Source organism: Grampus griseus (assembly GCF_964374135.1).
Source record: "Grampus griseus genome assembly, chromosome: 9".
In the NCBI taxonomy this organism is placed as follows: domain Eukaryota; kingdom Metazoa; phylum Chordata; class Mammalia; order Artiodactyla; family Delphinidae; genus Grampus; species Grampus griseus.
Window position 1 is genome coordinate 11,822,684 of NC_139003.1, and position 61,377 is coordinate 11,884,060.

At 49.8% G+C, this 61,377-nt stretch overlaps 3 protein-coding genes across 3 annotated transcripts; 2 read left to right on the forward strand and 1 right to left on the reverse strand.

Moving 5' to 3' along the window:
- Positions 1-3,395: 3,395 nt before the first annotated feature.
- Positions 3,396-23,444, forward strand: KEL (Kell metallo-endopeptidase (Kell blood group); the record flags this gene model as incomplete). The annotated part of the gene is made up of 18 exons (XM_082662309.1): positions 3,396-3,443; positions 3,663-3,807; positions 4,101-4,277; positions 6,101-6,225; positions 6,526-6,672; positions 9,548-9,607; positions 9,701-9,889; positions 10,122-10,270; positions 11,876-12,005; positions 19,078-19,188; positions 20,302-20,400; positions 20,644-20,721; positions 21,162-21,262; positions 21,424-21,534; positions 21,668-21,735; positions 21,956-22,125; positions 22,479-22,574; positions 23,283-23,444. The coding sequence occupies 18 exons, from the start codon at positions 3,396-3,398 to the stop codon at positions 23,442-23,444; spliced, it is 2,166 nt and encodes a 721-aa protein (XP_082518435.1).
- Positions 23,445-24,118: 674 nt separating this feature from the next.
- LLCFC1 (LLLL and CFNLAS motif containing 1) lies at positions 24,119-24,979 on the reverse strand (the record flags this gene model as incomplete). The annotated part of the gene is made up of 2 exons (XM_082661398.1): positions 24,119-24,297; positions 24,838-24,979. 2 exons carry the CDS (start codon positions 24,977-24,979, stop codon positions 24,119-24,121), a joined length of 321 nt encoding a protein of 106 aa, XP_082517524.1.
- Positions 24,980-29,136: 4,157 nt separating this feature from the next.
- Positions 29,137-58,611, forward strand: TRPV5 (transient receptor potential cation channel subfamily V member 5; the record flags this gene model as incomplete). The annotated part of the gene is made up of 17 exons (XM_082662403.1): positions 29,137-29,264; positions 31,250-31,347; positions 31,488-31,610; positions 32,081-32,218; positions 32,507-32,605; positions 32,756-32,931; positions 33,316-33,462; positions 35,353-35,565; positions 47,041-47,127; positions 47,234-47,310; positions 47,559-47,724; positions 47,928-47,994; positions 49,723-49,991; positions 54,437-54,543; positions 55,317-55,650; positions 57,431-57,555; positions 58,403-58,611. 15 exons carry the CDS (start codon positions 29,137-29,139, stop codon positions 55,615-55,617), a joined length of 2,196 nt encoding a protein of 731 aa, XP_082518529.1. The 3' UTR covers positions 55,618-55,650; positions 57,431-57,555; positions 58,403-58,611.
- Positions 58,612-61,377: the final 2,766 nt, after the last annotated feature.

A 61,377-nucleotide genomic window follows, 5' to 3' on the forward strand; every position in this document is an offset into this window, starting at 1 on the left:
AAGGGGAAATTAGATGTTTGAGTGTTTGGAGAATAACAGCCCCCAAGGCAGTCACAGAACAAGGTCAAGCCATGAAAGATAGTTTAAAGAGTTTAGACAAAGGAAGACTAACTAGGAGGAGACTTCCAGAAACTGAATCTTAATGACCAAGAGGTCCAATCGGTAAGGCTGCGGTTCCATTCCAGCTCTGATCGATACTGACTTTATAACTTTGGGTAGGTTTACTGCACTTCCATGTAGCTCAGTTTTCTCCTCTGTAAACTGGGGGAAATAGATCTTATCTCCTTCATAGAATTACCGTGAAGACTGAACGGAAAAATATAGGTAAACGAAGCGTTTATTGTAGTCCCTGCACCACAGGAAGTAGTCAGTAAACATGTTGTTGTAAATATTGCTCTTATTATTTGGACATCATTATGGTATCAGACAGAAGGTCCTGGGATTAGAATGGACTGGACAGAACAGTGAGAGCAACCAGGAGGCAGTGTCTGCGAAGATAAGTGTGTGTCTGCTCCCTGAGCCTGGGGTTGATTGTGAGCTGAGGCTGCCTCGGGGCTGCGTGGAGGTGCTTGGTGGGGCTGGGAATGGCTGCGGTGGTGGAGATGACGCTGCAGACCAGGACGGGGGAGATAAGGGGCCTCCTACTCCAGAGGCAGCAGCCGGAACAGAGGTTACTCTGCCTTTAGGTGGCAGCAGGGTAGGGAGGCGTGGCCTGGCGGCTGTACCTCCACGGTTGGCTCAGAGCCTAAGCCCAGGCCGGGGGGCTGTTTACAGCTAATGTCCCACAGTGCACTTGTGCCTCAACCTGCCCGTATCCAATCTGAATTGGCCCTGTTATCATTTTCCTAGAGAAACTTCAGCCCAGAGGACTTAGTTGGTGGAAAAGGAGTGGGGAAGGGGAGTGGGTGTGAAGGAAGCTAGAAGTCCATGGGGAGAGGGCTGGACTTTTGGAGAAGGGAATAGAGAAGGTACGATGGATTTGTATCCAAACAGACCGGAAACCTCTAAAATCCTGAATCATCATTTTGCTCTCAGCCCTTAACCAACTGGCATCACTCTTCTCCTGGACATCCAGAAATAAACTCGGAATCTCATTTGTGGCGGATATACACTGTTATACACCACCCCCCTTCAATCGGTTTCCATGATTTTATTTTCCTCTGTAAGTGTTTTCTCTCCATATATTCCCCTCCCTCCGCCCTCACCCTGGGCCAGGCAGCACTTCACCACTCCTGTACCACCGAACCAGCACCGTTTCTCTTGTCTTTTATCTAATCAATCCAGAACCCCAGGACCACACCAGCCTTTTGCAGATATTATTTTCATTATGTCACACTCTTCCTCACATCCTTCAGTCCCTTTTTATTCTAACGTGTGAAGTTGCGCCGTTTCTTCACCGACTGTCATGATGCTTTACTATATGCCGCCCGTCAGCATAGGAACTTTATTCCTCTTCTCCAGCCGCAGAGCCGTCCTTACCCCATCCTGGCAAGTGCACCATAGCACAGTGCTGATGGGGAAATACTGTCAAGGTATCATTAGTGTGACTATCCTAGTAAGCTCCATTTTGCCTGAGATGGGGAAACAAGGGACAGAGGTGAAATACTTTCTTTCAGAAATGTGCTAAGACCCCAGGTGAGGACTCAGTATGATGTGGGAAAGAGAATTTCTGGCTTAGAATGCAATTCATTCCTACAAGTGTTTATGAAACATCTTAGGTAGGTGTGAAGGAAAAAGGGACATTGTCCCTGCTACCAGAGAGTTTGCAGTCAACAGGGAGATGAAGATACAAGCCATCTGAGTAATAGAACTAGAGGATCAGTCATGCCTCTGTCGACTGAAAAAAAATGCATAACCTACAAGTTGAGAATTATGTTTTATTTAATGGACTTAGTGAGGACTTAAGCCTGGGTTACAGCCTCTCAGCTCTCAGGGACTGTTCCAAAGAGGTAAGGGAGGAGCCAGGATATATAGGAGTTTTACTGCTAATTAAAGAAAACCCAGACATCTCAAGTTAATGAGTTTAGTGCCTTTCTATGTACAGAAGATGCAAGAGTCTGGACTTATAGAAATTATTCCTTTCATATGCACTTTACTATCTAGGGCCAGGATCCTGGTTTTCCCCATCCTGAGTCCTCTCAGCGTGCACCATTGGGGCGGCTACAGTAGCTAATGGCTTTATGGCTGTAACATCCTTTGTTTACTAAGATGACAGGCAACATTCTTTGTCCACACTTTATTCTTTGTAGAAGGTATGAGACCGTGTGAGATATTCAAAGGCAAATTCCATCCTCATTTTCCAAACGACAAAACTTACCTGCCTGAGAGTTTAAGTGGCTTGTTCATTGTCACAGGGCTAGTCATTAGCAGATCTCCTGGTTTGTTGGGCTTTTTCATGGACTGCTCTGCCTGCAACCAGCAGGGCTCTGACACACCAGGGAAGACATCAGGCATGCCTGGGAGCAGGGGGAATGGGCGTGGAGCAGGGAGACCTCCCAGGGAAGGTGGCATTTGACCTGAGAATTGAAGGACTCAAGAGGGTTCAATCATAGAAGAAAGGAGAGAAGAAAGAATATTTCAGAAATAAAGCAGCTCTGTGAGCAGAGGCACAGAGCAGGGCCAGAAGACTGCCTGGGGAGTGAAGTCTCCCTCCCTCCGTCTCCTCTGAGAGGCTGAGATAAAGGAGGAGGAGAGGCTGAGGTGTCTCCTGACTGATAAACAGGCTCCACCCAGAGGCCAATAGCTTGTGAGTGGGCACAGGGGCGCCAGGTGGCAGAAGCGCCCTTTCTCCAGGAAAAAGGAACTGGGGTGGGGTAGGAGGGAGGCCGTTTCCTGAATCCCCGTCCTCAGACTCAGCACCTAGAGCAGGACCAGGAAGGATTCTGGGAGCCAGAGAAAAGGCCAGACAGACGGCAAGTCCCCTGGAGAAAGCCATTCCCTTTTGCAGTCAGATGCCTCGGGTGGGAGGTGCGGCTGGATGGTGTGTGAGTGCCCGGCCTGCCCCTGGAGAGGAGGGATGTGAGGCTTGGAGGACAGGACCGGTGAAGGAGAGGGAGGTGACGGGCAAGGGAGGGAGGGAGGTTAGGGATACCTTTAGGGGAGAGGTTCCTTCTGAAGCACTTCTGGGAGCACTGCCCTGGCATGCAGATACACAAGTGTGTGTGTGTGTGTGTGTGTGTGTGTGTGTGTGTGTGTGTGTGTGTGTGTGTGTGTGTGTGTGTGTGTGTGCGCGCGCGCGTGCGTGCGCGTGCGTGTATGGGGGAGTAGGTGGGCAGGGGGAGGTGTCAAAATGGCCTGATATAACTCTCTTTAATGTCCCCCCTTCCTGAACCAGCTTCTCTGTCCTCCCTCCTCCTCATTCAGTTCAGGAGGGTGGAGACGAGTGGGGGAGAGCCATGGGGTCTGAGCCAGCGAGCGGAGCGGGGACCCGCAGGAGACGGGAGGTAAGTGACCTCTGTGACCTGTGCGGGGCAGATTTATGACAACCTGCCGGCTCCCAGGGGTCCAAAGAGGGCTGGGTTTGGGATAATGAGGGGTGTTATCTCCATACAAAGGGGCCCTAGCACTAACTGTCCCTTCTTTCTCCTCTCCCCTCCCTTTCCCCACCCCTCCCAATATCCTCTCTCCATCTTGTGGTTTTCACCTCCTGGCTTTCTGCGCAGAGATCTCCAGAAGAGGGGCTGCCCGCTGTACACGGCAGACAGTGGGCGATGGCCAGGCGAGCGCTAATGACAGTCCTCCTTTTCAGTCTAATCCTCGCTGGTTCTCTGCTGCTTTGGGGCTACATTTTCCAGGGCTGCGGTCCTGGTAAGCGAGATCCTAGGTCTCCCACGACCCACTCAGCCCTCCCTCATTCTTGGACCCCATCCATCCATCCATCATCCTGAGGCTCTGTGTCCATTAACTGACACTCATCCCGACCCTCTGGGGCCCCGGGTTCCTGACCTCTTCCCCCTTGAATCACGCTCCTGGCCGCCAGTCAGACCATTTCCTCCTCACCAGGGCCTCTGTCCCTTTCCCTCACCAGACATTCCTTTGCTTAGCCCCTTGGGGGAGCCCTCATCGCTTTCTCTTTCCCAGCTCTGAGCTTTTCCCCACAGCCCACTGTGAGACGCCTGTGTGTCGGGACCTGCTGAGTCTTTACCTGGCCTCTGGAAACACCAGTGTGGCCCCCTGCACCGATTTCTTTAGCTTTGCCTGTGGAAACACCAACAGGACCACTAGTTCTTTTCAGGCTCTTGCAAAGGAGAACAAGCGCCGACTTCAGAGAATACTGGGTAAGGAAATCAGGGTGGAAGATTCTCTTGCCATGGGTGCCACTGAGCCTAGAATGATCACAACTGTTCCAAGCCTGTGTGCCTGTGGAACACCTGGCTTGCACCATCCTCCATTGGCTCTCAGGGAACTGCTAGGTTTGCTTCTCCATCACCGTACATTTCACCGCAGGTACCACCTCTCTTCCATCTCTTCTTGTCCCTCCTTTCATCTTTTCTTTACCTAATCCCTATCCTCTCTCCTTTCCCATTTATCCACGATTGCTCCATTCTCTCCAAGTTCTCCCTTTCACCAAGTTCCATCTTCTGTGTTACCTCCCTTAAATTTTCAATTTCTACCCGATGCTAGGTGTCTTCCCGCACTGGCATCTCCTCAACGCCTGTTGCACTTTAATCTTTCTCTCCATCACTCTCATTGTCCAGCCCTCAGACCCTTCTTGTCTCCTAACGCGCCCTTGTCAGTGTTATCCTCTCCCTCCCATCGCTTCCCAGACCCCCCTCTTTTCACCATTATCTCCTGTTCTCCCTGAAACCTTGGACCATGGTGTGCAAGTTGAACTGGAAGAAGCTGAACTGGGATGATGGAGATGACTGATTGGAGATGATGGTGGGAGGAAAGAAGTGGCGTAGTGAGTGAGAAGTGAGGGAGGGGTCCTTATTGGGTTGTGTGTAAGGGAATGAATACAGATGGGCACAAAAGAGATGCTGGAGGGAGAGGAGGACCAAGTTAAAAAGGCTGGAGGTAAGAAGATTCCTGTAGATGGTGGCTGTGTTGAAAAGAACTGAGAGGAAAACTGTGAGGGAGGAACCAAGGCCACATAGGAAGTAGGAAGTTGGTCCCAGGAAGTTGGTGGATGGTGGCGAGGATTTGGGAGTAAGCATGTAACAAAAGGAATGCATTTCCTGCATATGGGAACCCAGAGAACCTGTTGACGGTATCAATTGGAATCTGGAAGAAATAAATGTATCCCTTTGCCCTCCTTCTTTTGATGGGAAAAAAAGTGGAGGTGGGTATTCCCTGCATGGTAGAGGGGCACGCTTTCACTTACGGTATGGAGATGAAAAGAAAAAATACACTTCGGACAAATTCTGCTGCCCATAATAGAATGAAAGGATGCCAGGGGGACTGAGGGAGAGGTGTTAGATGTTAGAAGGTGGAGGATTCAAATGGGTTTGCGTTTGGGTTATTGTCCTGTGTGTGTTTGTTTGTTTCCTGGGATCAAAGAGAGGGGAGAGTCCAGACTAGGGGAGCCTGCCCCTATTTTTTCTCTTTGCTAAACATTTCCTCATGCACTTTCCTCTCTCCGATCCCTTAGAAGTCCTCTGATTTCCCCAATATTTCTAATTCGTTCATTCATCTCCCTCCTGCCTCTCATTTCTACTTTCTCCTTTTTCCATACTCTACTTATTCCATTTCTTTTTTTCCTCCCGTCTTTTCGTCTTTATTTCCTTTCTCACCTTTCTTCCTTTTTTTTTTTTTTTTTGGCCGCGCTGCTCAGCTTGTGGGAGGTGGGATCTTAGTTCCCCAACCAGGGATGGAACCCGGGCCCTCGGCAGTGAGAGTGTGGAATCCTAACCACTGGCCCGCCAGGGAATTCCCTCACCTCTCCTTTATCCTCCTCGTTGTCTTGTCCGTGCTCCCGTTCCCAGCTCTTTTTCTTCCATCAAGTTGATCCAGCTCATCCCATCTTCCCAGTTTTCCTCATCCCTCTCTTTCTCCCCTTCCCTCCTTATCCCTGGAAGTCTTCCCTTTCCTATAACCTTTCTGTCTCCCACCTTCCTGGCTGGTGCCCCACTCCTTTAATTCTCCCACACTTCCTTTCTAGAAGCCCCAGGTTCCTGGCGCCTGGACTCTGGGGAGGAGAAAGCCTTCCAGTTCTACAGCTCCTGCATGGACACAGGTGCCATTGAGGGTGCAGGGGCTGGTCCCCTCAGACAAGTTATTGAGGAGGTGAGACCCGGGGCATCAACGTTTCTGGATGCATAACACGCAAGACCAACATATGCTCAAGGCTGCCGTTTTTTCCCCCCTAGAGGATGGGTCTCTTTCCTAGGGATTTGGGAGGGAGATGGAAATGGCAATGGCCTGTGGATGTATTAGGACCTTGGGTGAGGGTAGGGAAAGAGGGATAGAGGTGGAGCCCTAAAGGGGTTAAGGGACTCAGAGTAGAGGTCAGGAAGTAGCAATGGTGGTGGTGGGGTTGGTCTCGGAGACTGTCCCTGTGCTGAGCCCTCTCTCTCTCCTTCCCAGCTTGGAGGCTGGCCAATCTCCGGTGATTGGACTCCCTTAGACTTTAACCGAACTCTGAGCCTTCTGATGAGTCAGTATGGTCACTTCCCATTCTTCAGAGCCTATTTGCGACCTCTTCCCACCCCTCCGTACACGCCGGTCATCCAGGTGAGGGAGGCACTGGCAAAAAATGTAGTAAAACCTGGGCCTGACTCACGTTTCCTCGGAGAGGAAAGATGTGCGATCCAGGGAAGAGACTTATCTTTAGGGAAATTATTGATGTGAGAACCAGGGACTTCAGGTGAGATTAGGGAAAGGAGCAGCAGGGCAGTTCTGGGAAGACAGTAGTCTTGGTCTTCCTTGTAGCGTCTCGGAATCACCCCCAGGGTCTCTCAACTAGTTCCCCTGTCTCTCGTATTGCCCTCCTACGATTTAGCTTTCATTATCCCCGGAGGGACCTTTCTAAACCAAGAGCTAATTATGCTGTTGTCTCTGTTTAAATGCCTTAAATGGCTCACTAGGTCAGCAGGATCTGGTTCTTAATCCTTAGCCAAGCCTTGCAAGTATGACCCTTACAAACTCCTGCAGCCTTATCTCCTCCTTATACCCCAAGCCATGCTCCCTCGCTTACAGCTCCAAGGACATTCTTTGGTTCCTTGCATACGTGGCTTCCTTTGCCTGCAACGCTACGCCTCAGTTCGCACACTCAGCCTGGAAAACTCATACATATCTTTCAACTTTTGGTCTTGATTACTATCCCTTCCGGGAAGTCTTCACTGAAACCCTGGCTGAGATGTAGGTGAACCCCTCTGTTCTCCCATTTCCTGTCATCTCAGCATTTAGCGCTGTGTTGAAGACTGAGCCTCTCGAGAACAGGCCCACGGTTTATTCAGCTCAGGTCTTTGGGACCTAGCACAGGGCCAGGCATCTAGAGGCCCACACCAGGTGTTTGCTGAGCGGGTAAAAAAAATTAAAGCCTTGAACGCATCGGTATTGTGGTAGGCCACGTGACCCTATATATTGGCCCCTACTCTGAAAAATGCCACGAAATTATATGAGGATGAATATACAAGAACTGACAGTGCACATGAGGCATTCTCAAGTTCAGTTCTAAAGGGTGTGCTGAGGAGTTTAACTGGTGTGGCCTTTGGAAATTGGTTAAGACCTGAAATGGTTAAGGAGAAGCTCAAAGGAGGGAGAGTGTGGGCTGAGTCCTGAAGCCTGGTTGATTCGTACAGCTGACGGTGAAGCTAAAGGGCCTTATAAGGGCTGCGGGGAAGTCCTGAGCTAAGGGAGGAGCCTGGAATGGTGTGACACCTCTGTGGGGTCAGCAAGGAGGCTGGTCTGTTGAACAGAGGATTTGCGGGTAGGGGTGGGGTGCAGTGGAAGGTAAAAGTAACGCTGAAGACATGAAGTTGAGACTGATTATTCCTGGCCTACGACACTGGACTGAGGTGATAACTTTTGACATAATAGAAAAAAATGAGTTACAGAGGCCTTTCAAATATGATGGTTGTACATAGAACCCAAGTACAGTCAGCGGTTTTCAAGGTCAACCTAGAGGTGCTAGGCAGCTAGATGAGCCACGTTGATTCTGAACTAAGATGATTGTGGCAGAAATGGAAAGTGAGGCCAGGCATGAGGATGTAGGCAGCTACCTACATCCTCATCCTAGTGGTGATGGATGGTCCATGGTGATTCGACTGGTGACTGACTGAATATCAATAAGAGAAATGGAGAAACTAGACAATGACCCCACAGTGTTGGTTTGGTGTGGATGGGAGGAGGATGGTTCCCATCACCTTGAGACTGAATGGTCTCTGAGGGGAAGTACAGGTAGAGAGAGTGAACTACAGAGGGAGCGCCCCGATGAGGTGGTGCTGGAGAAGAGTAAGAACGGTCAGGAGGTGGGGGTCACACCAGCTCAGCTGAGCCGCAAAGGACAGGGGAGAGACCAGTTCAGGAGGGAGGGGTTATCTTTGATTCCAGAGACTTCTGAGCTTAGAAAATAAGGAATGAAAAGACACCATTGGAACCTTCTAGACATAGCATCAAAATGGTCATGGAGATGGACTCCGATTTTAAGGAGTTAGGAGGAAGGTAAGGAGGTTGAAGCAAAGGCATAGATGACTTTTAGTTCTTTAAAGTTTGGACAGAAAAATGTGACAAAGGAGTCAAGTGAAAGCTTTATTCAAGAGAGCAGAAAAGTATATAGCTCCAGGTGGGAGTAGGATATTGAAGTCGGAGAAGTAAAACAAAAAACGTGGGAGCAAAGATCTTCGGGATAGAAACAAGGACACACCGATGTCAGAAGTAGGGTGAAGTACGTGAGGGTAGTGGGCTACTTGCCTGGGGTGCAGAATTTAAGAGGGTACCCAAACTCACTAATCAAGATAAATAGTATTTCAATAAATATTTTTTAAAATGTCAAAATCAATGCAAAAATCCATGATGAACAAAATATCAAATCTTTGTTCATCGTGGATTTTCTTTTTTGAAAAAACAGTGGATCAAAACTATTGCGGACTTTTGGGGAAACATCTACAATTCAAAAAAAATGATCAAAAATACATTGTGGATTTTTGGGAAAAATACATGATGAGCAAAGTTTTGCTATTTTATTCTGTGGGAATTTTTAGCATTAATTTAGATTTTTAAAATTTCAATTAAGATATTATCGATCTTGATTACTGAGTTTTCAGTACCTCCCAAATTTTGCACTTGAGACGGGTATCTCACTCCCTTTACCCTAGACCTGGCCCTGGCACAGACAGTGATTCCCTACAGGACATGGGTTATTATGCTTCTCTCTTGCTGAGCACCCCCAAACTGGTTGAAGTACCTTCTTTGCACATTTGCACATCCGTACTCTTCCCCCATGTCCCTCGCCCCCAGTCCCTGGCTTTCTTTGCTCTCTCGCTCCTCCTCTGTGCCCCCTTTAGTCCATCTCCTGGGGCCATCTTCCTGGTAAATGCCCATCTCCCCACACCTGTCCTCTCCTTCCTCCACATTCCCCACTTCTCTCAGTCTCTCTTGTGTCCAGATAGACCAGCCAGAGTTTGATGTTCCCCTCAAGCAAAAGCAGGAGATGAACTATGCCCAGGTAAGATGGCACTGGGGACCAAGGTCCTGACCTCTTGTGCTAGAGAAAGGCAGGGGCCGACGGTGGCTGTGACTGAGGTTGCCTCTCCCCCAGATCCTGCGGGAATACCTGACTTACCTGAATCGCCTGGGAACCTTGCTGGGAGGAGACCCAAACAAGGTGGGAGAACACGCCTCCTTTTCCATCTCCATTAACTCACAGCTGTACCAGTTTCTGAGGCCCCCGGAGCAGCAGCAGGCACAGGGAAAGCTCTTCCAGATGGTCACGATTGACCAACTGCAGGTACCTTGAACCAGGGACTGGATGAAGATGGGCCTGAGGGTCTCGCTCCCAAACTTTCTTGACCTTCTTGTCTTCTTTCTCCTTATTTCCTTAATTCCATTCCATCCCTAACTTTCCTGGCTCCATCCTTTCCCTCAACCCCCCACCTCCCCACTCCCTTTCCTACCTGAGGGAGGGGATGCCCCCTCTCCTCCTTTCCTGTCCCCCCAAGCCTCCGTATCCCTCCTTTAAGGAAATGGCCCCTGCCATCGATTGGTTGTCCTGCTTGCAAGCGACATTCGCACCAATGTCCCTGAGCCCCTCTCATCCCGTCGCAGTCCATGACCTGGAGTATTTGAAAAACATGTCGCAACTGGTTGAAAAGCAGCTGTCGAAGCACAGGTTTGCCCCACGTGGGAGGGTGATGGAAAGAGGGTCCGAGGACCGGAGGTCTCAGGGACAAAGAAGACTGGAGAATGCAGGCTAGTAAGGGCCTCGCAGAAAGATGGGAGGGATCTGGGGCCATATGGGGGCAGAGAGGGGGTGGGATGGACGGCCCAGGAGGACATGGTGGAAACAGGAAGAGGGGCTCGGGGGGCATGGGGTAGGGAAACACACATGAAATGAGGGATCCAGGTATCTGACAAGACATGGGGTTTGCTGGGAGTAGCACCCAGCCTGTGAAGTAACTCTGAGCTGTGGGAGATGCTCGAAGGCCAGTTGCTGGGGACAGCTGGGCATTTATGTCTTGTCAGCAGCTGAGGGGTGTGGGTGGGAGGAGAAGGTACGTGGGATGAGTAGATGGAGGAGGTGAAGGCTGGGAAGAACCTGGGGGAGAGACTGTTTCTCATCTGTAGTGAGAGGATTCTGGGGCCCTTGTGGGAACGATCAGGGCGTCGAGGAAGGTGGGAGGAGGGAGGGTGAGGCTCTGTGTTGGGCTTACTGCTGTCCCTGATACTGTGTGGCCACCGCTTGGAGGCAGTGGCTTCCTTCCAGGGCCTTGGGCTCAAAGCCCATCTTCATAGTAACTCAGTGGCAGCAACGTCTAGAAATTCTTTCAGGGAGAAGCAAACAGCCATTCACGCAGGTGCGATTTGTATCCTATGTAAGGATACAAATCAAACCCGGTGAGAGAGTTGCCAGCCGGGCAGAGAAAGGTCCTGCATCCCAGCTTTGTTGCTCTTAGAAGATGCATCTTAAGATGAGCTGAGGTTTCTTGGTTGTGGAAGTAGCTGAATCTGTTTGGTTGAATCTAAGTCCAGCCTTCATCTAGCCCAGATCCTCCCCGCCCCTGCCGCTGTGACTTGACAGGTCGGCCTCTTCATCTGGTTCTTTCTTCTATCATTCTCCACCCCAGCCCAACCCACATCAAGAAAAGCTCTTCTTAAAACAGACAAAAGTTTTGAACAGTGGTTGCCAGGGGCTGAAGGGTGGGGAAATAGGGAGAGGTTGGTGAAAGGGTACCAGCCTTCAGTTGTAAGGTGAAGAAAGTCTCAGGATCTAATGTACAACATGGTGACTATAGTTGGTAACATTTAATTTTGCGTCGCTGTATTCTACTTTGTAGAGATTGTGGTTTTTTACAAGTGAAAGGTTTGGGGCAACCCCGTGTCAAGCAAGTCTGTGGGCACCATTTTTCCAATAGCATTTGCTCACTTCATGTCTCTGGGTCATATCCGGGTGATTCTCGCAACATTTCACCCTTTTTCAGTATTACTTTAATTGTTAAAGTGATCTGTGATCAGTGAACTTTGATGATACTTTAATCGTTTTGGAATTTTTTAGCAATAAAGTATTTTTAAACTAGGGTAAAAAAAAAAAGATAGAAAAGCCCTTCTTTTTTTTTTGAAAAGCCCTTCTTGACGTGTTCACGTGTGAAGCAGTTATTCTCTATTAATACAGAGCAGGGCTTCCCCGAGAGTACCAAGGTGACCTTTCCAAGGGGAAGCTTTTCTGTGTTTTCCCCAGAGCCCGGGGGTATACTGTGGGTCTCTTTTCTCTCCACAGGGACTTCCTGCAGAGCCACATGATCTTGGGTCTGGTGGGGACCCTTTCTCCAGCCCTGGACAGTAAATTCCAAGAGGCACGTAGATTGCTGAGCCAGAAACTGGGGGAGCTGACAGGACGACCACCCACGGTGAGGAGGGGCGGGGAGGAATCCTCCCGGATGGGGGGCTAAAGGAGCATCTGTCATTTGGGGGGATAAACGTGGGCATAGCCCCCTCAGGGAGGGGCATGAAGATAGATGCCCCAGGGTCTGGGCTCTCCTGGAGGCACTCAAGGCTTGCACTGAGAGCTGAGGCACCAGGGACCAGACCCTTAGGCACACGTCTGGCTACCTCGAGGGCCTTTTGCTGATTGTTAAAGTCTAGATATAAAGCTCTAAAGTGATCAAGGCCTGCTTTTCTTTTGTCATGACCCCTAGACTATTTGCCTGGTTATCCTGAGCGCTGTGATTTGAGGGGCTGGACATACAGCCTAGGGTTCACTGGAGTAAGAGGCAGGGACCTTCCCTTTGTCTCGGTGACTCCAGCGTTCCATGTCCAAAGGTGCTTCACGAGGAGCTCATCTCTGACATCCCGAGGGTTCTGTCGGCCACACCGTGGGCTTCGTGGTGCAGATCCCAACATATCAGAGGAGGGAGCTGTACCAAACGTGCTCTACTCACCAAAGTCTACTCTGTCCATACTCAGTTACTGAGAACTTTGAAATCCTAGGTCGACACATCCAATCCCAAGAGGAGGCGTCTAGAACATAAGATGTCCTCCATCCTCAGGCAAGGCCTCAGGGTAGTCTTGAAAATCACTGGGTTTCTTTTCTTAGTAATTTGTGGACCATTTCTCTGCCTTGGAGAAACTCATGGCTTTGGCAACCTGAAATATCTGTGGAATTCAGAGAAGGGAATTGTAAATGCAGGGACTGGAACGTAGTTATTGCCTATTGAGACTTTCAAACGTGCTGGATAGTTTTCTGAGCCCTTTAGATACATGAGCTGATTTGATCCTCACGACAATTCCATGAGATGGGCAGACCGTCCTGTCCCTGTTTTATTGATGGGTAAATTGAGACCCAAAGGTTAAGGGGCTTGCTCGGGGTAATATACCTAGTAAGTTGTGAGAGCTGGGATTCGAACTCTGGAAGTCTGGCTCCAGAGTCTGTGTGCTTAATCATTGTTAAAAAAAAAAAGAAAGAAAGAAAACCCAAAAAACTTTCTAGAATTTTCACTCAGGTAGCCAGACAGCCTCCTGGAAATCCCAGAAGCATGGCCTGCTGGTGCTTTTTGAAAGGTGTAAGGATGCCAGCGTTGAAATTCACACTGAAAAAACTTAGAAGGCTTATGAATTGCTAAAGTCACCACCCTTTATACACATATATATCCTTTATATACATATTATAAACAGCCTTATATATCTAATAGGATATATAATTGTCCTTGGGCTTAAAAGCTGACTCAAACCCTACCAACAAATAGTTCTGTGACTTGGTGAAGCCCTTTCACCTGTCTGGAACAGTACCAGGTATGACACATATTAATAATAAAAGCTGACATACATGGAGTAGTTACTCTGTGTCAGGCATTGCTTATTTTATTTACTATTCCCGGAACCACTCTGAGGTCCTCAGAAAGGACATGTAAGGTTCCCAAGACCGCACAGCTCCTAAGTGGAGGAACACACTCCAAAACAGGTCTGTCTGACCCGGGAGGCCGTATTTTTAACCACAAACTGTGCAGGATTGAGAAATAGTGGGTGGTAACAAAAAATGCCTTGGCAAATTCTTTCTATAAAGGTCAAGATAGTAAATATTTTTGGCTTTGTGGTCTATGTGATCTGTGTTGCAACCACTCAACTCTGTCCTTGTAACACAAAAGCAGTCATATGCTAAGTAAATGAATGGGCATCACGGGTTCTGAGAAAACTCTGGTTTAGATACTCTTGGAATTCCTAAGAGGGAGAGATGAGGGTGGGTTTAAATGATCAGTGGGATATCTGAACGGGAGGTAGGACGGAAGCAGTGTCTAGGGAGAAGAACGGGTTTTCCGGCGGAGAGAGGGATATCATTTCATTGCAACAAGGCACGGGGCAGGCTGGCTAAGGCTTGGTACAGTGTGACGGATCCTCCTGGTGGCTTTGGCTGAGCAAATGTGATGGGACTTGCAGGCAAGGCTGTCCTGCTGCTGCTGGAGCCTGGCCTGGGGGGTTTGAGAATCAGCCTGGGAGCCAGCACACCTGGAACAGAGAAAGCAAACAGGATAAGAGTAGGGAGGAAATCAGAGAGGGGAGGAGGGGATTATCCGGAACCTGGTAGGTCACCGTAAGGACCTGGGTTTCTCTCTGCATGTAACAGGGGCCTATAGAGGGATTTATCTGTTTTATGTTTTAAAAGATCATATTCTGAAGGTAAGCAGCAGTGTTTCCTGACGGATGTGTGGTGTGAGAGTGAAAGTGGAGTCAAAGATACCACCAAGGTTTTGGCCTTGATTTGATCAAAATTTGTATTTCTATCCGATGGTTGTTAATTACAGATGTCTAACCATATTCTTCTGAACGAATTCTAATGCCCTTATTCAGAAGGACTGTTAGGTCTCATTATCTGACCATATTTTGTTTGTGACTTTTGAATATATCGTCAATGAACCTGGCTGTTAAGCCAGGTCTTCCTCTTATTAAACGAGAAGCTGAGTTTGGGGAATTAAAAGCAGAACCTCACATTGTTGCCCATTAAATGTGAACTGTTTACACTCAGCCCAACATCCCAATTTATTCAGGTAATTTTAGCCTTTGTTTCAATGATCTGTTATTTCTGCCTTAGGTCATTCATGGTTTTATTTATTGCATCTTCATCTAGATTACTGGTAAAATTCTGCAGAGGGAAGAGTATTGGGTCAGGTTATTGAAGACCTAGCGTAGAGTCGTCAGTTCATTTATGCACCAAATGTTAATTGAGCCCCTATTATATGCCAGACACTTCTCTAGGCCCTTGGGAATCTTCATGACCAAAATAGACAAAAATCCCTCAAACACTTATATTCTAATGGAGGCAGAATGACAGTAAGCTGAATAAAACATATTGGATGGTATTAAGTGTCATGAAAAAATAAAACAGGAAAGGGAGAGAGGCATACTAGGTGAGGACGTGCTACAATGTCCAGTGGGGTGGTCGGGGAAGCTCGTACTAACTTGGAGTCAGTAATCACTGATGTTCCCTTGTGGACCAGTCAGTCAGAATCCACTCAAGTCACACTGTCATTTAACGTGGATTTCTCCATCGATTTCACAAAGATGTAAGTTTTGGTTTTACCAACTGCTATCTTGAAATCAAAATCATGCCAACAGAGTGGGGTAGAACTTTAGAATTTACAGAGCACGTTCCACGTAGTGTTTCCCCTGCTCTCCCAAGTAGCTTTGTGAGGAAAGCGGAACAGGAAGGCAGAACAGGCATTAGGCTCATTTTTATAGCTGGCGTAACTGAAGTATGAGGGTTTAAGTTAATAATCCACAGTTAGTAAATACTGAATTCTCTGTACAGAGGGAGCACTGCGGTGGTCCTTGAGGCTGAATCTGGCCCATAGGTGTGTGTTGTTGGCCTTTGAAGCTTTTTATAAACTGTTAGGTGATGGCACAGCAAGACTCAGAGTTCCAGCCTTTTTTGTTGTTGTCAGTGTGAAGCTCTGGCAACACGGAGCTAGCCGTCTCCAGGGGCGACAAATGACTGGGACTGAGTGATGCAGCCAGCAGGGCTGCGTCCCTCTCTCCGGTTTGCCGTACCCCTTCTTGTCCCGGGGTTCTGACGTTGGACTGCTGCTCTCACTTAGGTTACCTCATGGCCCCTGTTTGAGTTTGTGACTCCAGATCTGCTGTTTATCCTAATTTAATGATCCTTTAAAAGTGATGACATTTCAAAAGGATTTTGATATGATTCGTCCTCAGTGGTGCTATGCTGGCCCTCAGGAGTTACACATTATTTTCCAAGTGTCCAAAAATAGTCGGTTTAATGATTCATTCTAGAATTTTGTTTAGAAATTAACATTAAGGATTCCTGACTCACCTGTAATCTCTAAAATCTACCTTCCCCTTACTGAAAATTGTGCAAAAATTTGCTTCTCTCCAGACTCTTGGAATTTTTCCTGATTTTTATCAAGTCTATCATTACTCATGGTTCTAAGCTTGTATCTGCAACTTTTTTTCTTTCTTTTTTAAAAGATTTTTTTCTTCAAGTATAGTTGATTTAGAGTGTTGTGTTAACTTCTGCTGTGCAGCAAAGCGATTCAGTTATACATATATATCCATTCTTTTTCATATCCTTTTCCATTATGGTTTATCACAGGGTTTGTTGTTTTTTTTTTAAATTAATTTATTTATTTATTTTTGGCTGTGTTGGGTCTTCGTTTCTGTGCGAGGGCTTTCTCTAGTTGCGGCGAGCGGGGACCACTCTTCATCGCGGTGTGCGGGCCTCTCCCTATCGCGGCCTCTCCCGTTGCGGAGCACAGCCTCCAGAAGCGCAGGCTCAGTAGTTGTGGCTCACGGGCCCAGTTGCTCCGCGGCATGTGGGATCCTCCCAGACCAGGGCTCGAACCCGTGTCCCCTGCATTGGCAGGCAGATTCTCAACCACTGCGCCACCAGGGAAGCCCCTATCACAGGGTTTTGAATATAGTTCCCTGCGCTCTACAGTAGGACCTTGTTGTTTATCCATCCTGTATATAATAGTTTGCATCTGCTAATCCCACACTCCCACTCCATCCCTCCCACATTCCCACTCCCGCAACATTTTTCTGTTCCTTAAAATTAATCTTTTGAGCCTCATTATCCTGGGTTTGAAGTATCTCTTCTATCCTTTATATTTTAGCAATGATTTTTTTTCTTTTTCTCTGTTTTCAATCAATGTGGTATACTCCATCACTCCACGTCTTGAGAGACAGCTTAGATACTCATAACCCCCAGCAGATGAATATACAACCTGCCAACCTCCACCCCCGAGACTTACGTTCATTTATAGATTCTGGAAGTTGTTTTCCCGCACATAGAACATATGACTCAGCACAAGTGTGACCAAAAGGATCCCAGAGTGGCATAGGGTGAGCAGTGGGTGGTCCGAGGTGGTGTCCACACTCTCCAGGAACCAGGTCAGGGCCTGCCGTGGCCTGGGCTATGGGCAACAGCATGGAACAGGCAAAGGATTTGGAGAGAAGGGCAGGCACCAGCCAAAGGGATCAGGAAACAACTCAAGAACCAGGAGGTATAGAAAGGGCAGGCAGGTCCACACTACCAAGCTCAAGGCTGATGTGTTTGCTCCTGTCCTGGGTGCAGCCCTCCACCCCCGGCAGCAGTCTGATGAAAGGCAGCCTCGGAGCCGAGCTTGTCATCGGGGGCCTGCAGCACCTGCACTGGACCCAGGCATTGCTATCAGACCGAGGCTGCCTTTCTACTTGTATTTCACATTTGTGAGTTTCAGAGCTCCAAGTAATACACTCTGGAAAGTGTCTGAGTCCCTTCTCCTCAACAGGAGAAGGTTCTTAAAAGGTCTCATGGTGAGGGGACAGACAAGAACGCACAGATGTGGGCAACCGGGTCTGGAGCAACCTCCAAAATGATGCACATTCTAATAGGCCCAGGAGTGTCTTCGATGACAGAAGTGCTGGCCTTCCTTTCTCTTTCCTCATTTGTCGGAAGCCCCATAAACTCTCTCCAGCCTTAGGACCGGAATGCGTGGTGGCAGCCTAACTGCCTGACCTGCCAGGACGTCTGGGGGAATAAATAAGTTACAGGAATGAAGTCTTATGACTTCAGCCCACTCAGCCCAAATTAGCATGTTAGCCGGTTTTTCCTAAGTCGCAGCTCAGCTTTCCCTTAGGCCAGCTTCCTGAATTTGTTTCTCACCTGCCCTGCGTCATCTCTGGGCCTACGCTTGGTCGTCTCTTCAAAGCCATCCACCCCAACATCTCTCTTTTATGTTTCTTAGTCTTCCCATCCTGCTGTTAACACATTATTTGACCAGGGGATTTTTGCAGAAACTAACGCTTGTGGCAGTCATATGTCTCTGGTCAAACGTGTTAAAAAACACCCCAGTTGCCAAGGCCCTCTTTGAGTTTTTATTTTTTTATTTTTTAATAAATTTATTTATTTATTTTTGGCCACGTGGGGTCTTCGTTGCTGCACGCGGGCTTTCTCTAGTTGCGGTGAGCGGGGGCTACTCTTCATTGTGGTGTGCAGGCTTCTCGTCGCTGGGGCTTCTCTTGTTGCGGAGCACGGGCTCTAGGTGCACGGGCTTCAGTAGTTGCGGCACGTGGACTCGGTGGTTGTGGCTCGCGGGCTCTAGAGCACAGGCTCAGTAGTTGTGGTGCACAGGCTTAGTTGCTCCGTGGCATGTGGGATCTTCCCGGACCAGGGCTCGAACCTGTGTCCCCTGCATTGGCAGGCGGATTCTTAACCACTGCGCCACCAGGGAAGTCCCCTCTTTTGATTTTTTGTCTAACCGTTTCTCTGCCTTTGAAGTTGAAGACGTCCATCCTCTCATCCTATACCCTTTTCCCTGATTTGGCAGAAAGTGTCTTAGTGCTCTGAATTCGTATATTTAGTCTTTTCTTTTTTCCTCTTCTCCCACCAAACAATATGGTATCTAAAACCCAATTTTACTCTGATAACTTCCTTCTTTATAAGACAAGGTCTTACCGTATGATCCTCAATAACCATTTGGAGAGTGGGGTAGGAAGGCAGGAGGCAGGGAGACTCTTCCTTCTTCAATTTCTCTTTTAAGTAAAGAAGCTTGGGAGGATGGGAGTCTCCGCCGGGCTCTGTGCGTGGTGGGTGGGGACAGGGTGGCAGGCGTGGTGGGCGGGGACAGGGTGGCAGGCAGACCTGCTAAAGTGAGAGGGTTGGCTCTAGTCCTGTCCTTCCCAGGAGCCTTTCAATCATCCAGAAGGATGCCTCCCAGTGGCCTGGCTTTCAAATTCAATAGGCAATAAACAAGGATAGTTTGCCCAACCCAGGCTCATGAGACTAATCCTGGAGGAGATGTGAGCCCCTCTTTGCTAAGCAGCATGACCCCATGTGTGTCACCAAAAGGGGTTATAGAGTAAAGGGAGACAAACCCAGAAAGTCCAGCAAAGAGAGCATGCTCTGGGGGTGAAGGTCTAGGTGAGACTGGCCTGGGAAAGTGGATGAGGAAGACGCCTTGGCGGGAGCCATTCATTCCAGCTTTGTCTCTGTAGCCCGCCCACCCTCGCTGGATGACGTGTGTGGAGAAGACGGCAGCCTTCTTCAAGCCTACGCTGGCAGCCTTGTTTGTCCGTGAGGCCTTCGGCCCCAGCACGCGAAGTGCTGTACGTGAGGGCCCTTCCCCAGCCCACGTCCTTCCGCCCCTTCCCCGCCAACCCATCCTCTCCTAGTTCTAGCGACTTTGCTCTTCTCGATGGTCTCTGTGGTCAGAGAACCAGCCAGTTAGAGAGAGAACCCAGAGAGGGACACGCTGCATCCCTAGGGTCTGCACAGTTTAGCTCTGAGACACAAAGTCCGCACAACACACACTGACCTGGACAGGTCACCCAGCTTTCCTGCTCATGTGTTTCTTCAACCATAAAATGAGAAAATTGAACTGCATGACCTCTAAGCCTACCCCTTGTTTACCTGTGATTTTTTTTTAACAACACGTGAAATGACATCAGAATGGAATGCATCATCTTCAGAAGCGCTAATAAATAACTACTGAACACTTTTCAGTGCCTACCATGTGCCTGATACTCTTACAAGCACTTTGCACCAACTACTTTAATTCCTACTACTATTATAATTTTAAAGCAGAGAGAACTGAAGCACAGAGGGGTTAAGAAACTTGCCCAAGATCACACAGCTACCAAATAGCAGAGTTAGGATTTGAACTCAGGCTCCCAGTGTCGTCATCCATTTTCCTCCATCAAGGAAGGAAATGCACACGGCGGTAGATGGCCGAGAAGGCAGGCAGCACACAGTCGGGGTGTGAAGCTGGGCAGGCTTCAGCTCGTTGCGGGACTGAGGAGCCCTGGAAGTTGGAGAGAGGAGATGCAGGCTGTAAGAAACAGGGTGTGAGGACGAGGGCCCTCGAGAGCAGAGAAGGGGATGGTGGTCCACCTCCTCCCGCCACTTTCTGAGAGGATTGCCCGGCCGAGAGAAAGGACAGTGTCACGGAAAGGAGCTGTCTACCCCGTCAAGGGTCAGGAGTGACCAGTTCCCACGTTCCCCTTCCGTGCTTGGTACCTCCTCCACATCCCCACAGCTCTCCGTACCCTGAGTTTTTGGTCACCTAGTAGGTAGCACTTTGCACTTTCTCTGTCTGAGACCGTCCTCCTTCTGGCAGCCCCTCAGGGTCGAGGCCCCTTCCTAGAGGCCCAGTGGGCAGGGCCCAGCACTGAGGCTGAGTTTGATCCTGTTTCTTTCTCCCTGCCCCGTCCTGCCCACAGGCCATGGAATTATTCACTGCGATCAAGGATGCCCTCATCGCTCGCTTCCAGATGCTTCCTTGGATGGATGAAGAGACCCGGGCAAAGGTCCAGGACAAGGTAAGGCCAGGAGAAGGAGACAGTGTGGGAACGTGTAGTAGGTGTGAACTGAGTGTTGGATCGAGAGATCACAGGGCCTGGAGGAGCGTGCTCAAGGCCAAGGGCACAAGTATAAACACCAATATGCCGCACACACATCCTGGGGGCAGTACCAGAGGAAGGGACAGGGCAGTGAGCAGGAGAGATTCCTTCTGATAAGACTTGGGACAGCTAGGTTCCTTCCACCTTTGTGTCTCTTCCCAGGTCACCCAGCTGCAGGTGAAGATGGGGGCCCCGGAATGGGCCTTGAAGCCAGACCCAGCCAGACAAGAATACAACGATGTGGGTTCCTGCCCTCGCCATTTACTCTTTAACCCTCAACTTCTTCACCCACCCCGATGCACCAGAGTGGCAGACAGTCATTTCCCCTAGTTGATCCTGAGAAACCCTTCCCTGCCCTGGTGCTGCTGGGGCCTGATGGGCGGATAGCCACACTCTGGATCTTGCCAACAGAAGAGTAGAACCTTTGCAGGTCACGTCGAGCGTGTGTGCACACTCGCACCCATGCATTCGTGTGACTTGCCTGAGTATTTGTGTGCTGGTACGTGTGAAGCCCGTTTGTACCACGCAGGCACTGGTGTCATGGCGCTGGTTTTCCACGATTCCGGGGAGGTCCGCGCATCGGGGCTTATCTGTCTGCGTTCAGATGTCCGCGTCAGGGTATGTCAGTGTACATCTACATTTGTCTCCGTGTATTCGAGTTGCCTCCTGCCTCCTCCCAGATACGACTTGGACCCAGCTTCCTGCAGTCCTTCCTGAGCTGTGTCCGATCCCGCCGAGCTAGAATCATCCGGAGTTTCCTGCAGCCTTTCCCCAACCACAGGTACGAGGGCGAGGGAGACACAGACACCTCATCCCAAAGATAGCCGTCCAAAATGAGCAGGAAAGAAAGCCAGAGGCTCAGGGGAACAGGAACAGTGACAGTATGCGGGAACGACGGCACGTAAATGATAGAGCTGGTATTCATATGTACTCTTTCCACAGGTGGCAGGTGCTCCCCTGGGGCGTAAATGCCTACTATTCAATACCTGACCATGTGGTGGTCTTCCCAGCCGGACTCCTCCAACCCCCGTTTTTCCACCCTGGCTACCCCAGGTATGGGCCATTCTAAGTTTCCCAAGAGCAATGGACCCATGTTATGATGAATGATGGATGCGACTTATGGTTGGAGAATTGGGGCCAAAAACTTGGAAGGATTCTGAGGGTAAGACAAGACCTTGCCCCCTAGAGCTGTGAACTTTGGCGCCGCCGGCAGCGTTATGGCCCATGAGCTGCTGCACATCTTCTACCAGCTCCGTGAGTAACAGCGGGCCATTGGGAGATGGGGCCATCGGGAACCCAGGTGAAGGCCCCAAAGGCATCCTAGAGGGGGAGAAGGGAGGCTGTGCGAGGGTTCGGGGGGGCAGTTCTGAAGCCTTTGCAGTGCTCCTGGGAGCCAGCCCAGTTTGTGGTACCCCCGTGTCTTCACCCCTGCATCACGCCTCACCGTTTCATTCCCTTGCCCCATTTTCAACAGTATTCCCTGGGGGCTGCCCAGCCTGTGACACCCATGCCCTACAGGGGGCGCTAGTGTGCCTGGAGCGCCACTATGCTGCCTTTCCATTACCCAACGGGACCTTCTTCAATGGCTCCCGCACATTCCTGGAGGATGCTGCAGACACGGGGGGACTGGCCATTGCACTGCAGGTAACTCACATCCCAAGGGCTGCGATCTGTTTTTACCAGCAGAATAGACAGCCTGTCCCCAGTTTTTCCTTCCACCATCCCTCAGGCAAACATAGCAAAACGTTCTGCCCTTCACATCCCCACTGAACAGGTGGCAACTTGAGGGCCCCCTCCGACTCCATAGAGCCCTCTTTTCTAGATCCATAGATCTCACGGCAAGTACCTTTTCTCCTGGCTCAGAGCAGTGTGTCGGTGCAGAACTTGGAAAGAAGGACCGTGAACTGGTTTTGGATATTGCGTGTAGGGCATCAGATTTCCAGATGGCCACGGGTCTAGAGCCTAAGGGCGACTCTCCATCCCACTCCCATATCCAGGCATACAACAAGAGGCTATTATGGTACCGTGGGGAGACCACCCTGCCCAACCTGAACCTCAGCCCCTGGCAACTCTTCTTCCGAAGCTATGCCCAGGTAGGCAGCCGACACCTCCCACCAGGGCTTAGTCCATGTCAGATAAATGCCCTATCGTTAACACTCAGGTATTGTTAAGCATCTTCCCCCCAATGCCACCAAGCCTCTGCTGCACAAATCCCCAGTGTCATCCTTTCACACGCGTCCCCTTGGGACCATCCCTTCATCCTGCGATAAATTCTTCTACCAAATTCAGCAGTGCCTTCAGAAAACGGAAGACGACTGCATTCCCAAATCCCTCCTTGAGATGAGCCCAACTTTTATCTTCTCTCATTTCCTCTGGAAACACAGATCCCTTCAAAAAGAGCCTTAACAGACTACCTATAGACCACGTTCCTCCTCGGAGACCTCGCCACGCAGTGGGGTCCCCCCTGACGTAACCCCCGCTAAGTGCCCTCAGCAGATAGTGCCCCCAATTCCTCAGGATACTTAGAGACCCGCACAGTGTTCTTACAGCAGACCCACCTCTAGGGCACTTGCAAATGGTATGATTGCACAGACCAGCCCTCCCCAGATACCCACTGCCCGATTAAATGACCCGCAAATGGCAAATACCTTCCTTCCTCCATGTGGCCCTCGGAGCATTGCTATCCCTGCTTTTATCTTTGCTGTCCCTAGTTACCACCTGGTCACCAGGTCTGCCGTGTCCTGCTGACCCTGATATCCTGCTTTTCTCCTTACCCTGTATGGACCTCTCTTTCTCCCCAGGTGATGTGTAGGGACCCCAGCACCCAGGATCCTCAGGACACTCACAGCCCTCCTACCCTTCGAATCCACGGGCCCCTAAGCAACAGCCCAGCCTTCGCCAGACACTTCCACTGTCCCCACGGCACCCTCATGCACCCCTCCAGCCGCTGCCAGCTCTGGTAACCCAGCTGGCTCCCAAAGAGACCTCAGTACAGGTGTATCAGCATCTCCCTGCCCCATCCCTGGAATCAGGACAATACCTCCTCTCCCCTTCTGTTCCAAAAATAAAAGCCGGCCCTTGGCTTCTGCCTGTCTCTTAAGAACACTTTCCTGCTATGTCCGATGCCTAGAAGTCAGAAAAAATCAGAGGAGAAACCGCCAAGCAGAGTTCCAAGGACGTGAGACAAGGAAAGAACCAGTGAATGAGCTAAAGGTCGGTGGAAACCGGTTAGAGACAAGATTAAGCTGCCCCCACTTGTTTCCAGGATTTGATTGTTATTACTCTCATTGTTGCTGCCTCCCTGCCCCTAATCTGTTGTCCTGAGCAAAGCCAGGAGAGGCTGGGGGAGAGAGAAGGGCAGGGGTCCGGTGTCTCCGCTCTTGGAGATGGCCCTCAGAGGGTGGGGAGGAAGGTGGGCAGGGGCCATGGGCCGCTGAGAGGCCAGCACGGGGTCTCTCTGATGCTGCGTCCCGAGGGGGAGGGTCATGGGCAAGAGCCAGGAAGCCGCATGTACGTCACCCTCGGGAGGAGCGCTCCGGACCCCCACGGGGAGGCGGTCAGTAAGCTACCGTGAAGCGGAGGCAGATGTCCAGGTCCTCATCCAGGAATCAGGCCACCGCCTCCGCCTCCAGGTCCCTCATAGGAAAACCACGGTGCCGGCCAGGTTCAAGCAGAAGGCGAGGTGGAACAGGTGGCCACGGCTTGCCACCGCCTCTGACATCTGCTCGTCCTCTTGCTGGGTCATGTCCACTGCCTGCCACAGCTCGCCCACCGAGGAGGCCACAAAGTGCTCTGCAAACTGTTCTCCATCTTGGTCTGAAACAGGGGACGGGGGACAGCGTGAAAGGACTGTTTCTGATGCCCCCCCTGCCCCCCGCCCCTGGCCCGCCTTGGAAAGAGGAAGGCATTGGGGAACCTGGGAGCCCAACCGCCCACACCCTTGTTCTTGACCACAGAGGCGATGCTCCATCTGGGGGGTCTCTTCTGGTCTGTGTGCGGCCATAGCCCCAGCTCAAGGGCACACACTCCCCTCTGCCAATTCACACTGCCTCCTCCAAGGTGTTACCTCGTCTGGGGAGTAAGGGACCAACGTGGAGGAGGGTGAACTTCCAAGACCCTCTTCCCGTATTCACAGGGTCCCACGCACATCCGCTGGCCCCGGCACACCCTGAGTACGGCCCTGGTGAGGAACTGCGGCTCTAGGCCCTTTACAGGACACTCACACTGCAGTAGTAGGGCCTGGGGTGACCGCCCGTAACCCAAACCTATCTCAGCTTTCCCTCTGGCCTGACCAGTGATCTGACTCCAAAGAGATCTGGTCCCCGGCTTCAGGCATCGTCCCCCTACTTCACCTACCTGTAGAGGGTGTTTTCTCTTTCTGACTCCTCTCGTCCAGGCCTGGGCTCCCTTTCTGAGGCGTCACCCCCTTGACCCACAGCAGCAGCAGGATGGATGCCAGGAATGCTGCCCTGCAGAGCTGGGAGCCCAGGGAAGTCATGGGCCTTCCCTAGTCCCCAGTGCCCGGCAGGACCCTCTCCTCCCTCCCCTGTCCGTTGTCCCGGCGCTTACCCCTTCCCAGCACCGTTTTCTCCCCTTCCCTTCCATAGGACCTCTGATGTCATGAGCTCTGTGACATCACAGTCGTGGGCCTGACCCTCATCCCGTCCTCTTGGAGAGTTCCGTTGGCAGGCAAGAGCGTGGAGAGTGGCTAGCAGGGGGCAACTGAGGCTTCCAGGATGACCACGGTGGGCCATTCTATGCAGAGCCACAGCAATGACTTAAGAGTTTGTGAAGTCCTTTCATGTCCATTATATCATTAGATCCACATAGTAACCAGGACTCAAAGTCACGGTATTGCCATACCCATTATATAGATGAGGAAACTGAGGTTCACAAAAGAAATGATTCGCCCACTGAAGATCACACAGATAATAAGGTGCAGAGCAGGGCTCTTGGCCGATTCTTTAGATTCTAAATATCACACCTTCCCACTCCTCTGTACGGCCTTTCTCAAAGGAAAGCGACTTGCATAAACTGAGACCCAGACCGGATGTCGAAATGGGGATCTTCAAGTCCTGGGCTGTGCATGAAACTCAGCTCCGTCAGAAATGGAGGAGGGGGAGGGCGTGGGTGGAGGAGGGGATGGGTACCTGCTCTGGGTGTGAGAGAGACAGAGAGCAGAGTGCCTTGGACCCAAGTGGAAACCTTTCTCTCACTCATCGTCCTCTCCCGGACTTCCCTCTATCCTAGCCATTGCCCTCTTGTACTGGTAGACTGAACACCGTCTTCCCTCATTCCACATCCTCCTGTACTCAGACACAGAGGAAAAGTTGTTAGAGACCCAGTGTCTAAACTCCATCTCTAAAGGGTGGGAGGAGTTACAGTCTTCAGAGAAAAATCAGTGTGGCAGACAGAGGCAAGGATCCCAAGTAACGGATCTCAAGAGACCTGCTTTCACGTCCCAGTGCCTGCCCCTGCCCATGACCCTGGTGAGCACAGACCTGTTGGTAATGGACTGTGGCTTACATCTGCTTCCTGGAGCAGAGAGATGGGGAGGCAGGATGAAGCCCCACCCTGAAAAACCAGAGACAGATACTGGCCATGAGCGACAGGAGGGGGTGCCAGGACAGGTGGGAGGGGGGTCTTAGACACGCTGGAACTATCACCACCAGCTCACACCGCTCCTGGCGTCCACGTACCCTGCACCTGAAGGAACCGCCATGTGCAGGGGTGAGGATGTGCGCAGAAACACGTACCCTTCCTGAAAGAGGGGATCGCAGAAATGGAAGGGCCCGTGGAGCTTCCCTCCCACGGATGCTGCCCACACCGTCAGACGGGCTTATCGGGAGACTGTCCCAGACAGCCGACACGGCCTGCTGTTTACTTCCTGGTGATCCAAGCCAGGTGACAGGGTGATTGGGGAGCGGTACAGGAGGTCACTTGATGATGGGAGAGGCAGGATTCAAGTAAGCAGGTGACCCTGTTCACCTGTCCCTTGCACTCATTGACCTGCAGGTTCAGGAAATGATGCTTGAATGGAAAAAAATCACTAACAACCTCCTGGCTATTTGGGGGAGGAGCCTCTTGGTTCAAGGCTAAATGAGAAGCCATCTCCGGCTCTGTGAGTTTGCCTGGGGAGGGTAGTTGGGCGTCGGGGTGTCTTACGAGGGCGGCTGGAGAGGAAAGAACCGGGTGGCACCACTACCACTGCCCCCATTCCCTCACCACCCGCCTGCCTGATGCCCTGTGCTGAGGAGATAAATCCTTGTAGGAAACCAGGGACCCCCTTCCCATTTTTTTCTTATTACAAAAGTATGTTAAAAAATTCTGAAAAACGAAAAAAGGCAAATAATTCCACCATCCAATGACAATTCCTCTTCATGTTTTAAAGGATGGTATTCAAATTCTTCCCCTACGTGGCTGTGGGCAGGTGGGGTGGGAGGGTATGACCTAAACATTGAATTCTGGGTTTATATGTTTTCCTCCTTCTCATCCCATCAGAAAAAGAGATCTGGCTCCCTTGGCACGAAGGGTCTCTGGGATAAGACAGGGAAGTCGGGGCCCTGGACCAGCTCTTACACACTCGTGCTAGACCCCGAGGCATCATCTCTACCTGAGGGAGAGAGCTTGTAGGACTCCTTGCCTGCAGAAAGCTGCCGGAGAATGAGGACGGATGAGAGGAGAGAAGGGAGAAGAGGGTGGCGATGCAGGACGTGACAAAGGGTATGGGGGGACGGGGAGGGAAGCCAGAGGACAGAAGAGGAGAGAACTCCTTAAAGATGAGGAAGGCCATTTCTGAATCTCGATCCTACCAGGTAGGACAGGAGGAACGGCTTGGTCCCCTTCAGGCAGCTTGTTCCTGCCCCTCTCGTTGGAGAGGACAGTGCAGGCAAAGGAGCGCAAGTGGGAGGGGGAGACCCAGAGGTGGAGGCCCACGCATGGAGGGGGCCCCCCTTTCCTCCTCCGGGACCCGAGGACCATGCCCTTGGTGGCCAGCCCTGCACACCTGCTCTGTGCGGCTCTGACCAGGCCCTCCCGCCTCCACTCCCTCCAGGACTAGCATTAGGGCTTGAGTGTTTCCCGGGCAGGTGTTCCTTTCCTCTGCCGGCCTCTTATCAGCACATCTACACCCCCAGCTCACCCTTATCGCTCCCTCCATCTCCTTAGACTGCAAGTCCCAAGGCTTCAGAGGTCATTGCAATCCCACACTACTCCAACCCCCAGCAAAGCAGAAAATGTCCCACAAGGTGACCCCTCCCCCTTCCCAGCCGGCATCTCCCCCCTTCCTGAGGGAGAGCGTGCTTCCTCGTCTCGGGCACCTCATTTCTTATTTTCCTTTCAATTTTCATCCCTGTCCAAAGGTAATTTTGTCCATCCTTCAGTCTCGAGAGACGCGCTCTCTTTCTTACAGCAAAAGAAAGGAGAGGTCCCTGTTCCTGAAGACCTCAGAGGTGGAGGGTCCCCAGCCTGTCTGCACCCAAGCCTCTCATCTTGATAGGCAGAAGGCTCCCAAGAGGCCACGAGGTCTGACGGGTGATTTGGACCTAAGGTTCCACCTTGCACGCCAGCTCCAGCTTTGCCACCAGCCGTGGGTATCACACGCACATCTCCCTGCTCTGTCTTCTCACTTAGGAAACAGAGAACCTTCAGCCTGTTCCCAGGTACCTCGCAGATCTACTGAATGACTGCAATTCAATAACGTGGATATACCTCTTGGGAAACAACAGGAAGAAAAGTGGAAACTGTAGTGCCATAAAATAATTGAACACTGTCTTGTCTTTATACGCATACTCCTCCTGTTGACTTACTCCCGGAGAGAGTCCCAAGATTTCCTCCAAGTTCCTGCTGTTCCGCCTCTGCGGGGATGCAGGGCTCTCTGGGGTCTCCTCTGACTGGAAGGGAGGAGCTGGGAGGGAAGAGGGGTCACTGGGCTGAGCCAGGAAACCTCCTTTGAGGCAGGGCTGCAGGGCTGCAGGGTAGAGGGCAGAGGAGACCACAGCTCAGACAAGCCGGTCTGGGGGCTTTTGAGCTCATCTATGGAAGAAGAATCAGCTGTCCTTGAGCTGTTGATTGTGCTTTACAGACACTTCCGTGAGAGCGCGTAAGTGTTACCCGATTTTCCAGATTAGAAGGTTAGAAGACTGAGGCTCACCTAACTGCTTTGCAAGGACTCAGAGCCAGCATCCAAACCTGGACCTGCCTGATTGCGGGGCTGGAGGGCTTTGCTTCTGTACTCTCTTGCACCCAAGGTAATTGCTCACCTGGCTCGTGGGACCCACCTTTAGGCTCCCAGTCCAGATTCCTGGGCCACACCCCTCTCCTGTCCCGGTCTCAGCCGCCCTAGCCCACTGATAGGAACTAAGTCCTTCCCCCTCCCCTCCCAGCTCTGGAGCAGGCTCTGTGCCCCAGGGCTCTCTCTAGAAAGAGCTCCTCCCCTCCAGGTAAAGCCTTTCTCTCTCCCGGCAGGGCCCCCAGTCCCCTCAGTGCACGTGCACACGTCCCCACAGCCCACAGCGCACACAGGGCACCCTGGAGATACCCCCACTCTCCATCCCAGCCCCTGCCTGCTCGCCCCCACTCCAGCTGCTGCTGAGTCCTAGACCCGCTCCCTTGAACCACATCCCCGTAACTTGCCGGTGCCCGAAAGGAGAAAACATGGGGCCCCCTCCACCCAAGGCCAGGGGACTCTGGATCCAACTCCAGAAACTTCTGACCTCCTGGCTGGCGGGACAGCAAGACTGGGACCAGTGTCTGGACGAGGCCTACATGCTGCAACAGAAGAGGTAGGCTGCCCCTCCTCTCCCTGAGCCTCAAACCCTCTGCCCACTTGGGTCTTTCTCCCCGCCAGGGCACTCCAGAGTTCAGTGCCAGGCACCGGGATGGGCCCAGCGCACCTGTCACCAAAGCCCGGGTCCTCTGTCAGTGCCGGCGGGGTGTGTGGCACTGGGCCACAGGCAAGAGGGGACGGAATGATGCCAGGGCTCTCGCCTGGTGGAGAAGGGGAGCGGGGGACCTAGAGGGACCAGGCAGGAGAAACCAGGAGGTAGGCAGGTGGGTGCGGACTGGTGGGGAGCAGGCTGCTGGGGAAGCGCCAAGATCCTGTGGGTTTTAGGACACTTGTTGGTTGAAGAGAGAGTGCGGAATTACTGCTAATGGGAAGGAGAGGTGATGACATGCGAACAGGGGAGGAGAGCTCTGGTCTGTGTAACACCTGGAGCTGGCCAGCTACCGGGGAAACCCGGGTGACACTGGGGAGGCCCAGAGGGGACTCATAGAGTCCATCCATCTTTTACTGAGTCTCCTGGGTGCAGGGCTGTGCTAGGTCCCGTGGAGACAGATCGAATAAGGCCTGGGCCTGTTCCTAGAGCAGTTCAGGCAGGACTGGTGCCCCGAGGGCCAGAGCATTTCATGGCCCGCCCTGAGGTCCAGATTCTGGACGACCGGCCGGGGCAGGGACCCATCTTGAAGGCAGGCCTCTGCCACGGGGTGTTCGGGGGACTCGTCTCTCGTCGGAGAGTCACCATTAGCAGATCTGGGGGCAGCCAGGGCTGGACTCACGGGCAGTGGCTTCTCCAGGCCAGAGGCCTGAGCACCAAGGCTGTGAGCAGAGCTCTCAGCACAGGGGTGGACTCTGCAGTCCTGGCCCTGGTCGCTCTGAGCTGGACGCGCTCACACAGAGGGTCTAGGTGAGATGGTGGAGGGAGCTGGCCCTCACTCTGCCGGATCCCCCTGGAGAGCGCTTCCCCGAGGGGCAGAGCTGAGCTCTACCTTGAAATCAAAACTTCTCCTTCCAATAAAAAGCTTCTTTCCCCTGGCTCCTGGGACCATTGGAAGAGAGGAACTGGGGGCTGGGGGACATCACAGGAACCACCGGTCAGTCTGTTTTCCTGCCCTTCACCTCTCCCCGCCCGACCCTCTACCTACCGTCCTGTGTTCACCTTCAGAGCCAACACGTACCGGCCCAGCAGGAATCGCCTTCAGCTTTATCTCTTGTTTGGCTCACCCAGGTGGGGGAGAAACAGAGATTAACCGGCAGAGGTACCGCAGGATGGATATCTCCACAGGCTCCTCCCACCCACCCCGAGATGCACATGCTCAGAGAAGCTCACAGCTGTGCCCTTCCTCGGTTACAAGCAGCGTGTTTAGATGCTTGAGTCTAAGGGTAACCGTAGGAGGGAGAGATCCTTCAGAGCCCACCTCAGAACTCTCCCCCCCGCAGCAGGAGTGTGCATCCAAACAGCCCCCAGGAGAGTCAGAGCTTCGGCAGCTCCCAAGCCTCCTAGCTCTGAGAGCTGGCCTGTCTCTCAGCCCCCTTCTGGTCTCTCAAACTCCCCTTGGCTAAAGAGAGCTGCTCCAGCAGGCCTGGGAGCAGGGATGAAATCGGGCAGAAATTCCCTTTCCCCCACCTGCTCTAGATCCCCAAGTTCCCAAAACGTTTACTCAGCTTAGACGGACTTGGCCAGGCCCACCAGGACCACTCCTTCCGTGGCCCGAGCCCTCCTCCCTCAGGCATGCTACCCCTCTTTCAGCTGAGCCACGAGGCCCCCCACGTGGGAAGAAGTGGCACGATGTGACCACACGGGGACCCTGAGACAGGCTCTTGCCCCAGGCTGACCCTCAGCTAGAGTCCAGGAAGCAACGCTGCAATGGGTCACTGCACACGTTGTGGGACCCGTGTCTGTCCTAGGCACACACTGTCTCTGTTCCTCTCTGCCCTTGACCTCTCTGCCATTCTGTCTCTTCCTGACTCTTGTTCTTCCTCTCCTAGGATTCGAGAGTCTCCTCTGCTTCGGGCAGCCAAGGACAACGACCTGTGTGTCCTGCAGGAACTTCTGCTGGACCGAACCTGTGACTTTCGGCAACGAGGTGGGATGAGAGTTTGATGTGATGGCGATGGGGCAGAAGCCCCTGCCCCTCCCCTACCCAGGGCTCTGAGGGCTCCTGCAAAGGGGCCTTGGAGCGTGTCTCTGGGAAGTGTTTGATGCTCGTGTTTCCCTCCACTCTAGGAGCCCTGGGGGAGACGGCGCTGCACGTGGCGGCCCTCTATGACAACCTAGAGGCCGCCATGGTGCTGATGGAGGCCGTCCCGGAGCTGGTCAAGGAGCCCACCATCTGTGAGCCGTTTGTAGGTGAGGAGCCCGAATGGGTTTTCAAGGTGGACACAGGTAGGAGAAAGTCTGAAGTCATCTCTTAAAATGAGCCTCAGAGAGTAGGTCGGGGAAGGAGTGATGGAGGTTCAGGAAGGTCTCCCTTGAGTTGGAAGGAAGGCAAAGGTCCTGGTCTTGGCTTTGGGTATCCGTGACCTTCTTGAGCCATTTATTATTTCCCTTCCTCTCCTTTCATGTTCCCTGAAGGACAGAACTCTCTTTCTTTCATAGCAGCACAGTGATTACCTTTATTTGCCACCCCCAGTAGTCGAGGTGCGGACAGCTAAGTGAACTGCTGGAGGGATGACTTGTCCTCAGTCTCACACCACTCTGCTGAGTCGCGGGCAGAAATCCATGCAAGGATCTGTCAGGGATCTCCTGTAAGCCAGGTGGATGCTGTGTCTCTGAGAGAACCGGGAACAGACCCCGTGACTGAGGGCTCTCTTGTCCAGGTCAGACGGCACTGCACATAGCCATCATGAACCAGAACGTGAACTTGGTGAAAGCCCTGCTCGCCCACGGGGCCAGCGTCTCTGCAAGGGCGGTAGGCTCAGCCTTCTGCCTCAGTCCCCACAACCTCCTCTACTTTGGTGAGAGCCAGGGCCAGGGCTGGGAGGGTGGGGAGGGGGCCAAGAGCAAAGGGAGGGCAGGCTGCGGGGGCTCCATGCCGGGGGAAGCTGGGAGGGGTCCGCCCTCCTCAGGCTGAAGGCCAGAGCCAGCCCCCCGACGCAGGGCCCCCTGCACCGTCCCCGCCTCTGGTTCTGCTGACAAGCGTCCCCAGGCCCAGAGCTGAGACGTGGGGAGGTAGAGGCAGTCCCCTGGAGAGACTGCCCATCCCAGCCTGCACCCTCAAGCCACGGGGCCCTCTGCACCCCCAGGGGAGCACCCTTTGTCCTTTGCGGCCTGCATGGGCAGCGAGGAGACCGTGAGGCTGCTCATTGAGCACGGCGCTGACATCCGGGCCCAGGACTCCCTGGGTGAGAGCCGGGCTGGAGGGGGAGCTGGGTTGCAGAGGAGGGGCCGGGACAGCCCTCAGGTCCACCGGGCGCGGGTTGGGGGTGGGGGTCATGGGGAGCATCAGGGACTCTAGTCCCGGTGGCCATGTGACAGCCCGTGTCCTCCCCCAGGAAACACAGTGTTGCACATCCTCGTCCTCCAGCCCAGCAAAACCTTTGCCTGCCAGATGTACAGCCTGCTGCTGTCCTACGACGGGCGCGGGGACCACCTGCAGTCCCTGGACCTCGTGCCCAATCACCAGGGCCTCACCCCCTTCAAGCTGGCTGGAGTGGAGGGCAACACCACGGTGAGGGACCCGCCCCCAATCCCCCCGTGTCCTTCTCATGACCCTTTTTCCAAAACTCTCCAGAAGGGTGGTGGTCCCTCACCTCCCAGCACCGTCATAAAATCCTCAGCCTCAGAAGTTCCTGACTCAGGAGGATTCGAGAATCTTACTTGAGAGGATCTGCTGCGGGAACCCAGAGTTCTCCTCCCCTCGCCTGTTCTCTTCTTTCAGATCTTCCTAGGGTTTGTGGGAAGGAAAGGGAGCCCCAAAATTAAAAGGTTCATGTCAACAGAGCCTTGTCAGTTCTCACCTGTCCATCAGTCCCACGGAGTAAGCGACCATGCTGTTGCCCTTGACGTGCTCCTTATACGCTGACCCGCCCACCTCACCCCTCTGTCCACACAGATGTTCCAGCACCTGATGCAGAAGCGGAAGCACATCCAGTGGATGTGCGGGCCGCTGACCTCCACCCTCTACGACCTCACGGAGATCGACTCCTGGGGAGAGGACGTGTCATTTCTAGAGCTTGTGGTCTCCTCCAAGAAGCGAGAGGTATGGAGCTGTCGGGTGTCGGTGCAGAGCCTGTCCGTTTGCTGAGATCCTGGGCTCCAGACACTTCCCTGCCCTGTAATAGATGGAGATGAGGACGGACTCCTGGGACCTTTGGGGGGAAATGCCAATCGACACCCCTTTCCTAACTCCACTCTCCCTCTGCTTAGCTCTGGTTCCTTCCACTTACCTTTCTCTTACTAACGTCGCATATGAGGAACTCTCCAAATGGAAATTGCTTCCTACCATTCATTCATTCATTCATCCTTTCGGCATATTGAGCTTCTTGCTGTGTCCCAGCCACTGTACCAGGAATTAAGAATACAGAAATAAATAAAACACAGTTCCTTTCAATCACCTTTGTCAGTTGCCCATCCCCGTCCTCAGTCATTGTAATAGGGTACCACATAGAGCATCATAAGGGTCTGTACTATGCACAGTGGCAGCAGAACGGAGGTTGGTTTATCTTGGCTTGGACAGACCAGAGAAGATGTCACAGAGGATGTGCTTGAGCTGGGGCTTCATGGAGGAGTTGGGAATCACCAGGAAGATGAAGAAAAAGAGAGCTTTCCAGAGAGGGAAAATGGGTCATGCAGACAGTACTGGATTGAGTGATATGAGGGAAAGGAAAGTTTGTTGAAGACTTATGGGGGGGAGAAAATCGTTTGTGTTTTCTGGAACCTCCACGATGGTGGCAAAATGTAGTTCCCCTTGTGTATCTGCCGCCTGACAACTTCCTAGGAACCCTTCTAGAGCCCAACTCAGGTGATCACTGGTACTACTGAGCAGAGGAAAAGGTGAGTGGCTGGTTGGTATGAACTTCCTCAGGGCAGGATTTCTTAGGAATTGGAACCCCAGTCCGTCTGGTGGGTTGTGTCACCACAAATCCTCGGTCTCTGATTCCAGCTGGTTCTCAATGTTCTGCTACAGGTTTTATTCTTGTCTTGGTCAGCTATTCTATTCCCTCAAAATTCCTTTCTAGCCCCTTCTGTATCCCTCACTGCCTTCACCTTCAATTCTATGAGGAGACCCAGATTCGTTCATTATGATGCAAATAGAGGCTCTCTGGCTGGAGCTTCTTCAGCTTCCTGCCTTGTCCTGCCCAACAGATCTGGAAACTGCCCACTGTCTCTCTCCTTCCCTCTAGGCTCCATGGAAAAGGTATTCTTCCTGCTAGTGAATACTCCCGCCAGCTACGCTCTGACTTTGCCTTCTCCTACTTTCTCAGATGTGTCGCGCTGTCCATCATCCTCTCTCAGAGCATCTGTAACATCTCACTGCCTACTTACGTCCGAGCACTAGCCCACCTGGCTGAGATTATGGCCACTCCCCACTCTTTGTGTCCTCTCTTGCTCCTCTCGGGTCCACAATACTTGTAGAGCAAATCTGACTGCCTCCTTGCTTGAACCTTGCAATTGCTTTCCGTTGCATTCAGAAAACAAAGTCCAGCTCCTTACTTTGGCATTCACAAGGTACCGTGATCTGGCCCTTAGCTGCTTCACCCGTGATAACCCCTGCCCACCCCTCCAACAGGTTCTGCCATGTCCCCAGCCACACCTCATCTGTCAATGTCTTCTCGCACCTTCCTGCCTTGGCACCTGCCGCTCCTTTATGGAATGACCTTGCCTGACTGTCCCTTCACTCAACCATTTACGGCTCATCCTTCAGAGCCTCTGTGGTGCTCTAGGTCCTGGTGTTTACTTCTGTCATGGTTTATCTCCAGCGCTACCATGAGGCCTAGCATACAGTAGAAGCTGACTGGTTGTCCGTAAAAGAAATGACAGACGAACTGAATGCGTGGTCATGACCCTGCCCATCTGGGACCCAGTGGGAAACCCAGCGCTGCTTCTCGCTACGGTGGTCACCCCCAACTGCACTCTTCTTCCATGGCAGGCTCGCCAGATCCTGGAACAGACCCCAGTGAAACAGCTGGTGAGCTTCAAGTGGAGGAAGTATGGGCGACCATACTTCTGCATCGTGGGGGCCCTGTACGTGCTCTATATGATCTGTTTCACCCTGTGCTGCATCCATCGCCCTCTCAAGCCCTGTAGTGGCAACCGCACAAACTCCCGAGACATCACCATCCTCCAGCAGAGGCTGCTCCAGGTGACTCTTCTCAAGAGGGGATGAAGGGAGCTGGTAGCGTGGGGTGATGGCGCTGGAAACCAGGAGCAGCTACCTGGGAAAGATACCACTCACCTGGCTGTGACGGGGGCAGGTTCCTGATCACCCAGGCAGAAATGAGGAGGGAGAGAAGGGGACCAGAGTGGGGGCTCAATGAGTCAGAGTGGGCTTGTCCAGGGAGCGATGGCTTTCTTGTGAACTTTGAAAGAATGCTTGGGACTAAAAGCGTCATACTTTTGTAAAATGCCTGTCCTTTACAAAGAGGACCAGACGTTTGTACATGTGGCCTTCAGCAGAAACCGCGCGGTTGTGAAGGGAAGAACACTGTGCTCCAGGTCCATGTCTGAGTCTGTTTCTGGTCTGTTAGGGCAACACAGGCATCTTTCTGGCCTGCATTCTCTTCTGACCACCGTCAGTAGGAGCACACCGGCGACGATGTTATCAGCTGTCTGGCCACCTGTCAGGTGTGCTGCAGAAGGATGCCTGGACTGGGTAACAGGTGGAAGTACATAGTCTCTAAGGTCCCCTCTGCTCTTGTGGGCTTGCCATTCTGTGGGTCACCCTCAGAGACCTGGGGTGAGGATGACTGAGTAGAGGTGTGGAGTAGATGTCAGGCTCTGCTGTTGGAGAGCAAACCCCTTGGCATGACAGAAAGAGCGGACTCTTGTGCATACTTCTGGGCATATACATTCAGCACTGGGTTCGTTTAACAGGTAACCGAAATTCTTGTCCTAGTGACTGAAAATAGCTGAAAGAGAGTGAAGGCATGTGGGCAGAAAGCAAAAGACAGAGGAGGAAGAATTTTGCCAGGCGAGTAAGAGCTTGATGAGTGGAGACTTATGCCCAATGCAGGATGGGCCAGCCACCGGTATAGCTCAACCTGGACTTGGAAGAGGGGTAGTGTGGGATAGTTAAGGAGCAAAGAACCTGAGTCAAGTTAGACCAAAGAGAGTGGATGCACAGAGAGAGAACAGGGCGAAGAGCCTCACTGAATCCTCCAGTAGGTCGAGACACTCCATGCTTCCGCAATTTCCTCTCGGTAGGTATACAGTGTGCTGTCGTATCCAGAGCCTCTGTCTCTCACAAAGCAGGGTTCGCTGCCTGGAGAAGACAGGCCTGAGTCGGGTGGGGCTGCCTTGTTAGAGGCGGGCAGAGGCGTGCTCAGGGGAGGTTGTATTCCATGCATCTCAAACTAGACGTGAAGGTTGTCCCTGGTGTGGAGACCACACAACAGGAAATAAGGACATTTAGGAGGTGGCCAGCTGAGACAGGCGAGTGACTAGCAACGGAGGGGATGGGTAAACATGGGGGTGGCTGGACTTTTCCAGCCTTCTTGGTTCTATTTCCTCAGATGCATTCTTTTCCACCCTTCCTTTGTTTCAAACTTACTTGGGGGATTTTCTGGATCTAGAATGTAGATAGCCTTCTAGCCTAAGGGCTGGGTGACACTGAGTAACTGATTACCACTGAGTCTTCTTCCTGTGTATCTCTTTCTCTTTGGGGCAGGACTAATTATGTACAGACCTGTTCCTTTGACCCAGATAGTCTAAATTATTATTAGGACATCCCTCCCCTTGCCTCAGGACTAGGTGAAGCATAATTACAGCTAAGTGCACGAACTTTCCTTCTGTTTGCTCTCCTGTTCCTTCCTTGTCCCCTTTGGCATTTTTACCCTTTTGCCTTCCACTTCGATTAAAGCCACTTTGGCCCAAAGAGAAGACTCCTGACTTTCAAATATTCTTTTCTTGCTGGGGGAGTGGACTTAAGAATGCTGCCCTAAGAGGTTTGAATAGCAAAGAACATCAGTGAAGGTCTGTGTCTTTTGACGTTACCCCTTGAGCCTTGGTCCTGAGTTGATGGAACCCCTGAGCTTCTCTTATTCAGTCGGAAGTCAGTCGGGATGAGATCGGGGGCTCCCAAACACATCACCGCGACTTGAAAGATTCTGCTTTCGTGACGTACCACGTTTGTTAAATAATGGGAAATTCTTTTTTTCTACATTTTTATTACTTGAAAGTCTTAGAAAAATGAAAATGTACCAGTCCAGGGTCTTGGCTTGATGAATGCAATTGTCGCCACATTAATTAGCCCATGAAGCTTTTTCTTAGTTAAATGAATACTTTTATATCCCATTATATTAATAAATCTGGACATATGGAACTCTCGGTCACTGTAGGATTTCCTCTTTGGGTCTCGTGGGATCTAGAAAAGTCGCCGGGCTCCATGAGAGTAGCCCAGAACACCATCTCAAGACAGTTGAAATGAAAGAAAATACTCCTTTATTTATATGAGGTAGCACAAGGTACATGAAAGCAGACATATATGAGGGTAAAGTCAGTTTATCTCTGTGCAGTTTTGGAGATAATCTCAGCGTCTTCACTCTAAGATGTCTCATTGTTCAGCCATAAAAGTTATGCTTTTCCAGGGTTTCCCAAGAACTGTATAATTACTTAGAGTTCACTTTCTGTCTCCATTCAGTGTCTACTCGGTTTAGGCAGGACACCGTGCACTGTGGTCCTGGCTCTCTTAGGTTTCCAGGTGAGCAGAAAGTTCAAAGTCTGGGATTAAGCAGCGTAGGTTTGAGTCCTAACTCTGAAACCAAATAGCTGTGTGACCTTGGGCAGATCCTATCTCTTGCTAGATCAGTAGTTTTTAACCAAGGCTACACATTAGAAACATGGGAGGCTAGTAAAAGTACGGGTTGCTAAGCTGCCCCACACCTGATAGATTAGAAAGACTGAAGCTGAGGTCCAGGCAATGGTACTTTGAAGAAATTCTTTGAGTGATTCTCATTCTTAGCTCGGACTGAGAGCTTCTACTCAGCTTTCCAGTGTGAAGTCGATCCCTCTGAGCATTTAGAGCCCTGATTTGCTGTTCAGCAAGAGGGCGTTGATCTCCCATCATCAGATTTACTTTTTGTGTCTTGAAGATTTCCTTTATCTCTCCGCTGCCCTTTTCCCAAAATCGCTTTGCTAATTCATTCACTACACAAGTAATCACCAAGAGCCTAGTGGGGCCTGAACATGCTGTAGGTGTTGGAAATTCAACCTGGTCTGAGCAAAACGCAAGTAACCTCTGCCCTTTTGGAGCTTACAGACTGGTTGACATTAATTAAATGAATAGATATTGCAACCTGTGATGGTTACAATGCACATGCTTTTTTCCTATGATGAGAAAACAGACAGCGTGCTGAGAGAGCTTATAACAGGGGCCTGGGCACTCTGGGAGGTCAGAGAAGGCTCCCCTGAGGAAGGTAACTGAGCTGAGATGTGGGTATGAATTAAAGGTGGAAAGTGAGTTCTAGGCAGAGAGGATGCATATACAAAGGCCCTGAGGCAGGAAGACCCTTGCCAGTGTCTAGGAACTGACGGAAGATTGGCTAGGGTAGAGGGAGCTGGGGCAGGGGCCTCCAGATGAGACGGTCCTGGCAGATCTTTCCCCAAACTTTCCCAAATCATACAGGACCTTGCCGGCCCTACTGAGGATTTTACTCTTTACCCTAAAGGTAGTGAAAGGCTCAGAAAGATTTTAAACAGGGGAGATGCTCGATAACACTTTGGTTTCAGAAGAATGTCTCTGTAGGGTGGAAGACAGGTTTGAGGGGGCCAGGGAAGATGTGGGGAGACCAGTTAAGAGACTATTACAGTTCAGCAAGCAAAGATAATGGTAGATTGGCCTCAGGATGTGATGGGGGGACGGAGAGAAGGGGTTGGCATTAGGGGACTTAACAAAGGTAAGATCATCACTACTGCACAGTGGATGGGATGTAGATGGGGAGAGGACGTGGCAGGAGTGACTCATGGGTTCCGTTTATTTTAAATCCTCCTCTACCTGTCACGGTCAGTGGGTTTGCTTTTTCTACACATCACAATTCCTCATACGCTCTCGACAGTCCAAGGCACTACAGCTATTTGAAAACCCAGTTGATCTCCAGCTCTCTACTGCTTTACTCAGGGGTCCTAACCAACTCACTTTGGAACAAGCACGGCAAAGTAAAGACAAGACAGAGGTGAGGAGAAGCAGGGAGCCTGGTAGATAAAAATAACATCTACTGGGTGTTCGTTTTGCACACTTGGTGTGCACTTCCCAGTGCCTCTGAGATCTTATTCAAATGCAGATTCTAAGAAGAAGGCTGGCGTGGGCCCTGAGATTCTGCATTTCTGACTCACGGCTGGGTGATGCTGACATTGTGATTCTGTGGACCACATTTCAGAGGACAAAGCATTACACCATTTGATCCTCATAGATACCTTAGTAAGTAAATACAATTATTATTACCATTTTAAAGATGGGGACTCTGAGGTCAAGAGAGGTTTAGTGCTTCGGTAAAGACACTCAGCTAGTAAGGGCAGCGCTGAGGTAGGGGTTCTGGTCTGCGTCACCTCAGAACCTTTAATACGAAGCCAGGCACTTCTCCCTCCAGAGCGATGTGCTCAGTTCCAGGCTTCTTCTTTGGAGGATTCACTGCGTGAGGAACTCATGTCTCCAGGCTTTGAGAGCTAGCCAGGGCCTGGCACACTCACCTGTACCTGGGCACACCTGATAGTTCCCTGCCAAGATAAGGAATGCTGACGAGCAGGGCTGGGGATCCGGATCTGGGATTGTCTCCAACCTCTAGCTCCTGAGCTACTGTCTGGGCTCTAGTTCTGACACTAGGCCACGGTTTTGATGTGATTAACTTTTTGGTGGTTAGGGTGCGTCCTTCTTCTGTGGGAATGGGTAAAGACTCCTCAGGAACGAGCAGACCTTTCCCAAGTTCATCTTCCTGAGACAACACAGGGGCTAGGACATGGAATAAGCCCTTGGAAAGTAGACTTAGATGGAAACCAGGAGGTCTTGCTCTCTTTTGGGCCCAGTGGTTCTCAAGTGGGGGTATGTAGCCAGAAGCATTTACATCTAAAAAAGGAGATGCTGGGTCCCTGCTCCAAACGAATTGAATTAGAGTCCTCAGGGTTGGCATGGACACCTGTGTTGTAACAAAGCTTCCAGCTGATTCTGATGGGTGGCCTGGTTAGGAGCCCCTGCACGGTTTAGAGGATGAGAGTAACTCTTCATGAGGAACCAGCAGGTCTCTTTCTGGGAGCTTAATTCCTCTGTAAGAATCTTGGGGAAAAAAGAGGGTCCAGGGTGGGGTTTGACAATTGTTTCCGGTGCGTTCCCCCTTCCTCGTGGTTACACTTGCTTCCCACCCTTCCCCACAGTGGTACCCAGGCTCAGCTAGGCCCACCCCTCTCTGGACATTTCCTTCAAGACAGTTGGTAAGTGAAAACACTCTCTTTTGGCCAATTCTCAGCAAAGTAGGACCTGTCATCCTCCGCAGGGGATCTGGCTGTGGACAGCTCTTAAAATCCTGAGCCATGTAAAGAGGTGAAGGATTCCAGTCATTGTTGAATGACATTTATTTATTTATTTTTGCGGTACTCGGGCCTCTCACTGTTGTGGCCTCTCCCGTTGCGGAGCACAGGCTCCTGACGCGCAGGCTCAGCGGCCACGGCTCACGGGCCCAGCCGCTCTGCGGCATCTTCCCAGACCGGGGCACGAACCAGCGTCCCCTGCATCGGCAGGCAGACTCTCAACCACTGCGCCACCAGGGAAGCCCTGACATTTATTTTTTAAAGGGGCTGAGGGGAGTATTTTCTCAATGCATTATTAGCTGAGCCTGCTTAGGCAACCTTGAGCTAGGAATCTGGAAATTCCAGACAAGCCCACTTCATTGTCATCCTTTCCGCCATTTGCCTCCTGGCTCCCACCTCCTGATTCCCTTTTACCTCCCTTCTGCAACTCTTAGATCATGCTCAGCGTGCACCTGTCTGTTCACCTGCTCCCTCGTCTCCTTCCTTCTTTCCTTTCTTATGAATGCAGCATCTGCTGTGTGTGCATTGTGGACAAAAAAAGAAGTTAGAGGTCCCTGCTCTCAGGAAGCTCTAAGATTCCTGGTGAGACATGGAATGTCCAGACGACTGCAGTGTGCCGGGGGAGGGCTGTAACCAGAGACCGGCACCGTGATCCTGCAGGGGAGACACCTGACCTGGCCTTGGAGGGGCAGGAAAGGAGACCCAGGAGGAATGCTGTGACCTGGGTCTTGGGGTTGAGGGTGAACCAGAAAAATGTGGTGGAGGCAGGCATTCTAAGAAAAGGTCACAGTCCACACGAAGACCTGACTTAACAACAATAATTCAACGTGGCCAGAGCTCACACAGAGCACGGGGACCTAGGGCAGGAGCCAGACCAGCAAGGGTTCTGTACGTCATGCCCAGTAGTCTGAGTCTTATTTTTTATTCTTATCTCACAATGCACACTTCTAAGTAAAAGAACACATGTGCAACCAGCAAGGGTTCTGTACGTCACGCTTGGTAGTCTGAGTCTTATCTTTTATTCCTATCTCACTATGAGCACTTCGGAGTGAAAGAATACACGCCCCTGATTTAAAAATCAAAGGGCAGGGCAGGTATAATGAGTATCAAGAGTGCGCTGGCTCGCCGGCCTCACCCGTGCCTTGCTTCCTCAAGGCAACCAGTGTTTACATCTTTTAAGTTCTCCACCCCTGTTGTCACCTCTGCACTGCTGAATAATGCACTTCTATCTCTATTCATTAATTACATTTAGACATCAGCTATCGAATTTCTACTCTGATAAGGATTTAGAGAATAACCATCACTTCCATCTCCCCCTCATGTTTATTCCAAAGACATGATGGAACTAGGAAAGGCATTAAACCGAGAAGCCATGGGGTGATATTTGCATTTGAGAAAGGTTAGTCCAAAAGCAAGGTGAGGGGGGATTGGATGCAGGGCGCTATGAGTTTGCATTAAGGCAGTGGTGCGATGGATTGAGGGCCAGGGCAGCATTTGAAAGAACTGGGAGGCTAAATGAACGGGACCTTGAAAATGAGTGTCTCTGTTCATTCACTTTGTTAAATATACCCTTGATCACGAAACCTTTTCATAAGAACCACAAATCTAGAAAGCTGCAGATCAGTCTCTCCCTGTAGACGGGAAATCTTGAATACAATCCCCAAAGAATAAACTTCTAAAAAATTCAAAGAAAAACTCATTACCGCTTTGAGTTTAGGGTTTAATTCTAGAGGGGCAAGGGTGGTTGATGAAGAGGGCATTCTTATTATCAGTTCAACAGACATTAGAAAGTCATTTGTTAAAATTCAATACCCCTGTCCATTTTAATTTTATTAATTTTATTTTTTTACTATTTTATTTATTTATTTGGCTGCATTGGGTCTTTGTTTCTGTGCACGGGCTTTCTCTAGTTGCGGCGAGCGGGGGCTACTCTTTGTTGCGGTGCATGGGCTTCTCATCACCGTGGCTTCTCGTTGCAGAGCACGGGCTCTAGGCGTGCGGGCTTCCGTAGTTGTAGCACTCTGGTTCAGTAGTTGTGGCTCGCAGGCTTTAGAGTGCAGGCTCAGTAGTTGTGGCGCACGGGCTTAGTTGCTCTGCGGCATGTGGGATCTTCCCGGACCAGGGCTCGAACCCATGTCCCCTGCATTGGCAGGCGGATTCTTAACCACTGCACCACCAGGGAAGTCTGCCCCTGTCCATTTTTAAAACACTAAACTCTTTCTCAACTTTGAAAAGAGTATCTATTCCAAATGAGAGCCAACCTTACATATGAGTGTGAACCGCTAGAATTCCCCTTGAAATCAAAGAAAAGAAAAATGTTTTAAAAGCCCACTACTATCATTATTTTTTCAGCTTTAATGAGGTGTAATTGACAAAAGAAATTGTAAGATGTTTAAAGCGTTCATCGCAGTGATTTGATACACGTATAAATTGTGGAGGGATTCCTATCTAGTTAATTAACACATCCATCACCTCACATATATACCTTTTTTGTTTTTGGTGAGAATAAGTTCTGCTCTCTTAGCAAATTTCAATTGTATAATACCGTGTAATTAACTATAGTCACCTTGTTTTACCATTAGCTCCTCAGACCTTAGTCGTCTTATAGGTGAAATTTTGTACCCTTTTACCAATCTCTCCTTATTTTGTCCATACCCCCATGCCCTGGCAACCACTTTTCTACCCTCTTTTTCTAGAGTTTGCCTTTTTTTTTTTTGTTTTGATTCCACATGGAAGTGATACCATGAGGTATTTGTCTTAATCTGTTGGGCTTATTTCACTTAGCATAATACCCTCAAGCTCCATCCGTATTGTTCCAAATGACAGGATTTCCTCTTTTCTCATGGCTGAATAATATTCCGTTTTATATATATGTGTGTGTATATATATGTATATCACATCTTCTTTATCCGTTATCCATTGATGAACACTTAGGTTGTTCCCATATCTTTGCTACTGTGACTAATGTTACAATTTACGTGGGAAATGCAGGTGTCTCTTCCAGATCCTGTTTTCATTTCCTTTGGCTGTATACCCAGAAGTGGAATTGCTGGATCATGTGGTAGTCCCATTTTTAATTTTTTGCGGAACCTCTATTCTGTTTTCTGTAGTGGGTGCACCAATTTACATTCCCACCAGTAGTGTACAGTGATTCCTTTTTCTCTACATCCTTGCCAACACTTGTTATTTCTTGTCTTTTTGATTATAGCCATCCTAATAGGTCTGAGATGATATCTCACTGTGGTTTTGATTTGCGTTTCCCTGATGATTAGTGACACTAAGTACTTTTCCGTACCTGTCAGCCATTTGTATGTCTTCTTTGGAAAAATGTCTATATTCAGGTCCTCTGCCCATTTTTGAATCGGATTGTTTGGGGGGTTTTGCTGCTGAATTGTATGAACTACCATTATTTTCATTGCAACTTTTGCACATGTATATTACCTTTTGTTTTCCAGAGAGCAATTAAAAAAAAATAAAAGCCTACTAAAGGGTCTGTGTCTTGGAGAGCAGCAGGGAAGGGGGCTCGCAAGAGGCTGTGGCGCTCGGCATTCTGCTTTTAAATAGAGGACCTTTGGGGACAGAGTGGCAGAGGCAGCTAGCTACTCTAGGGCAGTCAGATCCCAGGTGGAGCAGAGGCAAAAGCCTGGGGTCTCTGGACACCTCTGTTACTCACTGGTGAACTTGAGCAGGGCAACTCCTACTCGCAAAGGAACACGTTGAACAAAGGGGTGCTGGTGAGGGGCAGCCCCAGAAGGAGATTACGGTAACCAAAACTGTCCCCAATATTCTCCATTAGGATTTTGCCTTTTCGTCTCCTGAGGGAGAAAGCTGATGCCACTCTCTCGCTTTCCTCTAGGGGGCACTGTGGTTCCCACAACTCTCCTGGCCAACTAGTGCAGTCCTTTTCTTCTTAGTTGAAACAAGGAAAAAGGTTGGTAGCAGTTTTCCAGACGTATGCAACCAAGGTCCAAAGCTTTTTTAAAGTTTAAAAATTTTGTACAGACACATATATGGCACAGATGCCGTTATTTTATTTCTATATTTAATGTTATTTTGTTCCTATAGTTAATGAACTTATTATTTATACTACTACCTGATTCTCAAAAGGAGTTGGCCTGTTTTACAATGAAAGACGATGCTCTAGGAACATTAAGATCACCAGACCCATGATCTGAATTTTAGGATGGAGGAGACGGGATGCAAAGATAGTTGTTTGAGCTGGGGATAAAAAAAAAAGAGAGAGAGAGAGAGAGAACACTGAGCTTCCTTGGAAGCAAGGCAAAAGGGAAACGTCCCACTATATGATAAAATAAAATGTGCCACTTTCTCAAGAGAGATAAACGTCAGAGAAGTTTACAGAACATCAGTTCTTTAAACAACAACAACAAAGGAATTGATATCTAGTCACAGGTTGTTAGATCATATTGTTTACTAGATACGTAGTCACCCACTCCTTTTCTGGTCTTCCCTGGTCCCATATGATCTACCTGAAACATTTCCACCACCTGTTGGTAAGTCTGGTCCTGTTCTTCCCTAAAGACTATATCCTTGGCTTCTTCTGAGCTGACACACACCCTCTGAGAGGCCACAGGATGCTTCGTGGGTGCCTTCTTTATACCATAGATCACCTCCCGCTACATAGCATCTCTTCCTGTTTCAAAAGCTATGCCTCTCACTGGACCAGGGTGTACACTGCTGAAGTAGCCTGAAGAAGGATGCCGAGAGGTTCCAGTTTATCGGCAGGACAGAGATGATTAGCATTTCTCATGCTTAATGAGGGATCACGTCCTTCCCAGCTTAGATCATCCTCAGGGACTCTCAACTCCTGTCTTCGGTGCACAATTCAGAGATGTGACCGTGGAGAATAGAGTTCCCAAAAGTCTAAGGGGTACTCGAATGGGTTGAAATTGTTTGTATAGTTTCACGTGAGAATTACGTATATATGAGCACAGTTTTCTGGAAAGAGGATCTGTGGTCTTTATGATATTCTCAGATGGGCTCATAACTTCAAAAAAGTTAAGGAGCATTATTGTAGAATTCTATTGCTGTTTCTGGGTAATATTGCAAGCCTTTTCCTGTGAAGTAACATGTGCAGAGGAGGGTGGTTTTTATTCCATCTTGACCTTAGGACTGTACCTTCTACTCCTACTGTCCCGGATAAGGCAGGGCCCTTCCTCAGAACTGAAATCCATATATTGTCTTTAGCCCTTTGCTATATTGCCCAATCATAATAAGACCACAATGAATATATCTATAGCGCTCTGTGGTTTATAAAATACATCCAAATACATCTCATTTGGTCTTCACGATAACCCTGGGAGGTAAGCATTATAGTTTCCATTTTACAGATGAGAAACCCCAAGCTCAGGGAGTTTAGTGACTGATTCAAGGTTTCACTGGAGCTAACAGGTGCTGGGTCCATACGGGAACCTGAATTCTGTGATGTGTTTATATTCTACTTGCTGGCAACCGCAACGAGATTGGAAAAGCTGGCCTTTCAGCATAGCTGAAATCAGCCCAAACCACTAATACCTCTTCCTGTTGGTTTAGCCTTCTTAACTTGATGCTGTGAAATGTGACCTCAGCCCCTCAGTACACACATCATCATAAATAACTGCTCACAACATACATATAAGAGGTGACTTCCTAGGCGGTTCCTCAAGTTGTTAGCATATGGAACATATGCATATGAAGCCTTGGTTACTTGATGCCCTGGTCACAGACTGAGCCGCAATGGCAGGGCGGGTGTTGATGGTGTTGGTAAGGGGAGCTTTTCTTCACCTTGGGTAGAGTTGAGCTGCGTTAGACCACTTACTCAAAAGGACTTGACTCTCAGACCATCAGAAAGCACTTCTTTTTTTTTTTTTTTTTTTTTGCGGTACGCGGGCCTCTCACTGTTATGGCCTCTCCCGTTGCGGAGCACAGGCTCCGGACGCGCAGGCTCAGTGGCCATGGCTCACGGGCCCAGCCGCTCCGCGGCACGTGGGATCTTCCCGGACCGGGGCATGAACTCACGTCCCCTGAATCGGCAGGCGGACTCTCGACCACTGCGCCACCAGGGAAGCCCCAGAAAGCACTTCTTATCCTGAATTTCTCACCACAGGAGGCCTATGTGACTCAGCAGGATAAAATCCGGCTGGTGGGGGAGCTGATGACGGTCTGCGGGGCTGTGATCATCCTGTTCCTAGAGGTGAGGTGCAGCTGTGCTCAGGCGGAGGCCACCCACCTGAGGCCTCAGACTGAACTGAAGTCTATATCAATCATTGTTTTGTTTTGTTTTCCTGGCCTTTTCCCAGATCCCGGATATCTTCAGGGTTGGTTTCTCTCGCTATTTTGGACAGACTGTCCTCGGGGGGCCGTTCCATGTCATCACGTGAGTGTCCTTCCTTCCAGCCCCCTGCCTTCCCTTGCCAGAAATGTCCCAGGTCTCCCAGTCCCTCTCTGGGACCCTCACTTCCAGGGATTTTTCTCTAGCGGGCTTGTGTGTGTGATGGTGTATGTGTTTAGGTATGAAGACCGAGCCTGAGTGTTTGGGTCCCATGTAAGTCAGTGCCATGCTGAAGGGGACCTAGCGTATTTCCAGCCCTCCTCTCACTTCCCCCCTCTCTGCTCTCCCCCCAGCATCACCTATGCCTCGCTGGTGCTGGTGACCATGGTGTTGCGGCTTTCCAACACCAACGGGGAGGTGGTGCCTATGTCGTTCGCCCTGGTGCTGGGCTGGTGCAGTGTTATGTACTTTGCTCGAGGATTCCAGATGCTGGGTCCCTTCACCATCATGATCCAGAAGGTCAGTGCTTTCCCCAGAGTTTCCTCTGGCTTCAGACATTGGACGTTTCCCAGACAGAGGGAGGGGGTGGGAGCAAAAAGGAAAATGCTGCTCGGAGTGGACGTGGTGGAACTCCGGTGACTTCCAGTCTATCAGCAGTAGCTGCAGAGAGGCAGGTGGAGAAAGGATCCCTCCACCCTCCCTCCCCTCTCTGTTTTCTGTAGATGATTTTCGGAGACCTGTTGCGTTTCTGCTGGCTGATGGCTGTGGTTATTGTGGGATTTGCCTCAGGTAAGAGCATCACTCTCTCCTCCATCAGATCATCGGATTCAGTTCTCCAGAAAGTTCTCTCTTACTCTTGCTCTCAGTTATTTCTCCTTTGCAATCCCTTTTTCTTTTTTCCCCCTGGTGGAAGGTGAATCAAAAAACACACTTGCACTCTTTGGATCTGGGTCACTCAGGTTGGCCTAGAGAGCAGACTCATGGGCTCTGAATTTCTGGGCCAGTAGCATTCATGTTGACTAACTGCCCTGCAAGATCTTTAAAGGAGAGATAGAAAAAGGGCTTTGGAGAGAGAAGAATATTAAACAAGAAAGACTGGCCAGTCGTGAAAGGTGCCGTAGGCAAAAAGTCTGGTATTTAACTCTACTATGTTTACACTTCAGAAGAAGAAACGAAAAGCATTCACTAACACGTACGGTGCCCTTTTTTCCCCTATGTGTGGTCAGAGTTGAAAGAAAAGAAAGGAATTTGAAAAAGGAGGTACAGAAAAAGGGTTTGGAGATTGTGAAGAATGAGAAAGGAAAGCAGAAGAGCTGTGAAGAGAGGCTGGGAGAAGAATGCCCAGTGGGGACCCAGTCACGGACCAAGACACAGGGGGAGGGTGCCAGAGAGAGGAGGAGAGGAAACATCCGGAACAGAGCAGACGGAGCAGAGGGAGGGAGAGCACAAACGAATGAGTGGAAGACAGTTCTTAGGGAAAGGAAGGAAGAGGAAGGAAGAACAAAAGGCAGCAAGGCTCACCCAGTCCTCCATGTCTGCAGCTGAACCTCCAGAAGGCAGGTGGATGCACCTGAGGACACGTGAAGACCTACAACCCTAAGGACAATGACTTTCAGTACAGAGGACGCCATGCCTGTCCTAGGCATTCCCCTGCTTCATGGGGGTTCCCACGAAACAGTACACTGAAAAACTACACCAAGATCTGAACTCTGAGAGGGTCAAACTTTGATAGGCCCCCTGTTTGGAGGGTTCCTCATGCACCCTTCCTCCCCACCCTCTACTCCCCCTGCAGCTACACTTACGCACAATGAGCAACTATAACAGAGTCGTTTTCTGTAGGTCTCCTAAACCATCTCTTCTTCGTTGTGGCAAAGCCATGCTTTGCCATAGACCCTAGTTCTGCTTTTGGGGTCACCTTATTTATAGTTCCATTCCCCACACAGAGATGGGTCTTTTAGAGGTTCTGACGCTGTAGTGCGTTTCCAGGATGCCCAGTGCCATCCAGTAGGCTACACGCTGAGCAGGGAAAACTTTTATGATGGTCCAAGCTCACCCAGGGAATCTCAGAGTAATGGGTGGTTATCTAGAGGATACTGAGATTGTTTTTAAAGGTGCTTTTCTTTTAGCCCTTTCATGTGCTCAGTTCTTTAAAATTGTTGGAGATTCCATGCATTCTTGTAACAACTTGCCTTTTAAATATTTGGTTCTAAAATGTAAAACCCAGTTAGGTGACATATACTATACTGATAGATCGATCAAGAGATAGATATTTGCTAAATTCTGAGTATTACTGGTATGATAAACTTGGTCATAGGACATCTGAGGGTTAGCCAGGTCCACAGGGAAAATGGGACTTATATGTGTAATTCTACATTTATGTGCCTGTGTGCATATATGTGCTTGTGTGTAAATGTATGGAGATATATACTGGAGGTAGAATGAATGCTGACCAGGCCCGTGCTTATTATGATAACTCCCCATTTCCTGATCTCCATGCCCTCTTTGTGGGCGGAGCAGCGTTCTTTATCATTTTCCAGACAGAGGACCCATCCAACCTGGGGCAATTCTATGACTATCCCATGGCGCTGTTCAGCACCTTTGAGCTTTTCCTCACCATCATCGACGGGCCTGCCAACTACGACGTGAACTTGCCCTACATGTTCAGCATCGTCTACTTTGCCTTTGCCATCATCGCCACACTGCTCATGCTCAACCTGTTCATTGCCATGATGGGCGACACACACTGGCGGGTGGCCCATGAACAGGACGAGCTCTGGAGGGCCCAGGTGAGTTCATTAGGGTTAGTCTTTTTTTTTTTTTTTAATTTTATTGGAGTATAGTTGATTTACGATGTTGTATCAGCTTCAGGTGTACAGCATATTGAATCAGTTATACTTGTATATCCACTCTTTTTTAGATTCTTTTCCCATATAGGCCATTACAGAGTATCGAGTAGAGTTCCCTGTGCTATACAGTAGGTCCTTATTAGTTATCTATTTTATATATAGTAGTGTATTTATGTCAATCCCATACTTACAATTTATCCCTCCCCCCCTTGTCCCCTGGTAACCATAAGTTTGTTTTCTACATCTGTAACTCTATTTCTGTTTTGTAGATAAGTTCATTTGTACCCTTTTTTTAGATTCCACATATAAGTGATATCATATGATATTTGTCTTTCTGTGTCTGACTTACTTCACTCAGTATGACAATCTCTAGGTCCATCCATGTTGCTGCAAATGCCATTATTTTGTTCTTTTTATGGCTGAGTAATATTCCATTGTATATATGTACCACATCTTCTTTATCCATTCCTCTGTTGATGGACATTGAGGTTGCTTCCATGGCCTGGCTATTGTTATCGGTGTTAGTCTTTCTAAGGGGCAGGGGATGGAGAGAAAACTCAAAGTGGAATATGCCACGGCAGATGACTCTTAGGAGAGTCACGGAACAACCCCGTGGGGCTGTCACCTCAACAGAGGTACTTTTGGATAGATGGAGGGGACTTTTAGCCAAAAGTCTTTTTCTATCTAAAGGAGTGTAGGATGGTAGGATAGGGTCAGGATCAACACCCAAGAGCACAGACGAAGGGTAGATGCAGGAGCCAACCTTGAATCCAGTGGGAACTAGAAACTGTTTTGTTCTTATATGTTCTAGTTTTTAACTTGGACCTTATCTTCTGTTTGCTTCTATAACTGTTTCTCCATAGTCTTTTCCTTATATCATCATAGGCTCATAAACTCTTAGAGTTGGAAGTGCCTTTAGTGGTCCCCTAGTTGAGCTCCTACCCAACATATACTCTTTTATTGGTCAGAGGATCATTCAGTATCTTCTTTAATGCTGATGAGAATCTTATTATCATGTGGATTTGGGTAGAGGTTGGAAGGAGAGAGCTTTTTTATATTTCAAAAGTTTTTGTTATTAGAAAATTCCATATTGCATTGAGCTGAAACCTATCTTTCTGTAATTCCACTCTTTGGCCCAAGTTTTTTCTTCTTGTATAATGCAGAATACACTCTCCCATAGGAGCACCATTCAGATATTTGAAGACAGTCATCATGTGTGCCCTCAGACTTTCCATTCATTAGCAGTAATTATTTAGAGCCTGTTTTGTGTTGGAAAATGTCTAGGATCTGGGGAAACAGGCATGATGATGTAGTCTGTGCCCTCATGGAGCTTACCATCTGGCTGGGCAGACAAACATTAAATGAATGACTTCACAGAAAACTGTACAATTAGAATAGCAAACGTGTCATAGAGACGTGAAGATGCTAAAAACAGGAGGCAACAGAGGAGTTTGACTGGAAAGTTAGGAAATGCTTTCCTGATGGAGTGACATTTAAGATGAGCCCCTAAACATGGGTAATAATTAGTCAATTAAGAAGAATGAGGGGAAGGGATGGAGATTAGGATTTGCATCCATTGGGACTCTTGGCTACAGGGACAGAAAACCAAACTCAAATAGACTTAAAAAAAATTGGGCAGTGAGAAGAGGGTGTGTTGAGCCTCATAACTGGAAAGTTTAAGGAATTAAATCAGCTTTAGACATGGCTGGCCAGAGTCTGGATCTCCATTTTATACTTCAGCTTCTGTTCTCTCTTTTGTCCTCTTTTAAGTCAGTCTCTTGCATCATGTTGGTGAGAGAGCTTAGAGAAGCTCTAAACTTACAAAGGAATGAGCAGGTGCACTGTGTTCCAAATTCCAAGGGCCCATTCTTATTGTATTCTGTGTGCCTACAGATAAAAGCTGTATCTGTAGCTTTTAAAAGAGCATCTCCTCCCCCTGCCACCCGAACCCATCTCATTGCAACAAGTTTGATCATAGGCGCAGGTGGTGGTAGTGGTGGTGGTGGAGTTTGGGGGAGAATAGACTAATTAACCAGGGCTGTGTGAAGTCCAGTCTAGTCTAACTGATGGACTCAGAGTAGAGAAGGAGTGATTCTCTAAATGAAAACTGGGTTCTCTTACCAGAAGGTGGCGGGGGGTGCTAAATGATGGCACAAGAAGAACAATAAATGTCCTTTTCAAGATAAAGAAAAAGCGCTGTGCAGGGAAAGGGAATAGAATGATTGAAAATCCTGAGGTTGGGGACTTGCCTGGTGGCACAGTGGTTAGGAATCGTCCTGCCAATGCAGGGGACGCGGGTTCGAGCCCTGGTCCGAGAAGATCCCACATGCCGCGGAGCAACTAAGCCCGTGCGCCACAACTACTGAGCCTGTGCTTTAGAGCCCGCGAGCCACAACTACTGAGCCCGCGTGCCCAGAGCCCGTGCTCCACAACAAGAGAAGCCACCGCAATGAGAAGCCAACGCACCGCAACAAAGGGTAGCCCCCGCTCGCCGCAACTAGAGAAAGCCCGCGCGCAGCAACGAAGACCCAATGCAGCCAAAAATAAATAAATTAATTAAATAAATTCCTATATTAAAAATAAAGAAGTCATATCTTTAAAAAAGAAAAGAAAAGAGAAAATCCTGAGGTTGGAGGGAACTCAGCGCAGCTAAGAAACAGAGAGAAGGCCAAGAGAAGTGTGAAGTACCGAGAAAGATGGGGCGGAAGAAGACAAAGTGGAGAATTGAGCTGCTTTAAGGATTCCTAGTTCTTTCAATTAATCAAGTTTCCTGAGCCCAGTCCATCCTGACTGACCCTCTGTTCAGACCTCCTATATCCTGGGCCTTTCAAAGCTAGAATGGTCCTGATATGATTGGAGGAATGCAGCATGAAGAGGGGTCATGCCTGTCCTTGCTTTGGACACTATACTATAAATAGCACCTAAAATGGCGGCAGGTCTTTTGGAAAATATGCAATGGGTTCTTACTAGGCTTATGGTCAACTAGAACCCCCGCATCTTTGTTACATGACTGACTTAGCTAAGTTCCTTTATCGTTTTTCCTGTACTTAACACAGACATTTTAGTTTTTTTTAAAAAAATTTTTATTGGAGTATAGTTGATTTACAATGTTGTCAGCTTCAGATGTACAGCAAAGTAAATCAGCTATACATATACATATATCCGTCCTTTTTCTTTTTAGATTCTTTTCCCATATAGGCCATTCCAGAGCATTGAGTAGAGTTCCCTGTGCTATACGGCAGGTTCTTATTAGTCATCTATTTTTATACACAGTAGTGTGTATATGTCAATCCCAATCTCCCTCCCTGCCTTATCTGCTTATCCCCACAAGTTTGTTTTCTACATCCATGACTCTACTTCTGTTATGTAAATAAGTTCATTTGTACCCCTTTTTTTAGATTCCACTTATGAGCGATATCATGTGATATTTGTCTTTCTCTGTCTGACTTACTTCACTCAGTATGACAATCTCTTGGTCCATCCATGTTGCTGCAAATGGCGTTATTTTGTTCTTTTTTATGCCTGAGTAATATTCCATTGTATATATGTACCACATCTTCTTTATCCATTCCTCTGTTGACGGGCATTTAGGTTGCTTCCATGTCCTGGCTTTTGTAAATAGTGCTGCAATGAACATCGGGGTGCATGTGTCTTTTCGAATGATACTTTAGTCTTATACATAAATGTAGGACCTTACATTTGATTTACTTAAATTTCATGTTAGTGGTCTTTGACCAGCATTCCAGTCTGGTGAGATCATTTTTATATTGCTTTGTCATCTTGTATATTACGTATCCCTCCCAGTTTTGTGTCTCAGACATATTTGATAAGCTTGTCTTCTATGTTTCACCTAGGTAATTAATGAGGGCTGGGCAAAGGACAGAACATGTGACATGCCACTAGAATTTTCCCTGCCCAGTTTGGAGTCATTCACGCACCTTTTTCCTTCTTAGCATGTGGGTATTTATTGAATTTGCTGCAAATTCCCTGAACATCAGCAGCAGCATTTCATCCCCAAGATCATAGAGATTCTGTTTAATCATATTATTTAAATCAAGATAATTGGTTTATGGCTTTCATATGAAAAAGGAAATGAGATTAGTTTGGAGTGACTGATTTTCCAAGAATCTGAATAGTAAAGCAGGGGTCACTGTTTTATTCAAAGCACTCATAAAATATCCTCTGCTTTGATAGCGGGTGATGAGTAAGGCAGGTAGCGTGGTACCTCCCACAGGCTAGGGGATGGGTAGGTGGCTGTCACCTCCACTGATCTCTGGTGTCCTCATCCCACAGGTTCCTTTTGGTTCCCTCTGTCAGTAGCCTCAGGGTTCTCTGAACCTCATGGCTCTTTCTGAGTTCTTCCTCTGTCTCTTGGTTCCTCCTAGGTCGTGGCCACCACGGTGATGCTGGAGAGGAAGATGCCTCGCACCCTGTGGCCTCGCTCCGGCATCTGTGGGTACAAGTACGGGCTGGGGGACCGCTGGTTCCTGCGGTGAGTGACAATGTAGACGTGTGAACTGTCAACCAGTGTGAGGCCGTGGGAACAAAGGTGACCGGTTCCACATTTATGACCCTCCTCTCCATTCTTGAGATCCCAAATTGGACCCAAAGGAGGTGTCATCACTCCGTAAAGCGAGACTGCGTTAGCCTGTTTGGGGGAGGCGGGTGGAGCTGAAGTGGAGGGGTGCAAAGAATGCTGGGAGCTGATGCGAGGCTATGAGTACATAAGGGCAGTAATGTGAATGGCTAAGAATATGAGTCCGTGCTCGAATGTGGGCATGGGTTACCCAACTTGGTCTAGTCTTGTTTCCACCTGACGCCCACTTCTAGTACATTCTTGAAGCTTCCAGTCTAGCCTTGAAACTAACCTGCTCCTTCGTACTCTACCTTCATCTCCTGACCTGGCTCTCCTCTCTCATTTATTTCCTGAATGGCATCTTCTCATCCTGACGACACGCTTATCTTTTAATTGGCTCTTTCTCTTTCATACTCACCCACATTCCCCCCACCATCACATGCCCGCACAAGCCCTACTACCCTCCAGATCCTGAATGCACAGCCTTTTGGGTCTCTCTCCTAGTTATCCTCCATCTCCCTCTACTTCCCTTCATTTGATCCTAGAGGATCTTCTGGCTTCAACGCTGCTAACTTCCTCGCCCTTTCCTCTCACTCCTGTTTCCCGGCTGTGCCCCGCTCACTTCTGCTTCTCCCCATGGCCCATCTCTCCCCAGCTCAGCTGAGTCCTCTCCCCTTTCCCCTCCTCAGAGTGGAGACCAACCAAGACCAGAATGCTTTGCGAGTACGTCGCTATGTGGAAGCCTTCAAGGGCTCAGACAAGGAGGAAGAACATGAGCATCTTTCTGAGAAACAGCCCTCTGTGGTTGAAAGTGGGATTCTAGCCAGGGCCTCCCTGGCCCTCCCGACTCCCTCCCTGTCCCGGACCACATCTCGAAGCAGCAGCAGTCACCGAGGCTGGGAGATCATTCGTCGCAACACCCTGGGACACTTGAATCTGGGACTGGACCTTGGGGAGGGGGATGGAGAGGAAAGTGTCTATCACATATGATTAGGACCCCTGTTACTCTCCTCCCGACTCCAGGTAGGCCTGGGGTGGGGGGCGGGCAGAGAGAGAGACACTGCCTATGCAAGCATCTGACTGACCTTCATGCCCATTAATCCTGGGAGGGTGGACAGAATAATTCTTAAAGGCCATCCATGCCTTGCCCTTCACATCAGCATCTAGGGATGAGCAAAGGGCCCCACATATCTTCTGTCTTCTTGGAAGCCCCACATCTTGGGAAAAGGGGGTATCTTTTCAAGCAGAGTTAGACTTGGCAACTGAAGACATGAGGTAGGGGCGCTAGGCCAATGGCTGGGTCATCTTCCTTTCCACCCCATGAGGCCCTAGATTGTAAGCGGTGAATCCTCCCTGGTTCCACAGGGCTTCATGTGGGAAGAGCCAGGCATGGCATTGAGGTTGTAGCCTCTCGCCTCTTCTCGTACCCCGTAGGACTCTCTCCCCACCTGCCAACCAAACCCCAACGAGAAAACTGCAAGAAAAAAGGCTCTTTATCCTTCCTTTATTTTAAAAAAATGCACTGTGATGTACATAACATAAAATTTACTATTTTAACTATTTTTAGGTGTACCATTCAGTGGCATTAAGTACATTCACATTGTTGGGCAACCATCACCACTGTTCATCCAGGGAGTTTTTTAAACTGAAACTCTTGTACCCATTAAACATTAACACCCCATTATCCCCTCCCCATGGTGCCTGATAACCAATATTCTACTTTCTGTCTATGAAGTTAACTACTCTAGTTACCTTATATATAAGTGGAATCCTCCAATATTCGTCCTACTGTACCTGGCTTATTTGATGTAGCATAATGTTTTCAAGATTCATCCATGCTGTAGCATGAGTCAGAATTTCATTCCTTTTAAAGGTCAAATAACATTTCACTGTATATATATTCCACGTTGTGTTTGTCCATTCATCCACTGATGGACGATTGGGTTGCTTCCACCTTTGGCTATTGTAATGCTGCTATGAACATTGGTATACAATTATCTGTTCAAGTTCCTGCTTTCAGTTTCTTTGGGTATATGACTAGAAGCAGATGGCTAGATCTTATGGCAAGTCTACGTTTAATTTTTTTGAGGAGCTGCCATACTGTTTCCCACAGCAGTTGTACTGTTGTATGTTTCCTCAGGCAAGCCACAGGGTTCCGGTTTCTCCACATCTTCACCAACACGTTACTTTCTGTTTCTTTGATAATAACCATCCTTGTGGTTAGGAAGTGGTATCTCATTGTGGTTTTAATTTGCATTTCCCTGGCGACTAACAACATTGAACATCTTTTCATGTGCCTATTGGCCATTTGCGTATCTTCTTTCTTGGAGAAATGTCTATTGTCCTTTGCCCATTTTTGAATTGTTTTGGGGGTTTTTTGGTTGTTATTTTTGGGTTGTCTTATCCTTGTTTTTTGAGACTTGGAGTCTGAAGTGTTTGTATCTCATTTGCATCCTGGTATGTTTTTAAATATGTGAGGTAAATTATTCCTTTCCATGCTTGGATGGCCCCATCATTTGTTTTATGAGACCATCCCTGGCCTGTGCCTCTGGTTGTCTGTCAGCAGCTGTTCATCCTTGCCTCTGGAGGTAACAGGCTCCCATCTGTGCTCCAGACGCAGTTTTCTTTCTGCTCTTCAGGCAGCTCTGTCTGTCACTGTGTCCTGTAACTCCTCTCATTCTCGTGTCTTCAGCCTCTCTCTCGCTCCCCTAGCGATGCTAGTCAGCAAATAACCATGCTCTGCTCTTTCTCACCTGCAAAGACATTGTAATCGCCCTCCCTCAACTCCCGTTTCTCGTTTCAGGTCCTGCCCTATCTTTTTACTCCCTCTTCGGGGCCAAACTTCTTAAGAGAAGAGTCTATTGTCTGCTGACCTCACACTGAGTCCTCACCCCATTGTGATCTGACCTTGCCTCTCCGGCTATCAAGGTAATCTACCTGTTGCTAACCCCACTGGCAATCCGAGTCTTGCGCAAACTCTGTAGCGTTCAGATGCTAGTGGACCACTCACCCCTTCCCAGCACATGCCTAGTGCCACGTACGCCTCCTACTTTGCCTGCTTCTCTCCTATCCATCCCTTAAATATTTTTGGTCCACAAGGCTCTCTGTTTTCCTCACCACCTGGGAAGTTCCAGCTGCCTCCGTAGATGGTATTGACACACACACATTCATGATTCCTGACTTCATACCTTCACTTTAGATCTGTCTCCTGAGCTCCAGGCATGAACAGCTTGGATGCCGATCTATTAGACAACTCTACCTGGATAGTTTACAGACACCTGGAACTCAGCATGTCCCAAACTGAGCAGCTTTTCTTCCTCACCAAACCCACTCCTCCACCAGTGTTTCCAACCAAATAAGTGGGCAAGATTGCCTGAGCTCAAATCTTAGCTGTCATCCTCAACACACCTGTCTCAACTCTCATATGCAGTTAATCTCAAGTCTCATAGATTCTATAAAACATCTCCCTTGAAAAAGAATAACTTTTGAGCGGATGATACACCACATGGTACAAAATTCAAAGAGCACACAAGATACACAGAGAAAAAAGCATTCGTACCTCTGTTCCAGCCCCTCATGTACTCTCGCCAGGGACTCTCACAAACAGAAGTTTGTTATCTATTCTTCTAAAAATACTCTATGCATATCTGAGCATACCTATGTATATATTCCTCTAAAAACACATATAATATAGTACAATGTATTAGAAAAACACTTCTTGCTTTTTTCATTTAATACGCTTTGAAGACTGTTTCATTTGTCTCTATCTCTACAGACCCTATCGCTATTCTTCCAGAACAAGCACCCATCATGTCCCACCTTAAGTCCAGGAGTGGGTTCCTCTCTGTGCTGTCTGCATGCAGTCTTGGTTTTCTCCAATCTATCGGTCACACTAGAGCCACATTGATCTTTGTAAGATGCAACTCCTGCCTCAACCTGTGATCGACTGGAAGCCCTTCCATGAGCTGACATCCGGCAACCTCTCCTGGCCTTCTGTTTCACCAAGATGAATTTTTCATTCCTCCTCCATTTTCCTTCCTTTTGGCCTTCACAGTTTCTGGACCTTTCTACCTCTCTGCACCATCCTCCCTTCCATCTTTGTAACTTCTATTCATCCTATTAGTCTCAGCTTAACAATCGTATATCGTGTTTGTGTGTGTTTTGGGGGGTGGGGGGCCCTGACCCATAGGCTAGGTTGGAGTCTGCCTCTTCTGTTTCCAGGCCACCCATAATTTCTTCTTCTTATACACCCTGCACTTTATTGTACTTACTTGTTTAAATGTCTGTTTTCCTTAACAGACTGTAAGCTCCACAAAGGAGAATGTAATGCCCATCTTATTCATCTTTGTGTTCCCAGTGCTTGGCGTGATTCCTGGTACAATGCAGTGGGTAATAAATATTCATTAACCGAATCTATGAATGATTGACCTGTTTTTATTCTAATTCTCCTACTGGACATAGTTCAGATTGTTTTCCCTTTGTCAAAGGTGGTTAAAAAAAATTACCAGCCTTTGTGTAGGGTTGTAATAATTACAGACATAATAGGGGTGGAAACACATTGCAAAGGATAAAAAACAATGCAAACATCACTAATCGTTGGGAAATGTTCTCAGCTTATATATACTTCCGTGTGTGCAAGAGACAGAGAAAAAGAGAAAGCGAATAGGGGGAAAGGAGAGCTTGTGGAATATTATGAAGAAGGAAAAAAAGAGGGAAGGATCCCAGCAGCAGAGCTCACGAAACCGGCCGGCACGTGGTACCCGCTGAAAGATGCACTCAAGGCAACCTACAAGATTCTACATCTGCCCACAGGAGCCCAAGTGAGAGATGAAAGAAAGACACCCAGGCATCGCTGTGCGGCACGACAGATGCAGTAAGTGAACTGGGCGCTGAAGTGTTAAGCTGATAGATGTTTTTGTCCCAGTGACTACAGGGTGGCTGCCACGCTCATTGGATGGGGCTGCAGAGACTGGGACACGCAAACAGAGTAACAGAAATACTGCGGTTCCTGCGCCTGGAAGTCTTCAGGTACCCCCAACGCTTACCATTCTCCCCTGTCTGCCCCTTCCCTGGTTTCTTCAGAATAGAGAAGCAGAACATTCTGGTTCCCATGCACCTCACCAGCCAGAGGCAAGGAGCTGATGAGAGGTTGTGTTCTTACAGGTATCTCTGGACTTTAAAAATGGGTCGCCTCCCAGCTACTTGCAAAGTGTTTGACGGACAAGGTTCTGAGTTCTGGTGACAGTGGTGGTACAGCCTCTGGAGAAAACGCTGCCTGCAGCCAAGGAAAGGAAGGGCAGGGCCAGTGTCGTCCCCCCACCCCCACCCCCCCCAACCCCCCCCAACCCCCCTCCCCCGGTGCTGGCTGGAGAAAGGCCAGCTGAGGTCTGGGGCGCTGCAGCTGAGGGAGGGAGAGAGGCTAAGTGGAGGCCGGGAGCCTCTGTGGGCCCCGAGAGCACAGACGGGGCGGCACATGGGGGCTGGCAAGGCCCCTCCAGCAGCCGAGATCACTCGATGAAAACAGAGAAAGTGCCCTGACTTTGACATAGGAGCCAGGATCACTGACTTCTCTGGGTTGGGCCCACCTGTTTCTTAAGGCTAATGAGGAAAAAATGAGAAATATGCCAGGAGAGAAACTACTCTGACACACAGAGTGTTGTCACACCGACAGGGAGGTTGGATCAAAGGGCCCCTCTCTCCACCCTGGGAGGGCAGCCAGGCGGGAGCCACGTGGGTGGGACTGGACACACCTGTTTCCCATCGCCTGCATTGCTTCTTTGTCGGTCGTGGCATTGAGGAGGTGGCAGTTACGGCCACGGTGCCGGAGCGGGGACTGTGCCAGGCCAGGCTGCGACCAGGGGGTCCCCACTCACCTGTGCGGTAGCAGGCGTCTGTGGGAGGGGTCCGCCGTGTGAGCACAGGTGCCAGTGGTTTGCTTTGCTTCCTCCGGCGGGTTGCTTGCCGGACTCCTTCCCGATAAAGCTGTGGGGTCGACTGAGGGGGGCTGGCACAGTTTCCCGCAGACACCATCGCTGCCACCCTCCCCGCTGCCACCACCTCCGAATTCATTGGCCAGGGGCTGCCTTGGGTGCTGGGCTAACGTGAGGGCCACTCTGCTGCCCTCTGCCCACTTCTTCATCCCCAGGAGCAGACCCACTGGACAGCCAGGGCCCTTCGGGGGTGATGGATACAGGTCAAAACCCAGTGTCCGGTTCCTGCTCTGCGACGGGATTAGCTGATGACTTCTGACTTGGCTACCTGCTGTGACTGTGATCATGAAACAGCAGCACACACAGGAAAGCACGCGAGCTGCCAGCATTTCAGTGACGGAAAGACGTGTCACTGCAATACCTTTGCCTTCTCCTACTTTTCCCCTTTCAGGCCTTCGCCACTCATCTCTCTCCGGGCCAGGCCTTCAGATCCAGAGATAAGAAGGTAAGGGAGACAGACAGATAGATCAGATTCTGGCTCCATGAAGGTCACTGACCTCTGACCCAGGCCTTGGAGACTGTCTCCTGCCCCTGGGTCAGAGCATGTTACCCCACATGGCTGGCTAGTCTCTCCTCCCAGGGAGGCTCTCAGGCCCCATGGCTTCGGGCTTCCGTCAGTGATCACACCCCACCCCACCCCGGAGTCCCAGGCCAGCCAGGAGTGGGGGCTCAGGACCAGCAGCTGGGATGGAGAGAGTGACTGCAGGCACGGGGCCTCTGCTGCACGCAGGCCGCACCCTCCCTTCATCCCAACTGCTGG